The following is a 66,267-nucleotide window of genomic DNA, read 5'->3' as shown; positions in this document are numbered from 1 at the left end:
AAACCACATAGCAATGAATAATAAAAAACAGGAAGTACTACTTAAAATCAAAAATGACAAAATATTTTGAGATTGAAAATAAAAGACTATACAAACATGATTTATATTTGATTTATTTATATCCATCTATAATGGCATTAGGGCAGAACAAATGCTAACAATCCAGTGTCCATCCTGCAGCCAAAGGTTGGGCATCAGGGCCTAGCCACATAACAGAGCAGTCCTCCCTCTGGGATTTCAGCCAGAAAGGTGATGATGCCTCCAGGACAGTCACTGTAATAGTTACCTCTTCATAAAATGTGGGAGTGCACTCCTCTGACATGGGATAGAGTTTTTACTGACCCTTGGGCATTCAATCCTCTGCTTTGGATACTAGAGGATGGATAAAGAATGGTTCACCACACAAAGTAATTCTGCATGGGACACTGGTTGGTATCCTTTAATACAATTCGAGTCTGACACTACCTGGACAGCATCAGAACCTACAAGCTGAACGCTCAGTCACTCAAGTCTATCCCTCACTTCATGTCAGATGATAGCCAGGCACGGTAGATTCTTACATACAATTCTGCTGATGAAAGTCACAGGGGGTGGGGAGGAGTTGTAGCTAGATCAAACATTCTACAAGGCTAATTGACTGACTGAAAAGTCAATAATTGTGGAGAGTTGGGATATTAAAGGTTGGGATCCAGATTTGTCTTGGGCTATCTTTAGCTCTCTTAATAGTCATTGATTTTCTGCCTCTGTGTTTGACCCAGCACCCTTGTGACTATTAGGTAAATCCTTTTGGAATGTATAGGCCCCTAGTATCTACCGATGCAAACACCAAGGAAGTCAAGACAGTGTCTGAAGCCTACAGCAGAGACATTACTGCTTTGATGTAGCAGGTCTACCTGATAGCTCCACCAAAGTATTTGAAAAGTGCCCAGATATATGGCTTTCTTTGTTCTATGACCATAAAAACTTCATGTCTCCATATCAGAACCCAGTATTTGGGGCAACTGAATCTGTGTTCCCAGGCCAGGATTACTCATAGGTGGCTCCAGAATTACGTGTCTCTTACTTTCTTTGAGGTGAGAACTTTGGTTTGCATTAGCACTCCAATTGCATATAGATCAGGGTCCCCATTTAGAAGAACAGGGAATGAAAACATGTTGGATGGGACAGGTACCATAAAGCGGCAATTCTGAGAAGGTCCTTGTAGAAGACCAGGAAATCCAGAGAGAGTCATGGTTCCTTGCTTCTTGTTATCTCTTAGCCTTGCTTGGAATTTATGAGGACCTGGCTGAAAGAGAGAAAAGGGACCTAGACACCTATGGCTGAGCCAACCCTGTCATTCCCTCTCCAGCCTCCCCCAGTCTCTGTCACACATCTTCAGACTAGCACTTTGACGCGATGCCCCTCCCGGGGAGCGTCTGTCTTTCTCTATAGCTCAGTGGTAGAGTACCTGCTCTGAGTTTGATCCCCAGTGCTGCACCACCCCCCAAATACAGATGAATCACGGATTACGTGTGTAAGTTGAGCTGTCTGGAAGCTGCCCCTGCCCTATGCCTTTCATTTCAGGTTTTCATACACGCTTTGTAGCGTAAATCAGATTGATCAAGGGAAGGAGAGAGCTCATTGAGGGAGCAATACAGAGGAGCTTGGAGGTGTTTCAGACCTGGCCTGTGGCCTGGCTCCAAAGAGAAAGGGGTAGGCCAGACCTTTTGTAGGCCACTTATGAGTATCCCCGTTCCCAAATTTAACTTGGATTGTTGTTGTTGTTTTTATTGTTTCTTTGAGACAGTCTCTCTATGTAGTCTTGAATGTCCTGGAACTTGATACGTAAACTTGGCTGGTCTTCTACTCACAGAGATTCTCTGCCTCTCCTTTCTCAATACTAAGATTAAAGGCCTCTGCCTCCATGTCCTGGCTTTAACTTGGCGTGTTTTAAGCGTGCTCCTCTGGTTGAACGAAGCCTAGGCGAGTGAGAGCTTCCTGTCTTTGCCCTGCTGATTCCTTTCAGATATTAATCTCTGGACTCTTTGGCTTCCCACTGTTCCCTCCTCCCCTGTCAGTCAGCTAGGAGCTGTTTTCATCCTGACTTTTGGTTCCATTGTACAGACTCTGCAAAGAGAAGAAAAAGAAAACACCCTGCCTCCTGACAACTCATATTTTATGGGTGAAAGCAAAACTCCACAGGGCAGATATGACATGTGAAATGTGTATACTTTGTCTGTTCCATGTTTCCTGGGACACAAACACACCCCAGAGTGAAAACGGTATGCTTGGGCAATGATGTGGCTTAGGGTACCTAGGCAGCTTCAGGATTGAGGCTGATCGCCAGGAAGACCTTCATCTGCACTCTTAACCTCCAAAACAGGCGAGGGGACCACAGTACAAGCGTTAGAACTTGTAGTCAGCCTAGGCCCAAATCTTAAACCCACTAACAGTTCTGCTTCTGCTCCCAAGTTACCTCCCACAGTGATTTCATTTCTACTGGGACCCTCGAATAATCCATCTGGGTCAGACACATTCACCCAGGCAGACACTGCCCCCACCCGGCTTTTTTTTTTTTTTTTTTTTTTTTTTTTTTTTCATCTGTTGCTCTTTGGAGGGCCTTCCTTGTGAGCTAACAGGCTTTGGTGTTCGAGCAGAATCTAACAGAATAGAACAGAATGGAATCCTTCAAGAATCTCTGAGCTAAGCTGGGCGGTGGTGGTACATGTCTCTAATCCCAGCACTCAGGAGGTTGAGGCAGGTGGATCTCTGTGAGTTCTAAGCCAGCCTGGTCTACAGAGTGAGTTCCAGGACAGGCTCCAAAGCTACACAGAGAACCCCTGTCTTGAAAAACCAAAACTAAAACCAAAATCAAAACCAAAACCAAAAAAAAAAAAAAAAAAAAAAAAAAAATCTCTGAGCTAGGTGGAAACCTAGCATTCAAGTTGGCTGCTTCAATCACTTGGGTAACAGACCACTCCCAGCAAGGTGGGCTCACTTTAAACCATGCTAAAGAGACAGGCAGTTCTTTTTGTGAGATACTGTACTTTTCCTCCCCAGGAGCCCCACCCTAGTGTAGAAGCATGGAGGCCACAGGCATATAAAGGTCGTAAATCTGCTGGCTTTTCTGAATTCAATAACTTCCTTTCTGTCTTTCCTTAATGCTTTGGGATTCTTTCCGCTTCCTCAGGCTTCCCTCCACCATGTGGCTGCTTGTCTGCTGTGTGGTGACCCTCAGGCCTACCTCAGTGGCACAGCCTTTTCCCTTCTCTTCTCCATTCTCCTCTGGGTGGCAGTTGACGTTGACAACTTGCCTGACCTAGGGTTGTTCATTTAAACACGAATGAAGTTGATATTGGGCTTCTGTTTGAGTCCATTCAATTATTTTATTAGTGAGAAAGGAACCCGTTCTCGCTTGTATCACTGGCACCCACTAAGAAGCGATTTGCCTGCTTTGGGCTTCTATACATCAACCTGGGGGGGGGCACTAGCCCTGTGTTAGTCTGCTTTCTGTTGCTGTGAGGAAACACCATGACCATGGCAACTTATACAAGGGTTGCTTTGGCTGGCGGTTCCTGAGGGATAGGAGTCTGTTATGGTGGGGAAGCATGGAAGCAGACGGCAGACAGGGTGGCTGGAGAGGAAGCTAAGGCCTCACAGTTTGAACTGCAAGCATGGAGACACCATAGGGAACTGAACATAGCCCAAGCCTTTTAACTCCCAAAGGTCACCTCCAGTGACTACCTCCTCCAACCTCTCAGCCTGTCCAGTAGTGCCACCAGCTGGGGACCAAGATTTAAATGGCCAAGATTATGGGAGACATTCATTGAAAGCACAGCAGGCCTCTTTTCTGAGGACAGAGAAGGACCGGGAACGGGGTGGGCTGCACGGGCACTTTCTTAGTCTACTTTTGTTCCTCCAACAGGATCTCTCACAGGACTGCTTCTCCCCTCCCCTGTACCCAAAGGCCTGTCTTACCTATTCCTCGAGACCGGGAAGCCCAGCTAGAGGTAAATGAATTCATGGTTAGCCTGGTTTCAAAGCTTTCTCCCCTAAAATAGTTATTTTTCACTGTTGACACTTTATATTTTATATAATGAGTTTTAGTTTGTTTTTACTCCTTGTTCTCTCACTGGAATCTTCCTCTCAACAAGTCTCCCCACTCCCCTGCGCTCAGGTCTTTTTGTATGTCACCTACTGAAGAGCTAAGTTTTGGGTAAAAAACTTTTCTTTTTTAAATTTTAATTCAGTCTCCTTCTGCTTCCTCTTCCCTTAGGAAATGATTCAAATGCTTTGACTTTCTGAAGAAAATGAATGACAAATGATATAAGGAAATATCTCAGAAAAAATCATGCCAAAATGTTATATTATGCTGTACAAACAGTAAATAATCTGTGTAAAATGATTAGCCTGAATTATACAAACACGGAATTAACAGCAAAATGATTTTTACTCTCTTCCCCGCAGGTGTTATTTTAAGGGTTATTCACAATATATGTAAAACGTTTGACATATAATAGTTATTCAGGGAATAAAGTCTGCTATAATGAAGAAAAATGGTTCGACTCAATGTAAACAATATCCTTATGAATAAATAGGTTTAAGATATTAAATAGCAACATAATTAGTAAACACAGATTTTAGATGAGAAATTTTACTACAAATACTATTTTTTCAAAACGTTTGAAATTTGTCTTCTCTATTGGTAGTTTTTCCACCCTACTGTAAATCACATTCTGTGCTAAGTTAAAGTACACCCTTGGTTGGTCTTGCCCTTCATACCATGTCAACGAAAATCATGATTTAACTCTTTGGAAGAACGCATGACATATGACACTGGCCATTAAGTCATCAATACGTTAGACTGGATAGAGTTACTTGCTTTATCTAAATATAATATCAAGGGAAAAAAAGAAGAAAACCTATACATGGTGCTGGAGTGAGGGAGGGCAAATTCAGAGACCTGGGCTTTTAGAAATGTTCCCACAAAGGCTGAGTGAGTCAGACTCTCAGAAGCAAAGCATTTCTTCCAGCTTCTTGGTATTGGCCAAAATCTTCTAGTCTGACCTTCAGATGTTACAACCGAGGACACAGTTCCTCTCCCAGTGAGAGCAAGTGTGGCTCCTTCCACTGCGCTGGAGAGTGTGGGAGAGCTGTTCCTGTCTTCCTCCCTCCACCTTATCTCTGTCACTTTCTCCCAATCACCATCGCTGGACCTATGTTTCCCTCTTTTACAGGAACCCCCCACCAGTAATTATACGTGTTGAGCTTTCTGGCACACACACACGCACGCACGCACGCACGCACGCACGCACGCGCGCGCTTACTCTCTTGTTTGCTGCCACCATCTTTGTATGTGTGCGTCCTTTTTACAGGATAATTACCATCAACAATAAAATGCAGTTATATATCCCTCTCTGCCCCACCCCCATCTCCCATCTACTCCTCTAGTCTCCCTTTCTTCTAGATTCGATCTCAGTTCTTCATTGGAAAGTTCTCTCTAGGAATGCTGCCTCTACCAACTGAGCAAAACTGAGCAAACATTTATTCTTCAGCCCACTCCAATCTGTCATCTGCCACCAACACTGAAATGAAATTGCTTTTGTCACTGTCACAAATGAATTCCATTTGCTACAATCCCTAGGTGCTTCTAAAAACTACATATTTTTGATTATATGTGTGGTGGGGCATAAGGAGAGAAGGGGGAAGAGGGAGAGGATATATGTGCACGAGTGCCTGTGACTTTGGAGGCCAGACACAATGGATTCTTCTGGAACCCGAGTTACAAGCAATTGTGAGCTCTGGTGTGGCTTTGGAACCCAACTGAGGTCCTCTGAAAGAGCGGCAGGTGCTCCTAACTGCAGAGCCCTCTCTCCACTAGGAGGTTTTAATCCCGTTTTCTCCACTTCCTAGCAGCACCCGAACCCATGCGGTTCCTCCAGAGAAGGTACCTCTGCACTGCAGCAGCACAGGATGATACCCTCTCACTGAGCGCCCCTCTCCAGCTGCCTGCAGAACTGTCTCTTTCTTAAGCACCAGCCCTAGATAATCTTAACCATCCCCATGCTTGAAACCCCCCACACCAGCCCTTCCAAATGCAGACACTCAGTTTAGTTGGATGGCTTGTTGAAATGTGAAATCCTCGCACCCGCGGGCGGCCACTGCCTCCTCCCCCCAAACACACACCCTATAACCTGCCTTTGCCTCACTCAGGCTTCATTATGGTCCCTGAACCAAAAGGCTGGGAATAAAGCCATGCTTTTGAAACAGTGTAGAAAGAAAGGGAAAATAAAGGAGGGAAAGTGGGGAGGAGGGGTGGGGACAAGGGGAAATAAAGCCCTTCACCCTGGGATCTTCACCCTGGGATCTAGTTTGCCTTTCCTGCTGAGAGTCAAGAAACTTAAATACAATTGATAAAGCCAAGATTGTCTACAGAGGTAATATGTGTTTTCCTGAAGCTATCTCAAACAAGATGCTAAAACAAGTGAATTATTCTTTTTTCTTTTACATTATCATTATTATTATTATTATTAAGACATTTTCTTTTTTTCCTTTTATTTTATTTTACAATACCATTCAGTTCTACATATCAGCCATGGATTCCCTTGTCCCCCCCTGCCCCCTCCCCTGCCCCCAGCCCACCCCCCATTCCCACCTCCTCCAGGGCAAAGCCTCCCTGAGGACTGAGATCAACCTGGTAGACTCAGTCCAGGCAGGTCCAGTCCCTTCCTCCCAGACTGAGCCAAGCGTCCCTGCATAAGTCCCAGGTTTCAAACAGCTAACTCATGCAATGAGAACAGGACCCGGTACCACTGCCTAGATGCCCCCCAAACAGATCAAGCCAATCAACTGTCTCTCCTATTCAGAGGACCTGATCCAGTTGGGGGCCCCTCAGCCTTTGGTTCATAGTTCCTGTGTTTCCATTCGTTTGGCTATTTGTCCCTGTGCTTTATCCAACCTTGGTTTCAACAATTCTCGCTCATATAAACCCTCCTCTTTCTCACTAATTAGACTCCCGGAGTTCCACCCGGGGCCTAGCCGTGGATCTCTACATCCAGATTCCTCAGTCCTTGGATGGGGTTTCTGAAGATTTATTTACTTATTATGTATACAGCATGTATGACTGCAGGCCAGAAGAGGGCACCAGATCTCATTACAGATGGTTGTGAGCCACCATGTTGTTGCTGGGAATTGAACTCAGGACCCCTGGAAGAGCAGTCAGTGCTCTTAACCTCTGGCTGGTTTTACATACCAACCACAGATTCCCCTGTCCTCCCTCCTCCTGCCTCCCAGCCTTTTTCCCTCCAACTCACCCCCCTTTTCCACCTCCTCCACGGCAAGGTCTCCTATGTGGAGTCAGCAGAGCCTGGTACATTCAGTTGAGGCAGGTCCAAGCCCCTCCCCCTGCACCAAGGCTGCATGAAGTGTCTCACCATAAGCACTAGGTTCCAAAAAGCTGGCCCATGCACTAGAGACAGGTTCTGATTCCACTGCCTGAGGGGCCCCCTAAACAGTTTAAGCTAAACAACTGTCTTCCCTATCCAGAGGGCCTAGAGGGATTCTATGAGCAAGGGACATGGAGACCATGATGGGAAAAAGTACAGAGACAACTAGCCAAACTAGTGGAAACGCAAATACTATATGTGTGGACCAATAGCTGAGGAGCCCCCATGGTACTGGACTAGGCCCTCTGGATAGGTGAATTATTCTTAATCAGGGACAGAATGTTTATAGCCTTGGGTTTTACCAAATTAAACTCTTAAATCTAAACAGAGTATGTTATAAAACCACTGGGCAGTTTCATGAATAAAAAAAAAGTTTTAAAACCAAATTTGCTTTATTCTTGATAATTGCATCCATGTGTATACCCCCCCCCCCCACACACACACAGACATCCCTCCTGTGTTGTGGAATAATCCTTTTGTACACTGTGAGGATGTATCTTTGCCAAGGAACATTCCAACTGGTTTAATACAGAGCTGAATGACCAATAGCTAGGCAGGAAGAGGTTAGGTGGGGCTTCCAGGCAGAGAGAGAGAGAGGAAGAAGAGATGAATCTAGGTACTGGGAGATGCCAGAGGAGACAGAGAGGAAGCAGGACATGTAGGAGAGGGAAAAGCCAAGAGCCATGTGACAGCATGTAGATTAATAGAAATGGGTTAATTTAAGTTATAAGAGCTAGAAACAAGAGTTAAAAACAAGTCTAAGCTAAAGTCAGGCTTTCATAATTAATAATAAGTCTCTGTGTTGTTTTGGGGACTGGCAGTCCCAAAAAGCCTGCCACACTCATTTCTCTCTTCAAGCTCCAATATCTGCCCTGTTCGTGTCTTTGTTTGCTCCTTTATTGCTGAGATGAACACTACCCAGGGACAGATAGTCCTGGATAGTGTAAGACAAGCAGGCTGATTAAGCCATGGAGAACAAGCCAGTAAACAGCTTTCATTCATGGTCTTTGCTTTGGTTCCTGTCTCTAGGCTCCTGCCCTAAGTTCCTGCACTAGCTACCTTCAACAGTGGACTTGTGAGCTGAATTAAACCCTTTCTTCTCCAAGTTGCTTTTGGACATAACATTGATCATAGCAATCAAGAAGCAAACCAGGACAGAAATTAGTACCAGGATCACAGGGTATTATTGGTGTGGCACACTTGGCCATGTTGATTTCAGGCACCTTTGAAACTTTGGGCTAGAAAAAGCCATTGGATACTTAGAGCTTAGGCTGTTGTGGGAGCTTGGAAGGTAGGGATGGTGAAAGAGAGGTAGACAATGGAAGCCTGGCTTATGAAGTTTGCAGGAAACGGACTATCAGGGATGTTTATGTGATACTTTGAATTAAGGATTTGTGGTTTCTGTGTTAGCTGGGGCTGAAGAATCAGTTGTGATTAAAAAGAGAACAGGATATGAGCAGGGTATTACCTGATTCACCAAGGCATAACATTAGATGTTGTTCACAGCAGCAATCCATATCAAATGGAACTAGTATGTATGATTGGGCAGGTCCTGAGGGGGCATAAGCAAGTTGTACAAGGAGGTGGCCCAAATGTCTATGGTTCCTACTCCTGTTACAATATGCTCTGGACCCAAGCATTGGCCAGTTTGCTTATGGGGTATGTTCTATGATGAGTGGACTGAGAAAGAGAAAATTAGAGCCTTTTTTACAGACAGCTTTACACACTATGCTGTTATCATCCAGAAGTAGACAGCTGCAGCATCGCAGCCCCTTTCTGGAACAACTGTGAAAGACCTTATTGGAGAAAAAATCTTCACAGTGGGCAGAATTTCAAGCAATGAACATTGTTGTACATTTTTCTTGGAAGGAGAAATGGTCAGATATGTGACTGTAGTCAATGGTTTGACTGGATGGTCAAAAACTTGGAAGGAGCATGATAGAAAATTGGTGAGAAAGACATTTGGGCAAGAAGTACAAGGATAGATCTCTCCAATGGGCGAAGGGTGTGAAAATGCTTGTGTACCATGTAAATGCTCATCAAGAGCGACTCCAGAAGTGTTCAATAATCAAATAGACAAGGTGATCTGTTCTGCGAATAGCCTCTTCCCAAGACCATCCCATTGTCCAATAGGCCTGTGAACAAAATGATCATGGTGGCAGAGATGGAAGTTTGCATGGACTCGACAAAATGGACTTTCACTTACTAAGGCTGACTCAGCTACAGCTGCTGCTAAGTGTCAAATCTGCCCATATCAGAGACCAATGCTGAACTTCTGATATGGCACTATGACCCAGGGTGACCAGCCAGTGACCTGGTGGCAAGTTGGTTACATTAAACAACTTCCATAACGGAGGAGTCAACATTTTGTCCTTACTGGACTACTTATTCTGGCCATGATTTTGCTTCTCTGCATGTGATGCTTCATCCAAAGTAATTTCAAGCAGCATTACTTCTGACTATGGAATCCATTTCACAGCTAAGGAAGTGAGTATGTCTGGAATGCAGGAGATCCTTTGGGATGTTTCTTGGTGTTCTGTGTCCTGTGATTAAAGCCAATGTGAAACTACAACATACCAGACAGGATGATGAATAGACCAGACCCTTCAGGTCACCTCTCCAGGTAAATAACCAAAATATGCTAAAGTGCTTCCCAAGGGTTGGAAGAAATACAGGATAGGATAGCAGAGGGAAGAGAGTTATAAATATCAGCTGAGGCCACATGACCAGTTGCAGAAACAAGGATTGTAATTGCCCTGTTGCTGTGGATTCCTATGCTTATATCAGAACAAGTTTTTCCAAGCTTTCATTGTGGACCAGGGACCAAGGGATCTCCAGGAGACATCTGGGCTTCCTGGCACCAGATTTGGACTTCTGGGACACCCAGTCTGTGGAATGAGCAACTACCAGTAGTTGCCCTATTCCTCAGTGAGAGACAGTCATTGTCGGGCCAATCTGACTGCTGAGGTGCCCAACCTCCAGGACCAAGTAACTACCAGGTTCTCAGCTCTCAGGTGTGAGGCTGCTGCTGCTGTCACTATGTAGCTCTGGCTGTTCTGTCACTAGCTATAAGACTAGGTTGTCCTCAAACTCACAGAGATCTGCATTTCTGTTTCCCATGTGCTGGGACTAAAGGTATGCATCACCATACCCAACTTAAAAAACCAACCAAACAAACCACTAAGTCCAGTTAGTATTGGCATATGTGCATGGGTGGGGCCATCCAAGAAATTTTTAAGAAAAATTACATAAACTTAAATTCACATATTTCCACAAAATTTTTAAACTTTAACTTTTAAATTTTGTTTAATAAGTTTTTTGTTGGATATTGTATCAATGTAACATAGAAAATTGTAGGAAGAAGTATCCAAGGATGAATATGACACCTAAGGACATCTCTTTTCCACAGGTGAGTAAATCTGTTTTCCCTTATTCTTTTTTATTTTCTGTTTTGTCTGAGACACGGTCTCTCTATGTAACCCTGGCTGTCCTGGAACTCACTTTGAAATCAGGCTGGCATCAAACTCAAGGAGATCCTGAGTGCTGGGATTTATTTTTCCCTTATTCTTAAATATCACAATAATTTTCTTCACTTAGCATCATTCTGAAATTCTGTTCTGTGGTATAGTCAAGAATTTGCCTTAATTTTACATTTTATTTACTTATTTAGTGTGTGTGTGTGTGTGTGTGTGTGTGTGTGTGTGTGTGTGTGTGTGTGCACTTTCCTAGTCTCATGTGTGGATGTCAGAGTGTTTCTGAACTTGGATTTACAGTTCTACTCAAGAAGCTTGGTTTAGCAACTCATCCTTGAAAAGTCAATTAAAACAGCCAAATTAATAGCAAAACAAAGAAAAGAGATTTATTCAATGTGGGATTACTCACATTGGGAAGAAGGCCCAAGATATTCAGGGACCGCCCCCCCCCCCCCAGCCATTTTCAGGGCCCTGAAATGAGATGCAAGTTTAAACAGAGGGCCAGGAATATGTACATTTTACCAGTCCCATTCAAGTTATGGCCCTGCCAATCATCTGGGCTTCATTCTTAACTTGCAAGGCAGTCTTACAAATCAGAGTTGTGTGAAATATCTTTTCTGGGAGTCAATACATTCCTCTGTCTGGCATCAAGTTTCAGTGTTTTTCTTCTTCCACCAAGAGATCACCGATGTTCATTGTCTTAACTGTCTGGCAGCTAAGGAAGGGAAAGGGAGCTCCCCAGCCTGCTGGCAGCAGTGTTGGGCTGACTACCCACTACCTGATGTTTGCACCTTCTGGTCTCTATACCACCAAATGATCACCAAATCTAGTTTGTCCTGTTTCTGAAATATGATAATTTCCATTAGTTCTATCTATATCCTATCTATATATTTCACTATATCTCTCTATACCACCAAATGATCACCAAATCTAGTTTGTCCTGTTTCTGAAATATGATAATTTCCATTAGTTCTATCTATATCCTATCTATATATCTCATTATATCTCTCTATATCACCATCATGGTCTGTACTACATCACTTGGTCCAGGTAACCGCCAGACCTGTATTCTGTCTAAGTCCTTTCTTGCCCCACTCCCATGCATTTCCCTTCCTGTCTCTCTAAATTAAATGTCTTTGGAGACAGAGGATAAAGTCAAGGTGTTGCTCATTAATTGCTGTGCTTGAGAAGGAAAGAGAAAAACAACATAATGACTGGAGTTTTGCTGAAGCAACTTGATTGTTTTCAAAGTGGTAAAGAGGGGTACAGATTTAGCTGGTAGGGGTGGGTGTGACTGGCAGGGGGAGATGGGTGTGAGTGGCAGGTGGAGATGGGTGTGACTAGCAGGGGAAGATGGGTGTGATGAGCAGAGCTTTTAACGTTCTAACCTCAAAATGTTAGTTTGCAGAGTAGCTCTATTTACTGAATATGCAAGCCAGGCTACCAGAGAAGCAAACCTAAGGAGAAAGACTGAAACTGCTGAGGCTGTGATGTGTTAAAAGTGACATTCTAGTGGACAACTTGAACTACTTGGATATTAGAGAGCAGAGCAGAAAGGAAAATTAGACTTGGAGGCACAGACACAAAAGCTATCACTGAGTTTAAAATATGGAAAGGAGAGGATGGCACAGTGAAAAAAAATTATGTCACATTTAGAAACATTCAAAATAGAATTAATTTTGAGTCAGACAAGGGGAGTATCATTCCTGACTTCTACTGAACAGAATTCAGTAGCTCCCAACCTCAGCAGCTATAACCCATGTCTACAGATATTGTCAAATATCACATGGGCACAGACAGGGCATTGTTCCTGATTAGCACTACTGAATTCGCCAGGCAGTGGCAGCCCATGCCTTTAATCCCAGCACTTCTGAGGCAGAGGCAGGCAGATCTCAGTGAATTCGAGGCCAGCCTGGTTGGTCTACAAAGTGAGTTCCAGGACAGCCAGGATTGTTACACAGAGAAACCCTGTCTTGAAAAACAAACAAAAAAGAACTACTGAATTCAAAAAGTACTGATGAAAAGATACTTTTTAGTCCCTAAAATCTTATTATTGGAGAGATATTTTTTATCATCCTGAGCTTATTTATCCTGAAAAAATGCTCATGCCAAGGAACTTGCATTAAGCAGGCTGCATGTACCCAAGAATGTAGAGCAGGAAAGGAGGCTGTGAGAGAGTATCACTTGACTCCCAGGTGGAGTGAGTCAAGTACTAAACAGAGTGATGTGAGACTAAATTGTATCTTCTATTGGTGGCCTTCACTCAACACTACAGACTGCTTTTTTTTCCCCTTGAAATAATCTTGCCCTCTAGTCACAGGCTGGTGGCTTTGATAGAAGCAGACCATGTCTTTAGCATGGCTAGACCTGACAGTTTATTACTTGAGAAGGTTCTGCAATTAACTGTGGTCCTATAGCATGGCTGCAGTGATGCTTACCTGAATTATGGCAGTTCCTAATGTGGTTTAAAGGCAGAAACTGTAAAGCTAGCTCTGAGTTTGCCTACCTGGGTCCAGGAGACCCGAATATGTTGGCCCTCTAGTTTTCTTCCCATTCTCTTCCAAATTGCACCCTTAACACTAGTGACTTCATGAACTTGGAAAAGGTGAATGAATATACAGGTCAATGGGGATTCATGAGAAGCATTGGTAGGTAACACAAAGGCCTTATAAGGAACGCTTTCAATGAAGTGAAGAGCTGCTCCATTAAGACTATGCCAAGGTGTCCAATGAGCACCATGCTGATCTAGAAGCCCTTTGCTATGGAGACCAGTGAAGAAGAGCAATTGGAAAAGATACTTCTGTCACAGAGATAGAGACTATGAAGTTATTCAAAACACAGCCCCCCCATATGATGCTGCTACTCAGGAACTGTAGCTGAAGATAGAGCAGTCTATTTATTTAACATACTAAGAAATAATAATCACAGGCAGTAGAGTTCCTTAGCACAGATCTAAAACCACAGACAAATCTTTTCCCTAAAATTACCAACTGCATATAGAAGGGTGTGGGGGTGGGGTGAGGCTAGAAAAGAATTCTGAGAAGATAGAACCAAATTTTCATCAACTGGTACTTTAAAGGCCCTACTCTGGGTATTTACTTAAATGGTTTATCTTGGGTTTGCTGCACAAAAACTATGAAAAAATAATTCATACGTTAAAAGGATCTTTTAAAAATTGAATACTTCTCCAAGGGAATTAGTCCTGTGTGTGAGGGGCTCAACCCTTATAAACTGCCTCCCAAATGAAAGATTTGTTACCTAGCATACATTTTGCAGTCTTTCTTTCTTTCTTTTTTTTTTGGTTTTTCGAGACAGGGTTTCCCTGTGTAGCTTTGCACCTTTCCTGGAACTCACTTGATAGCCCAGGCTGGCCTTGAACTCACAGAGATCTGCCTGGCTCTGCCTCCTGAGTGCTGGGATTAAAGGCGTGTGCCAACAGTCTTTCAGTCAAAGGTATATCCAGTAAGCCGTGGCTTTCATGAACCAAGGATTTAACTTCAAATAAATCCAACTAAAAGTCTGACATATAGCACATGTCCGACTTGCCAAGATAAAATAAATCATTTGTGGAGGACTGCTTTAACAATGTCCAAATATCCATAACCAACTCCTATGTTTTTTCTCCTTCTTGGATTGAGTCAATCCTTCAAAGAGCTATTTCCTGGGGTTCTATGCTCTCTAGGTTTAAAAGATTTTTGTTGTATATTTTGTTTGTATTCTGACAAATAAAGCTTGCCTGGAGATCAGAGGGTGGAGCTAGCCATTAGTTAACCATAGAGGCCAGGTGGTGGTGGCACAAGCCTTTAATCCCAGCACTTCGAAGACTCATATGTTTGATCCTAGCATTTGGGAGGCTTACACCTTTAATCCCAGCACAATCAGGAGGTGGAAGACAGGAATATAAGGTGGGTGAAGACATAATCTTGGCCCCCCTTTCCATCTGAGGATTCGTAGAGGTAAGAAGTCTCCAGAAGCTGCTCTGCTTCTTTGATCTTTCAGGTTATTACCCCAATATTTGACTCTTGGTTTTTATGGTAAGACTAATTAGGATCATGCTTTAGATTTGCTTCCACTGGACTACAGTTTAATACATTCCATGAAATTGGTCATTTGTCTGTAGAACAACCACATGGATGACCTTATTATATTCCCTTCATTTGGAAGCCCCATGGGAGAAGCATTCCCCCAGTTTAGTATCTAGAGACTTCTAGACTCACATGAATATTCCTTCTCTTCAAATAAAAGTTCAGAGTTGAAATTATTTTCAATTAGTAAATGTTCAGATTATCATGGCACATACTTTGTTTTAAGTATATTCCAAGTATTTACTGTGGTTCTTAAAAATTTTGTTGTTGTTCATTTAATTTTAATTCCCTTACTTCAGTGAGCTATCTTTATTGTACTTGCAGTGAAGAAATAAGCTACCAAGCCCTGGGCTACAGAGGGACTCAGAAATTAAAGTGAAAATAAGAAATGGATTGAAGAATGTTAAAGATGTTTGCTGTGGATATTGCTCTATATAAATAAAACACTGATGGCCAGTGACCAGGTAGGAAGTAGGTTGCCAGGCAGGAAGTAGGTGGGACAAGGAGAGAGGAGAATTCTGGGAAGCGGAAGGCTGAGGAGGAGACACTGCAGCCACCGCCAGGACAAGCAGCATGTAAAGACTCTGGTAAGCCACTAGCCACGTGGCAAGGTATAGATTTATAAAAATGGGTTAATTTAAGATAAAAGAACAGTTAGCAAGAAGCCTGCCACGGCCATACAGTTTATAAGTGATATAAGCGTCTGAGTGATTATTTTATAAGTGGATTGTGGGACTGCGGGGCTTGGGGAACCTGGAGAGAAGCCCTCCAGCAACAGATGTTATTGCTGCAAGTTAGGAAAAATACTAGAATATGAATTAAACTAAAAAGATATAGTGGTAGAAAAGTTGAATCTATATCCATAGTACATTTCTTTATATACTAGAATTTATTAATCTCATTAAAAGAACTTTCTCCAAACAATTTCACAAACATCTACAATTTCACAAACATCTCAAATCACTGGGATGTGATTTTGATTACTATAAAATGAGAACTATTTCTATTATTTAAGTAAGTTACTACAGTATATTTCATAAAAAGTAAATCCTTCCGAAGACAATTTTGCTAAAACAACAACAAAGAAGGAAGTCTCTCTCTTTCCTTTTTTGAGACAGAGTCTCACTCTGTAGCCCTGGCTGGCCTGGAACTTGAGATCCTGAATGCTGGCATAAAAGAAGTATGCCATATGCCTGGCCTACAACCTTTTCTTATTGACACAACTATCATTTTAAAAATCTACAAGAATTCAAACAGCCTATATAACTTGCTATGAATTTTATTAAATTGCTTTTTGTTTTGGTCTGGAAATTTTAGGTTTAATTAAAACCCAACAGCATTACAGGAACACACATGTTAGTCTATTGAGCCTTTGCATAAACATACTGAGTTTATTAAAGATACACTTTTCAAATTACCTCATTTAAAATTAACAGCTAATAAAGTCCATTTTAAAACACATTGATGATATGAAAACAAAGACTCCTGATTTTAGAGACTTACTATGAAATTTTCCTTACTATGAAATTATCCTTTTAACTTCTTCAGTGTCAATTCTGGGTGAACCAAGATGGCCTCTTCATGCTTCGTTCAACAATCCTCTTGCCCTGATCTTGCTCTGATGGTTTCTCTCCTGTGTACAGCACCACAGTCTCTACGGTGGGAGCTTTAAAGGGCCCCCCTTCTTGAGCCCATATTTGTTGTCTGATTTTTGTTGTTTCCTTGCGTACTTTCTCATAGCAATAGCCACAAAGGACATGTTTCTGCTTCAGGTGACCACATTCAGGGCACATGTCTATATTGTTCTTGAAAACAAAGAAAAACATATTAACAACAGGCAACATAATACACAATCACCAGCAGGAGCCCTAAAATGCTGACACTGTAGCTTTCTGAGAAGGTTCATGCTATGCGAGATTATAGACTATCTTGTTCAACCTTAACAGTAAAACTGAGAAAATAGTAACACTGAGTTCAATTAGTAAGATAATTGGGGCTACAACTCAATCTAGCATACTTTTATTTGTATAGCCTATGAATAAACTATTCTCAGATTCTCTTGTCTACCCTCTGGCCTGAGTAGAATATTCTGATTATGTAAGTCCCATGATTTTAAGCACTCCACAATAAGCATAGCCAAGGAAAACTTTGGAGATTTTCAGAGAGGAATTGTTTGTGAGGATCCCATGTGACTTTTGAATTGAAAGATCTCTCAGTTCTGTAATTTCAAACACTAAATAATCTACAAGGAGCCCATCAACACAATGAGCTGAACCACTAAGAGTAACTTGAAACATCAAGGAAAAGTGAAATTCCTTGTCTATTTGTGTGGAGCCAAACAGATGATTAAGACTATTATAAAGCCAGTTCCTCTCCTATATGGATATGAGGTTATTCAACAGTAGGCTTGAGGAAAAGTGTGTGCACACACCCACAACACAAACACACACACACACACACACACACACACACACACACACACACACACATTACCTTAATTGCAATAAGCTTCCGGGGGTTTCTTCTCCTACACCGGTTAACTTCAATGGTGCGTCTGTTTTTGGGGGCTGCCATCCAAAAGATACTATCTAAAAAGCTGGACTCCTCTTTATTTCCACTGGTATCATGTTCTAGTTCTGTGAGTATGGGTGGACCCTGGACTGCTAATGCTGGCGCTGTAAAACAAAAGAGATCAGAATCAACTTCTAGTTCCTAAATGACTATTTATACTGTTCTCTTTAACAATCAACATGTCACTAGACACACATATATGTGTTTGTGTGTATGTACGCACACATGAAGGCTGGAGCTAGTTCTCTCCTTACACTGTGTAGGTTTTAAGGCTAGAACTCAGGCCGTGAGGCTTGGCAGCAAGGCCCTTGACTACTGAGCCATGTGGCTGGCCTGACATACATAGTTTAGCATGTTAAACTAAACAAATATTAATAATGAGCCCCAGCTATTAAAATATACTAAAGCTCACACAAAAGGCAATTTAAAATAATTCAAATGAAATGTTTTCTTAGTCCACCCTCCTGAAGCAACGGGTCTGTTAAGCATTTCTTACGTTATGCAATACAGGACGCTGTGGTTTCGTAGTAAATAACCTACAAGTAAATCTAGTCTTGAGATTCCTACATGCGCTTTTCCTAGCACTGAGATGACTACCCTGGCCATCATTTGTACCATAGTATTCAGACCTAGTTAGCTACTTTAGGAACCACATATGTTTCTGAAGTCATTAACTCTTCCTTAATATTTAAGCTTGACCTGTGTGCTAAGAAAATGAGGTTTATTATTTATGAGACCATCCAGTGTTTCACTTTTGTTTTTCTAAACTACTTAGAAAGGCACTCCTTTGCTCTTTCTTTTTTCTTCACACTTGAAATAGTTCGCTCTATTCTTTGGACTTTACCAGTACATAAACTGTCCAAGCACTGGTCTGAAACCCCAGAATCAGGAGGTTGAGGGCAGGAGGATCAGGCCTGCCTGGGCAGACTGGACATGGATAAGAGACCTTGTCTCACCCATCCCTCTCCACACCGCCGACCAAAAGAGTAAAAAGCACATAAAGCTTTCTATACTGGCATTCTTTCTCAACAGACCTTTTAAGTTTTGCTACACATAGCCCAGCCGTTTATAACAGCTCTGGACTGCCTGTGTGACCTTGGGATTTTTTTTTGCCTATTAAACACCCAATGGATTGAAATGATTATCTCAGGTAGCAAATAGTTATTACACGACGTTTATGATCTAAGGGAATATATCTCTGTTCAGACTGGGTATTATCACTTCTGGGATACGTTGTAAATGCTACAGCAATTTAAATTTTAACATTCAAGATACCAGTAGCTCGAAGCTAGCCTGGGCTACACAGTGAGTTCCAGATCACCCTTAGTTAGCTGCAGGGACAGTCTCCAACCCCAAAAAGCACGCTCTGTTTCTCTCATACAACTCGGAAGTCCCCGCCAACCCACTTCCCAAGAACTCTCGCCTTACGGACCCCACTGAGGACTGGCAACCCCGTTCCAGCTCTGTTGCAGTTGCTGCAGCAGCTCCCAGCACCTCCGGAGCGGTGCGGGACGCGCGGGCCACCGGAACGACAGTAACAGTAAGGCGGACGCCATGTTTCTCACTGGAATGAGATGCGTGCTGGGACCCTGTGCAAGCTCTCGGGTCCCCCGCCTCCCTGCTCAGAGCATGCGCAGGGCCGCTCCTACGCATGCGCACGGACTCAGAGCCCCCGCTGCCTCGGATCCTCAAACTCCAACTCCCAGCTGCCCCTGGAGCGCTGCTGACTCTCCTCCAATCAGAGAAAAGAGAAAATTAAAGGAAACAGATGCACTGCGCATGGGCGTGGCTGTTTTCCGACTTCCCGGGTAAAGATGGCAGAGCGCGGTTACAGCTTTTCGCTGACTACCTTCAGGTACTCGGGGGACCCCAGGTTCCACGCACCACAGGTCCCAGGAGCGTCCCAGACCTGGCCCCCATGCCCTGGATCTGGCTGGTGTTTCCGCGGGGGCGCGTGGGGCTGGAGCTGGACTCGCAGCTTTGCAGAGTCATGTGCGGTGCCAGGCCTGCTGCCAGGCTGGGGCCCGCCGCGTTTGGGGTTGATGGTCTGGAGGCTCCGAGGCCGGCACCGGCTTTCCCTCTCTAGATTAGAAAAAGGGTGCTTTGGGATAGCCTGTTTCCAGCTGGTCCATTTAGAGCTGGGATTTCCTTCCTGGCCCAGAGAGGCCTGAGCGGGGGCTTCGGAAACTGGCTCCTGCTCAGACGTGTGAGACGCCCGTTTTCTTTTGGGAAATCCTTCTTTACTGTTACTCCGAGACTTAGTCTTCCGCTTAGGAGCAGTGTACTTTGAAGCTCACTCAGCTTTCGGTTTCTACTAGGCTTCTATAGAAGCCTAAGAGCTACAGAATGAAAGAGCTGGTTTCCTGGTTTCCTGTCAGGTTTTCGTGGCGCACTCAAACTGATAAGCCAAAGTCGATGTTTTGCTTGATTCGTCACGAAGAAAATGTTTTAAAAAGATTTTAGACCTTTCTGTTATGGGACAGAGAGTTAGAGAGTTAAATTTATTTTCTCAAAGTACACTTGGTATGTACTTTGTTTCCTCATCGTTCTCTGTTTAAGAAAATTTATCACGGAAGAATTTAAATAAACGACTGTGGTGTGACCATTTTCTTAAGGATCCGACTCAAGGCAACCAGGATCTACTTGTTGAATTTAACTGTAACTGGTTTTTCCACTACCACTACATGATGAGTTATGGATGAACTAACCACAGCCTAAACAATTGAGCATTCTCAAGGTTGTTTACGAGTAGCTAAGTCGATATTCAAACTTTGTTCATTTTGAAAACAAAAAATTAGTGTACTTTTCGTTACAATATATTGTTTTTCTTTTGAAAATTGCCTTTTTGTAGTTTAAAATAAAAAGTGAGGGCATGCAATTTTGTTGTCTGTGTTTTGGATACTTTGAATGGATTCCACGTAATTCCTTAGCAAATAATTTAATTATATACTATGACAGAGACTAATTGTGCTTGGTAGTCACTTACATTTGTAAACAAAACAGATGTGGTTCTAAGTTTAGTTTCACTGGAGCAGAAACAAAAGAATATAGAGCATAAGGGACTGAAAAAATTTTTAAATTTCTCTTTGAGACAGAATCATTTTGTAGCCTAGGCTAGCTTAAAATGGCCAGTAACTAAGGATGACCTTCAAGTGATCTTCCTGACTCCGCTTCCCCGTGATGGGATTATAGTAGTGCACTGCCGTGCCTGGCTTATGCTGTGTCATGCATTCTAGACAAGCTCTCTACCATAGGAGCCACAGCCTCACTCCCTGAGTCTTGTATAGCAACATCTGAATGTTTTCACAACAGATTTCTTTACTATAACATTTTTTTTAACATGATAAGATTTATCTGTTTAGGAAGAAAATATTGTTTTTAGTCTTAAAAACTATTAGTGATGCAAGCTGCCAAAGATAGGAAATGAATTGAGTTTTCTTCCAGTTCACATTTGGCTGAAGATGGTAAATGAGCAAAAGAAATTGGTGCCTACTGGTGCAAATTCTGCAAAATACTTTTCTGTTAGTGGAAATCTTATTGAAAGAGGTAAAAGGAGTTTAACCTCAGACTGAGCTCTCAGGAAAGGCCTGTGCTTGGTGAGTTCTGAAACTAGAAGATGAGGAAGAGCCAGCTGCTTGAACATTTAGGAGTAAAGAGAATTGTTGACAGGCTAAACCGTAGTGAGGAAGGAAGTAATATGGATGGGGCCAAGCATGAAGGGTAGCCAAGGGAACAAGAGTATGCCTGCCAGAGTAGGTGATTTTTGTTTGAACTGAACTAAGAAGTTATCGTGGGATTTATGTCAGAGTGACAAGGTACAAAGGAACTGAAGATGAGAAGTAGTCACCGGCCTGTTAAAATTACTCCTGGTTGATGCTGGTGTTTTCCAGTGGGGTACGGGGATTACTGACTGCAGAAACTGCTTGATTGCTCGGTGCACTTGCCTAAAGTCAAGGCTGGTGAGTGGTGGACAGAGGCAGTAGTAATAATGCTTTACTAACCGGAGTGGGGGGAGAGAACAAAGCAAAGGAGAGAGAATTAGTGCCTGACCCTGAGTGTATCCAAATTGTAAGTACAGTTTCCAAACAACTTCATGGCAGATCTCAAAGGCCAGCAGATTTGATTAGTGGGGTTTGACCCATATGTCTTCCATCTGTCAGAAGTGTGCCTATAGTAAATATTTGAAAATGTGTGAACATAGCAAATACCTTTTTCTCTTTAAGCCCATCTGGGAAACTTGTCCAGATTGAATATGCTTTGGCAGCTGTAGCTGGAGGGGCCCCTTCAGTAGGAATTAAAGGTAATTAAATGTTTCATTCACTTTGGATGCTTGTTAATAGTTACCTGAAATATATTCTTAACAGTCTTTTGGTTAGATGAGAGAATTTTGAAGTTAAAATAGCATTCAGCCCAGTAATTTAAATTTCACAGCAAACATAGCATTTTAATCTATTGTAATAATCCATATGTAGTCTTTTCCCCAGGAAACCATTATTTATTTTTTGACGAGTCTCTTTCTTTGGAAGTTTTATCTTACTTATAAAGGGCTAATTGTAAAATACCTAAAGATAAAATTATTGTATGTTCTAGTATCCTTATAGAAAAATTTATTACTGTTTATATTAGAAGAATTAACGAAGTTTATTGTTTTTAAACCAATAAACCTGAAAATATTGAGAGGGACTGGGTAATACCTGCAGCTATGGGGATTTTTTTTGTTTGTGTAGTATAAATGATCAGTGACAGAAAAAATGATGTATTATTTCTTAGGTAATTTTTGTATAAGAATCCAGAAAAAGGTTTTATAATCTAGAGAAAGCAACAGATTTGTTTAATGCATCTGTAAGTAGAAAGCTAATGAAAAACACATTATAATATTTGTCTTTTTTTTTTCTCTTAAGCTGCAAATGGTGTAGTATTAGCAACTGAGAAAAAACAGAAGTCCATCCTGTATGACGAAAGGAGTGTACACAAAGTGGAACCAATTACCAAGCATATCGGCTTGGTGTATAGTGGCATGGGCCCAGATTACAGGTATTATATACTGTTTACAGGGTTTTCTCATCATCTCATATCTTAATCTTTCTTTGTGGTTGTTTTACTTAGTCCTGGCAGCCTAATGATACCTAAGTTTAGTTTGCTTGTAAGGGTTACTCTATGGAGGTTGGTCTTGTGATACACAGTGTAAAAGAGGTGATAAATTACCTACTTACCTATTTTTTCTTATCACTACCCCATTTCATCCATCCAAGGACTTGGTAGGAAGGGCTTTGGTGTTCTGATGCACCTTAAAAATGATCAAATGCATTCATGTTTTTATAAAATATTGTTAAGGTGATTTAGGCAACAAGAGAAAGCATGGACCATGTAGAGTTAACCTTATTCTGTTTATTTCTGCTCTTGTCAAAGGACAAATGTCTTTTAGGCCACTGAAGGCTTCTGAATGGCCAGCCGGGATTCATAGGCTTATAGAATCACTCCCTTTGTATTTCACTGGAAAAGAGAGAGTATCCCTGTTATACTGGGGCACCAGTGAGTTGAAAAAGATGGATACCTTTCTTTTGTCATATACAAATAAAAACAAAATTACTTTAGTTTTATGAAACAAGATAGATAGAGTTTCATTTGGAATTATAAGACAACAGGGTTACCAGAATATGATTAGCTTTCCTGTTGTGGAAAATTCTACACCACTGTGTAGAATGGACACTGCAGTGGACTGTTGCTGATAAGCTAAACTTCAGAAGGAAGGACAGGAGTGTCTTAGAGATAATGTTCATATTTCAGATAAGTAAGCATGAGTGGGTGAAGATAATCATCTTTGTCTTAATATCTTTGATTAGTATATAGTTGTATTTGTCAGTGTTCTCTAAAGAAACAGAACTAATAGAAGACACACACACACACACACACACACACACACACACACACCCATGGGATTTATTAGACTGACCTACAGGCTGTGGTCTGGATAGTCTAATATGGGCTGCATGATGGCAGAAAGGCAGAAAATAAGGCAGTTGTTCAGTCCATGAGGTAGATGTCTCAGCAGCCCAGTCTAGTGCTGGAGGCCTGGAGAATTCCTGCAGGGCTGCCGGTCATTGGTCTGTCTTGGAATGCTCAAGAAGTTGTGTTTAATACTAGTGGCAGCAACAGGATAGACACCATCCAGTTAGAGTGAGGCAAGAAGGCTAAAAGCGGTTTCCTTGTTCTGTGACCTTTTTATCTGGCTTGCCACCAGAAAGTGTAGCCCAGATTTAGGGTGGGTCTTCTTGCTTTAAAAATCCTTGCAGCATCCTGGATCCCAGTTAATTCCAGTTGTAGTTATGTTGACAACCAAGATTAATCATCACAATGGTACGATTTTCATACCTTATGTAACAAGTAGTTTCTTACTGTTTGTTTAATCTTTGAAGACTATTCTGAATTGAGGCAGAGCTTAAGTTAGACTACAGAAAAGACAGAGACTGAGGGATAGAAATATGCCCAGAATTGAATGTGTGTATTCATATGCATCTGTGTTCAGGGTGGCTGGAGTGAAGTCTAAATAGACTCAAGGCAAGGAGGTCAGTTTGGTAGAAGTCATAGGAGGAGACATGAAGCTCTCATTTTGTAAATTAAATCTATTACTTGCATGTATATCTGCACCATGTGCATACACTGCCCCCAGCAGCCAGAAGAGGGCATTGGAGCCCCTGAAAATGGAGTTAGATGGTTGTGAGTCAGAACTTTAATTATTTTTCTTCATTGCCTTAGAGTGCTTGTGCACAGAGCTCGGAAACTTGCTCAGCAATACTATCTTGTCTACCAAGAACCCATTCCCACAGCCCAGCTGGTCCAGAGAGTAGCCTCTGTGATGCAAGAGTATACCCAGTCGGGGTAAGTTGTTTTTATTACTTGAAGAAATGAATCATGAATTTGAAGAAGTAAAAGAAAACAGTTAAGCAGGAGTCTTATTCTTTCTGCATTTGCTGAACAAATGAAGAAAATCACTATGATAATGAATAATTTTTAATTTTGACTTGAAATAATTTAAGGTCAAAGTGTGACTGTATATGGTGGTGCACACCTGTAAACTGAGTACTTGGGACACTTAGGGAGGTAGATCACAAATTCAAGGCAAATCTGTGTTGCATAGTTAAATAATGTCTCAAAGGAAGAAAAAAGAAAAAGAGAATGTGTGCTTATTCAACAGCAGAATGAAGCGTCTTGATTTTAAAAGGGCCCTTTGCCAGTGATTCTTTATAGGCAGTCTTTAGTGCTCCTATGCTTAGCTTTTCAACCTAAAGCGATTGTGAGCATATGAAAACAGCAATAACATTTTCATTCCAGTATTATTTTTAAAAAGAATTATTTGTTTATGCATTTTATTTATGTATATGGGTGTTTTGTCTTTTTGTATGTCTGTACACTAGAAGAGGGCATCAGATTCCATGACAATTATATGAGACTACAGTTATTCGACAGTTGTGAGCTACCATGTGGGTGCTGGGAATTGAACTTAGGATCTCAGGAAGAGCAGCAGCTACTGAGCCATCTCTCCAGCTCCCCAGTAGTCTAAAGTTATACTGTGAATGAGATAGTTTAGAAGTAATTGCTGACACATAAGCCTAGTGGGAAAGAAGTTTTTATTAAATTTGTTAGTAATGCTTTCATAGTAACACCTTTCTAGGCATGTGTCTGACTCCACTTTGTGTTGCTCTCACAGAACAGGTTTTATTTAGTTCAGATCTCTGTGAGTCCAAGGGTGTGGTTCATAGTTGTTAGGTAATTTGGTTTTGTTAAGGTTTTTCTGGCAGATTGTATTGCATGGCCAGAGGTCACACAGTAAGAGAAAGAAAGAAAGTGGGTGATGACCTACTTCATTGAAACTAATCCACTTCTGCAACACCTAACCCACTCTGAGAAACAAGCATTATTAACCCTTACCCAGAATGGCACCATGTTCCACCTCTTGACACAATTTTGTAATTATGTTACACTGAAAATTACTGTCTCCTGAACTTTTGGGAACCAAACCTTAGCAAAGTGCTACATCATTTGATTTAAGCTTACTGCTGTTCCTAACTGTAATAAAAAGAATTCGTTTTAAATGAGTTTATTTAGAAGTTAAAGCTAAGAAGTCTAACTCAGTTAGCTTGGTAATTTGCTTTACTTGTGAATATATATAGATTCTTTATGCCAAATCATTTTCATTTTCTTTCTACAGTGGTGTTCGTCCATTTGGTGTTTCTTTACTTATTTGTGGATGGAATGAGGGACGACCATATTTATTTCAGTCAGATCCATCTGTAAGTATCTTTACATGTATTTGAAGCATTTATTAGAATTGCTTTTTATATATCTAATAAAAGTTGAAGCCATAAAACTTTAAAATTTAGCAGCATTTTCTTTTTTTTTCCACTTGTTTTTAAATATTTATTTTTACCTTTAATTATGTGTATACATGTGTGTGTCTGTGTGGGTATGTACATGTGACTGCAGGTGCCCAAGGAGGCCAGAGTAGTCAGATCCCACTGAAGTTGGAGTTATAGGTAGCTGAGAGCCACCTGACTTGGTCTGAGAGTAGAATGTGGGTTCTCTCCAAGAGGTGTATGCACTCTCTTAACTTACCTAAGCCATTGCTCAAGCCCCGTCACGTTTTTTAGAAAGTTTAAAGTAGTACACATTTGTTTGCACTTCAGTAGTTTTGTGTACAGCACTTTCTTTGATAAAGAAGCTATGTGCCACATTAGCTTTTGCCCTTTTTTGGTCATCTTTGTTAGCATGTACTAGAATGAGTTGTCGCAGTTACCAAATTTCGTTAGGTCTCTCGAGCTGTTATTTTGGCAAACACATCAGTCAGAGATGTGTAATAGGAGGCCAGTGTTGCATTCTTTGCCATCACTTGATGCTGGGGCTGTTTTGAGTATGACTTAGAACAAAAGCACTGCACTAACAATCTTGAATTCATTGATTTACAAAATGACGTGTAACGGTGTCTTGGCTGAGCTGTGTTTTTCTAAAGTAGAAAGTTCATATCTGGGTTTAGTCTACATTGTTGATTTGCTGTGAGGAGAAACCACAGGTAAAGCTCAAGGTTAGGGAGTGAATTTTTTGTTTATAAATTATTAGATAATTGCAAGTTCTCTCAAGGCAAGCCTTACACTTTTACCTTAAAAACTGAAAAGGTAAAATAGAAGTCATCAGATTGTGAGGCCTTCTGTGAGCTTCTGGAAGTCAATGTCTGGGTTCGGTCTTGCCTTCCTAGTCAGTAGAGGAGGGCAGTGTCGGGCACTGTGTTCTCCCTTGGCTCTCCTCCTCTTACGGACTCTGAAAGGCAGTTGTCTAACCCACGCAGTGAGCTTTCCTTTATGTGCATGTCTTCGTCTTTCCCAGGTGAGACTGTTCCATGTAGTGCTTCTTAAACATTCCATTTGCTGCCCTTTTTCACCTGGTACAATTATTTGTAACCATGGTAAATATAAAATATATAAACAAGTCAAATATTGACTGACAATAAATCACAAAGAAACCTGTCTTAAAACAGTTATTTGGTGCACTTATAATTTTACCTTTTATTAAAAATAAGCAAGTTTGCTTACTAATGATGGATGGGCTCATTTACTTTTACAGAAGGAATAAGTCATTATAGGATACTTGAATCTGCAGGCCCTTGGAGTTTCAGAGTTATTATTTTGATTTTATACGTGTCAGTGCTTAAGGATAGCATTTCACATAAATACTCACTACAGAAATGGCAGAAAATGCTTAAGGCCATTTCAAACATTGTTGGAAATTTAATCCCAATCCAAAATTCATTTAATAAATCTTTTTATGAAACTTAAGTCAGCAACCCAAACAACAATTAATATTCTAACAGTGGCATCTAGGCTGAGGAATGGTGATATGAAAACATTGTCCTCTATTTCTTGTAATTAAATCATTATGTTTCTATAAAAGTAGAAAATTTTAAGCACAGTAAAAGCACCACACTCCCTGACATACAGTAGTCTCAAGTCAGTGTTGATTGGGTGGTGGTGGTGTGGCATGATGGCCTAAACAGTGCCAAACTGTGGTGAAGTCATTTAGGTATCGTGGGAGAGAGCTGCCAAAACCACCTTGGATTCTTTTACACATTGATTTTGAACTAATTTTTGATTGTTAAATGTTTAGAATCTTTTGCTGTTGCCAAGTTTTTGTGACCCCATTAAAATGTTCAAAGGTTCTGATATTTGAATGAAAAGCCATCTCTGTTCACTAAAGATGAGTGATCACCAGTTTTCAGGATGCTGTGACACAATTTTAGATTCTTTCAATCCATTAAGCTAAGGTATTACTCGGTATTTTACTTTAACTCCTACTTTTATCTGGTTTTGAAAGTACATCTTACATACTTTCAAAAATATAGATGATTGCACTAACTCGTTGTCACCGTTTGGTGAGTTTTGATATGTATGTGTGTGTGTACATATATAAATGCCTAAGTAAACGGTTACCACAGTCAAAATTAACTTCTGAGTTTCTTCCTGACTCTTTGTCATCTGTTGTATAGCCTTTAAACAAAACCTATGCTGTGAAATTTAACTTCAGTAAATAATCATGACTTTAGAAGTTAGAGACTAATTAGAGTTAAATACAGATGTCAGAGTAATAGAGTTGTATGGAGGATTTAAAATGTTTCTCTCTCCTGATTAGGGAGCCTACTTTGCCTGGAAGGCCACAGCAATGGGGAAGAACTATGTGAACGGGAAAACCTTCCTTGAGAAGAGGTAGGATGCCTAGGATCAGATTTCTGGGCAGACTGATCTTACAAATTTCAGGACTCTTGAAATGATTAATTTCATGGATCTAACAGATTGGTTATATCACTCTGTATTTGAGTTTAGTTAGAAATAAAGGAGAAAACAGTCCTAATATCTTGATTTCCTAGTTTTCAGTGTATTTAGTGTTAAAATTAATTTATTTCCTAAAGATACTACTCAGCCTTTTTTCATTTTTAAAATATTTATTTATTCGGGGCCTTGGGGGTAGCTGAGACAGGATTTTTCTAGGTAGCCCTGGCTCTTCTTAAACTTACCATGTAGACCAGGTTGGCTTCTAACTCACAGGGATCCTCCTGCTTCTGCTTCCTGAGTGGTGTCCCAGCAGGCCCAGTCATTGTTGTTTCTTAAATGTTTAATTTTTAGTTCATTTCCCCCAGCATATTTTTAAAAAGCCATTATATTTAGAGTAGAAGAATGTTTAATAATGACTTATGGAAATTAAAAAATTGAGGTAGCTGAATGTGGAGGCCCATGTCTGTAATCCTAGCAATTGTGAGCTAAGTCATGAGAATTGCTTCAAGTTAAAGCCAGCCTGGGCTACAGAGTGTGCTCTGGTCCAGGCTGTGCTATAAAATAAGGGCTTGTTTCAACAACAACAAAAATTGTGAGACTAGCAGTTGGTATTGAGCAGATCCCGTGATGTATGTCTAAGAATGGAGTGCTGTGGGAAATCTGCTGTCAGTGCTGAGCACACCCACAGCTGCTTCGCTTGCTCACAGTTATATTCCGGATTCAGTGTTATCACTGACCTCCACTGTCTCTGAGAGTTTGGACAGGAGGTTTTATAACTGAGGTCTAACAGATGATCCTTTGTCTATTTTTCACATAATATTCATGTTAAGTTATTAAATATGTTAGACTTTTAATCAAATTGTAAACTCAGTCTTAAATTTTACTTGTTAATGATTGTGTTCGGCGTGCTGTGCTACAGCTAATAACAACAATGGATTTTAGCAGTAGTTTGACTTTATTGTATTACTAAAACATACAAGTGTTTTTTTTTTTTTCATGGTGTTAAGTTCAGTAGAAGTGTCACTCACTTCATTATTGGGGATAGCTGTCATCGAGATGACGAGGGACTGCTTTTACAACTAGTATTTTTAAGAGGGTTAGATTTTCAAAAGATTTCATGTATTTGCTATCCTTTTATTTAAAATAGCCATGAAGAATCTAAACTGCCATAACATTACTGTTTTTCAATACTTTTCTTTAGATATAATGAAGACCTAGAACTGGAAGATGCCATTCACACAGCCATCTTAACTCTAAAGGTTAGCCATATCCACTGATAGTTGTAAAATGATGGTTTTTCTAAGAACTGCTGTGAAGTTGACCATTTTCCTCCCCTCCTCAACTAGGAAAGCTTTGAAGGGCAGATGACGGAAGACAACATAGAAGTTGGGGTCTGCAATGAAGCCGGCTTTAGGAGACTCACCCCAGCTGAAGTGAAGGATTACCTGGCCGCCATAGCGTGATAAAGACGTGCCTGACCAACCCAGATCTCACACAGTCTATCTATCTACTTACACATGTGTAAAGTACCTTTTGTTTGTGCAGAATTATTTCTACATGTTTAATGGAGTCACATTTTTAAAATAATAATCATAATAAACTGTCAAAACCAATTTCTAGCTTTTTCGAGTGAAGTTTGAACATACTTCTTTCTTACTTTATCATAGTTAATTTTGGAAATTACATTGCAAAGTAAAATGATAAAAAATCACTCTAATTTTCATATATTTTCGTTATTAGATTTCACTGCCTCTTTTACTACCAAATATGCCTATGTTTCCATAAAAGACAGCTCTGGGTTTTAATATATACATCATGGCTTTTAGGACTGAGAGAATCTGTATACTTTGATAAATTCATGAGACAGGCTGAATTGTGATATGCACTTTTGGGTATGGATCAGTGATGTCCTGGAGTATTCTGCAGTTGTACTACAGCAGCATTGGTCTCCTCTCAGAGATATGTGAGTGAATAAACCATGGTGTGCGAGAGCCTGTTTGTTTCTCTTTCTCATGTAGGTAGACATTTAAAAGGATTCCCTAGATTGTGGAAGGACCTTTCCTAAGGGTGAATGTAAATACTGGTAATAAAATACTAAGGTCAGAACTGCACCTCCCTCAGTGTGAGAAGAGCCTTCACTGTAAGTAGCATAAAGCAAGCAGTTAGGCGTTTAAGTCCATTTCTCTTGTGGAAGCATGCTGTATCCTTCTGATTCTGTTTCCTCCCTCAGGCATCTTAGGGTAAAAGACACAGAACAGACTGTTTATGACTGTCATCAATATGAAGAGGTAGGCAGTTCAGTGACTTAAATGTGATTGAAGAGATTTTGACCAACATTAAAGTTTAGAAAAAGGTAGCTTAGAATATTTTTTGAGAGGATGTATGCTGTTTTGCTACCTATTGTCACTATACATCCATATGCTGTTAATGGGAGGCAGTAACATTTTAAGAGATGGGAAGATGGCACCTTGACCTTCTGGAATTATTCATGTATTTATTGCACTGTGTGGGATGTATATGGGCATGTGTGTTTGTGTGGGTACCAGTGATGTGGAAATTGGTGTTGGGGCCTTCCTCGGTTACTCCACCTTATGTATTGAGACCCAGAGCTTGCCTGATGACTAGCTAGTATAGCTAGTTTACTCTGGAAATCCCGTCTCTGCCTTCTGAATGCTGGGACTAAAAGGCTGCCTGCCATGCTTGCCACACATTCCTGTGGGTACCTTGTATCCATATTCCAGTTCTCACACTTCACTGCAGGCAGTTTAGCTGGTGAGACTTACCCCTGCCCTGCTCTTCTCTTTTAAGATATGTCTAAAAAAGCTGGAGAGATGCTCATCAGTTAAGAGCCCTTGTTGCTTTTGCAAAGAATTTGGGTTCAGTTCCCAATACCTACATGGTGGCTCACAACCATCCATAGCTCCAATTCCAGAGGAACTGAAATCCCCTTATGGGCACCAGGCATGCACACGGGCACAGATACATGCAGACAAAACACAAATTAAAAATAATAAAAGTTGTGTCTTGAGAGCACCATATTTCTAGATAGGCCTTAGTGTATTTGAATCTAGCACAATAATAAGCATAACATTAAAAAGGGTTTTTTAAAGTTAACTTATTTACTGACCAAGTTTGTAAAGAAATAAGAGCAGTGGTCCTCAACTGGGGCTGCCACCCTTTTGGGGGGTTGAAGGACCTTTTCAGGGGTCGCCTAAGACATTCAGAAAACATTCACATTATAATTCATAACAGCAAAATTACAATTACAAAATAGCACTGGAAGTAATTAGGAAGGCTGAGAACCATTGAATTAGAGAGTTTTGTTTTCTTTTTTGGCTGAATTTGGTATTGTAGGTGAAAAGACTGGCATTTCTGTTAGCCTCTATTCAATTTGGTTAGACCTCTGATGTCTAAATTAAAACAGGATGCTGGGTGATGGTGGCTCACTCCTTTAATCACAGCACTCTGGAGGCAGAGACAGCTCGAGGCCAGCCTGGTCTACAGAGTTCCAGGACAGGCGGAGCTACACAGAAGAAACCCAGAAGAATGTCAACATTTATAAATCAAAGAAAAAGAAAAGTAAAGGTATATAAATTTAGGACAGGGAAAGTGCAAATAGGCGCAGCAGAGGTCATCGTGCGGAACAGAGGTGAGAGGTAACACGCAGGTTAGATGCAGGGCCAGTTTTCTTCTGTCTCCGTTAAATTCAGAGCTGTGGACAACTCCATTCTCCACAAAACTGAACAAAAGTGTGTCTTTCATTGGCCTTGGAACTAAGCTGTTTGCTTTTTGTCAGTTATTTCAGAAACTCAAGTGTCTAATGTAGGGACCCATCATATTTCTAAGTATTCTTAAACTCTCAAATCACTTAGGCTTGTGGATTTTAGTTTCTTTTAATCTTATGTATTATAATGTCCCCAGTGTTCATAGCTTCTCCCAACATTTGGTTCAATCTGTATCTGAAAGATTTTTGTCTCTCATCCCTTACTATAAGTTTACAAAGTTACTAGAAGAGAAACATGGATGTTACTAAAATTTACATATATTGAGGGGATAGAAGGGAATTGGAAAGGGAAGAATGAGGAGGACTCTGCTTTATAATGGAGCACCGAGCACTTTGATGAGTTTTTGTAATTTCAGTAATTATCATAGACAGAAATTGCTGGCTCTTGGTATTAGCTTCACTGACTTTCCTGCCAGTGTTTGCAGGCTTTCCCGGCCCTAACCTCTGCCCACTGTACAGAGAGTAAACTGACCGTCAGTGGGAGGGCTTAGTACTTTCCTTGGATTAGAATTTTAATTCCCTGGCAACCTGTCCAATGGCCCTTTTATTAGTAACAGTCTTGTCTGTGAGGAAATACTTTCCTCTCTGTGGCCTTTGGAATTTTCAGTATCCTGGAATCTCACAGTGGTTTTATTTACCCTTTGGTGAGTTTTTTGTTTGTTTAAATATGGATGACTTGGTCATTCTCTTGTGGGCCGTGCTAATCTCTGGCTCACTGGTTGTGGTTTCTGTGCTGCCAAACCATCACTTTTGCTGTTTCTTAATGTTCATTGCACTGAACACCCAAGCAGGTTCTTTACTGCAAAGATTAAATTCTCTTTGTAAATGTTTTAGTATATTTAAAATTTTCCACGTAATTTTCTTGATTAGTGACCTAAATTTTCTGTTAATTGGATATCTGACTTGCTTTTTTGCTGTTTTTCAATCTTACTATACGTTCTAGTCAATTGTTTACAATTTGAAGAGCTGTTTCCTATACTATGCTGTCTCTTAAGTGAAGAAACTTCTTATTTGAGGGCCAAAGTAACCGGTCATTTGAAGGTTCCATGTGTAAGGTACTTCTTAAAGCCACTTTGTTGCACTGTCTCCTCTAAATTTCAAATGGAAGAATGTTTGGAAACATGTAAATGAGTCTGGTACCTACCTACATTCTTATATACTGTGTCAGATTTCTTAGGAGTTTTATGTATTTATTTATTTCCTGTTTCCAGGGGAAAGGTGGAGGAGGATGGGTAATGGAAGATGGGAGCACTCAAGGAGCAAGCAGGCTAGTAGCAGCACAGTTTTAGTCAGAAAAACTTCACAATAATGGGGCCAATCTTTTGTTGGTCTGTAATCTGGCGCCCTTGTCTACCTTCATCATCATAAACTTATTTCTGGGGAAGGATGAGGAATGGACCACCTGTGTCCGATGGAAGAGAGGACTCTGGTATGTTCTTAACAAAGGCTTTTAAGGAATCTGTTTCTAATTCTGTCCCCGTCTAGACACCTGAAGTTCGGTTCCAAAGCCCTTCTGGAGTTTGTGCTTGATAAGCCCTGGCAGGTGTTTTAGGCTGTGTCGGAGGCAATGTAAACCCAGGGGCTACCTGGGTTTAAATAACTTCTTTGTGACTCGGCTGCAAAATTCATGTATCTACCGTCAGTTTATCACTAAATAAATAAGTGCGTAATGTATTTGGAATAGCGCTGGCCACCCACCATAAGCACGAAATGAGACATTGCTCCTGTCTTCAGATGGTTTGGGTGGTGTGATTTGCAGTTAACTTCCATCCTCCTATTACCGCTTGGGACAAGGAGCAGATACCAGAAAAAAAGATGGCAACTTAAGCCTAATATTTAAAATTAGTTTTTCTTTCTCAGTTTCTTTTCTGGGTAATGTTGGACACTCCACTTGGCTAAATATTCCCAGCCCCTCAGAAGCCACGCAGTTCTCTGCTCTGTTCGGCTGGACAGCACATTTCAAGGCTTCTATGAAAGGCCAGGATGGTGCAACTGAAAGTGCTTCCGAGCGGCGTTTGGAGCCTCTGCTGGCTCTCCGGTTTTTATTTTGTTAAAAGTAGCCAAAACCTGAGACCCAAATAAGTTTTAGCAGCCAGGACTCAGAGAGAGTGAGACCCAGCCCTAGACCCGCCTCTGCTCGCTGGCGGCTCAGCTTTCAGTCACACTGGTGCCCTCAACAAACATGGCCGCTGCGCTGCCGCCTGCACTCGAGCTCAAGCTCACCCGGCCGGAACCACGTAATGCCGGAGGCGGGACTCAGCAGGCGGAGTGTCTCAGCAGAGCAAGGTGAGGGCTGGCTGGTGAGCTGTCCCTGCATACAGCCTCTGTGTGCCCTCGCCATGTGCGCGCGTGGGGTCTGTGGCGCTGCTGGTGAGGATCCGGGGACTGAGGGAGTGAGTGGGGAAGAGAGGGAGGTGGGAAGAGAGGGAAGGGCTGGGCCGGGTGTCCCGGCAGGAAGGGTCAGTTCTGCCTCTTCCCTATTCTGGCCTCTGAGCAGTGGGCCAGCAGGAGCCTGTTTGATCCGGACCTGTTGGGCCAGGCTCAGCTGTGCAGGTAGACGTACCCGGAGGGGAGCCATACCCACCCAGAAGCACCTCACCCCTGGCCCTCCCACCTGCCTGTAGTTCAACAGCCAGCCTGGCCACCCTGCTGTGCTCTTTTGAGTCCCTCTTCCAGCTTTTCCTTCAGAATGGGAACGGGAAGCAAATTGGTTGCCCCCTTTGTTCTTTTAAAAACATGCTAAGTTGACATCACATGCAGAAATCACGCAGTCTTGATTCCTTGGCATCTGTACCCGGTGGAAATCAAGAGGCAGCTCCTTAAAAGACATCTATCCGGGCATGATGGTGCACACTTCTAATCCCAGTGCTTGGGAAGCAGAGGCAGGCAGATCTCCGAGTTCAAGGCCAGTCTGGTCTATAAAGTAAGTTCCAGGACAGCCAGGGCTACATAGAAAAACACTGTCTTAAAAAAAAAAAAAAAAAAGAAACATAGCCAGGGAAACAGATCACGTACTGAAGGAATAAAAGGTGATAGACCCTGGTATTGCCAGTTTAGGAGAGACCCTTGCTTTGGATAGTTTGTGTCTTCTTTATGTTAAACGATTGTTTTTACATTTAAAAAAAAATCAGTTAGTCTTTTGAGAATTTCATATCATGTGTTTTGTTCATATTCACCCTAGCTCCCCCAGCTATTCCCAGATCCACCCCACCTTCCCTACCCGTCTACCGCTGCCCCTCCTTCAGTAGTCTTGGACTTGGACGTGTGATCTTTCACTGGAGAGTGGGTAGCATACTAGGGGCAATCCTCTTAGAGAAAACTCTTTCCCTCTCCCAGCAGCTAAAAATTGCCAGTAGTTGCCTCGTAGTGGAGGGATTCTGGGTGGGCCCAACTCCCGTCTTCATGCTCGGTATTTAGTCTGGCTTGTGCTTGCACAAGTTTTGTTCATGCTGACACAACCAATGTGAGTTTATATAGACAGCTGCCCTGCTGTGTCCAGAAGAGGTTTTCTTGTCGTCATCTATGACTTCTGTCTCTGGGCCTTGGGAGAGAGGATGTTACATATGTTCCCTTTAGGGCTGAGAGTCATGCAGTCTTATATTCCCTGCACCTTGACCAGTTGTGAGTCACGGTGTTAATTACCACCTATTATAAATAGAAACTTCTCAGAAGCTTCTCAGATGAGGGTTGAGTGGTGCATTCATTTATGGGTGTAATGATAAGTTATTAGGAGTTAGTTTGTTATTATTATTATTATTATTATTATTAGTTTTTTGAGACAGGGTTTCTCTGTGTATCCCTGGCCATCTTGGAACTCATTTTGTAGACCAGGCTGGCTTCGAACTTGGAGATTTACCTGCCTCTGCCTCCTAAGTGCTGGGATTGAAGGAGTATTTCACCACTGCCCAACTAGGAGTTAGTTTTTTACTGTCTATTTAGCAACATAATAGTAGTAAGTTTTCCTCTGGGGCCTGTGACCTGCCTAGCATAGGTTCTTAGCCTAATAATGATGCCAGGTATGGGTTTTATCCTGTGGGGTGGGATTTAAATTCAACCATAAAGTGGTTGGTTACTTCCTTGATGTTTGTGCTGCTATTGTACTGATGGGCCTGTTTTGCCAGGCCGGTCATAATTGTAACTCCAAGGATTCATAGCTGGATATTATTGAAGATAACTTTTCTGTTAGCCTGCATAATACCTTGCAGAAGAATGAAAACTAGCCAGTGGGAATGAAACTTCCAGGTCTTTACCAGCCTGATTTCTCCATGTTCTGTGACCCAGATGGTGGTGTTTTCAGCAATAGGGTCTTACCATCAAGTTCTGTATGATGACCAAGAACATTGGCAATACCCTGAAATGTCTGGAGGTCTATGGGAACTCACTGGCCCGCAGCTCCAAAAGAAGTAACCCATTTCTGACACTGGGCTTTTTATTTGTTAGCCTTGGGTCTCATAGGGACACATGACACTCTGTTGTAAGGTAACTACATTTTAACTCTGTGTGTGTGTTTGTGTGTGTGTGTGTGTGTGTGTGTGTGTGTGTGTGTGTATGTCAGTGTAACAGGTTTCCATGTGTCTTTTTTGAAAAGTCATTAGTGTTATTATTTCCCTCTACCCTACACTCCACTCTCACCCTAGTTTAACCATTCCTGTTCCATTTTTTTCCATTTAACCCCTAACACCAGTGTATTCTATCTCTCCTCCCTTCAAAGCCCCTCACTATGGTCCTTTAGTAATGTCCTGATCTCCATGGGTATGTTTTCAGTTCTTTATATATTCTAGACACTAACCCTCTGTCAGGTGTATAGATGGCATTCCCCCCCCCCCCCATTTTCTAGGCTGCCTCTTTACTCAGGTAATGGCATCTTTTTCGGAATAGAAATGTTTTAGTTTCAGGTTTTCTTTATTAATTATTGTGCTTAATGTCTGTGCCTTAAAGGTCCTGTTTAGAAAGTCCTTCCCTATGTCAATGAGTCTAGTATGTTCTATACTCTCTCCTCTATCAGAGAGAGTTAGGATATCAGTAGGTTGAGGTCCTTGACCCATTTGGAGTTGAGTTTTGTGTAAGGTGAGAGATGAGGATCAAGTTTCATTCTTCTACTTTAGCTGTCCAGTTTGACCAGCACCGTCTCCAGTGTGTATTGTTGACGTCTTTGTCAAAAGTCACGTGGCTTTAGGAGTGGGACTTCATATATGGGTCCTCGATTTATTTTCCATTGATCAGTGAGTTTGTTTTGATGCTAGCACTCTGCTGTTGTCGTTGTTATAACTCTGTAGTGTAGCTTGACATTTGAGGTGATACCTCCAGCCATTCTTTTGCTGTTCAGGATTGATTTTGCTCTTCTGGGTTTTATTTATTAATTTATATTTTTGTAGTTCCATATGAAATTTGATATTGTTTTTTCAAATTCTGTAAAGAATTGTTTTGGAAATCTGATGGGGAGTGTGTTGAATATAGTAGTTTGCTTTTGGTAGGATAGCCATTTTCACAATATTGATCCAACAACACTTGTGGTCTTCCCAACTTCTGGTATCTATTCAATATCTTTTTTCAGTGTTGAAAAGTTTTTTGTTTTGTTTAATATAATTTTTTTCATGTATTTTATATAGTCTTTCCCCTCCCAGATATGCCTTCCCTCCCCTCCCACGCAAATTCATGTTGTCTCAAAACAACAAAAAACAAAGCACACAATAAACATGGAGTCTGTATTGTGTTGGTCAACTATTCCTAAATGTGAGGCTTGCCCTGGAGTTCAGATGATATACACAGTGTCACTCCATTGAAGAAAACTAATATTTCCTCCCCCAGCGGTAATGAATCGCAAATAGTGCCTTGGTAAGAGGTGGAACTTTGTGCCCGCTTCCCCTTCCCTATGCTGGGATTTTTTTTTTCTGGCTTGATTTTATGTAGGTCTTGTGCATGCCATCAGTTTCTGTAGTGATAGAGGATTCTCACTGTCAATCTTCAGGAGGCTGTGGGAGGTACTCAGTACTTTTCCTCAGGCAGTGAGTGCTGGTGGAGTTACTGGTTTCAGTCTCAAGCCTCTCCTTAGAGAGAGGCGGTCATCAGGTTGTGGGGATGGGTGTAGTTGGAGACATGAGTCTGCTGTCTACCTAGAGATGGGACCAGGTGTGCAGATGTAGCAGGAATCTTAAAAGTTCTTATTAATAAAATCAAACCTTAGGCGAGTTATTGGGGTCCATGCTGGTAGATCAGAGACAGAACAAGCCACAGCTATCTCACCTCGCCGGATCCTCAGCTGGTCTTGTCTCCTGAGACTGGAAGCCTCTGAGTCCTCATCCGGAATGGGTCTCAGCTGAATTACTGCTCAATAGCCTGAATGCTTAACTAGCCAAAATCTTAACCAGCCAAATGCCTAACCAGGCCAAAATGCTTCTAGTTTCTTGCCCTCACGCCTTATATATCTTCCTGCTTTCTACCACCACTCCCTGGGATTAAAGGCTGGCTTTCTGGGGTTAAAGGCGTGTGTCACCATGCTTGGCTATTTCCAATGTGGCCTTGAACTCACAGAGATCCAGAGGGATTTCTATCTCTGGAATGCTAGGATTAAAGGTGTGAGTGCCACCATTTTCTAGCCTTTGTATCTAGTGGCTGTCTGTTCTCTGACCCCAGATAAATTTATTAGAATACACAATACCACCACATTTCCTCTCTTTTTGTCTAAAATTAAAGAAGCTTATAACTAATACAAGAAAAACTATCTTCAATAAGTATATGCAATATACAGTCAAGATTACATTAACAATGTCTAGTCCATTAACATTTGACAGATCCAGACAAAAAAAACTCCATTATATATATATATTAACAATGTCCAGTCCAGTAACATCTGATAAACTCAGACCAAAAAATTTTCATTACTTATCTTATTTAAAACAAGTAGTTCCTTTTTAAAAGTAGATTCCATAATCTCCCTTTTTATCTTATCATATCCATATTATCTCTCTTTTCTTTCCATAATAGATTCAGTAGTCTACCTTTTGTCATTTTTATATCTTCCCCTTTTTCTTCAGTGTAGAGTCAGTGATCTACCTGTTTATCCTATTATTTCTTTATCTTTTTTTCTCAGAGTAGATTCGATGATCTATCTCATATCTATATTCTCTTTTTCTTTTTGCTTTCTAGGGGTGAAGATATCTTTAGGGAATCTTGAAAAGAAAATTTTGGGGTTAATCATCAAGTCCTATATCGTTTGTCCAGTCTCTGCATAATAGGAAAGTTCAGGGCTTGTTTCAAGTCCTTGTTTGAGTAGTCTGTCAGGCTGGATCATCTCAACTAGTCCTCTCGAAATTGTCCTGACCAGTTTGTAGTCCAAAGTCGATTCTTCCATGGTGTTAATCGGCTTAATGGCTTTATCATAGTCCATGTGGAATCATCGTTGTAGGATCCTGTCATCTTTTTGAAGATTTCAAAGTCACTGTTAGGCATGGTCATGGTTTCCTGCGGATTTTTTTTTTTTTTTTTTTTTTTTTTTTTTTGCCTCCTCTGTGGTTTGGAGCAATCACAGTCTGATAAATGTCTGTCTCTCGGAACCATGAACATTCTTCCCTAGAACAGAAAATCTTCACAGCAATTTTTCCCCACCATTTGTCTTGCCAAACTTTTCCAAACTGACCTTTGCCGATCCTTTCTTGTAACACGATGGTCCTGGCAATTCTTTTCTGAACCAGCAGCAGTAAACCCTTCGTCCCAGGTAGCAGCATCACCGCAGTCACCAACACGAAGAGAAGGAGCTGGCAACGTGGAGCAGTAGCCACTGCTTTCATGGTCCCACCACTGTTTGTGGTTCAGTCTGGGCCAAAGCTTCTCCCAAACCTCCTAGGCCGGCCTCAAACTCGGGATCCTACTGCCTCTGTCTCCTTCAGCAAATCCTACCGGCGTGTGCCACCACAACTGGCTGAGTGTAGCTTGGGCCTGAGCTGGGGCTCACAAGGCCACAGGCAAACAGCTTTTTCATGAATTCGTAACACGAACGTTGGGTGGGCAGAGTTGAGTTAGTGGGTGAATCTCGGCTACCCAGCTAGGGATGGGGGCAAGGGCTTTCTGTGGGAATGGATGGATGCAGTTAGTGGCAGCAGGAGCTGCTGGGTCCCTACCTGAAAGAGGGATATGGGAGAAGGTGCTGGTGACAGGCAGGACAACACTTGGGAGGAGTTGTTGGGATGGGTCCTTGGATAGCAGGGATGGTTGCAGTTGAAGACACAATCTGATGTCTTTCCGGAGAAGAGACCAGATGTAGGCAGTAGGGAGTGGGGTTGGCTGGAGTGGGGAGAGTTGAGTGGGGGGTTGGGGAGAATCTAGGTTCCTGGGGGCAAGCACTTTTGGCAGGGATGGTTGTTGGGGTTTCCTAATTGAAAGAGTGTGTATGGGAAGCTATTTTAAACTTTTAATCTTGATGTTCGAGACCTTTAAATTTTTTTTCAGTAGCTGAATAGTAAGACTAGTTATTGATAGAGATACAGAGCACATTGCCAAACTCCTGCTTTTTATCCTGACATAGGACTTGCTGCGGATCTCATGGGCTGAAGAAATGACGGTCTGAACAGGTGTCAGAATCCAGCACACTTGAGGAAGAGTTCAAACATACTGCTTGTTTCTGCTGTCAAAGGAGGGAGGGAGGCTCTCCCAAAGTCCCTCACACGGAAGCCCAAGTTCATAGTCATAGTCTTCCTGAACTCTGTTGCTAGGTCGGGCTTTTTAACCACCTAGCAGTAGAAGTGCATTGAGATCGTCCCTGTTTGTGGTCTTCCATGAAAGGAATAATGCTGTCAGCATGTCTGCACACTCCATGCTCTCTGAAAGAATTGCCATAGCCAAGGAACTGATCAAGAGAGCGGAATCCCTTTCCAGGTCAAGAAAAGGAGGCATAGAAGGCGGTGCAAAGCTGTGTAGCAAACTCAAGGCAGAGCTAAAATTCTTACAGAAAATAGAGGCTGGGAAGGTAGCTATTAAAGAATCCCATTTGCAAAGCACAAATCTAACACACTTGAAGGCCATTGTGGAATCGGCAGAGAACCTGGAAGAAGTTGTTAGCGTTCTTCGCGTTTTTGGTTACACAGATACCTTGGGAGAAAAGCAGACTCTTGTGGTGGACGTAGTAGCAAATGGAGGTCATACTTGGGTCAAAGCTATTGGCCGGAAGGCCGAAGCGCTGCACAACATCTGGCTGGGCAGGGGCCAGTATGGCGACAAAAGCATCATTGAGCAGGCTGAAGACTTCCTCCAGGCCAGTCACCAACAACCAGTGCAGTATAGCAACCCTCACATTGTGTTTGCGTTCTACAACAGCGTCTCTAGCCCCATGGCAGAAAAGCTGAAAGATATGGGCATATCTGTAAGAGGAGACATCGTAGCAGTCAACTCTCTGTTAAATCACCCTGAAGAGTTACAGCTGAGTGAGAGTGAGTCGGATGAGGAGGGCCAAGAACTGCAGGTGACAAGAGTGGACCGAGAAAATGTACTGGCGCATGTTGCATTTCCAACAGAGATCAAGGTTGATGTATGCAAAAGAGTGAATCTGGACATCACGACTTTAATCACTTACGTATCGGCCATGAGTTACGGAGGCTGCCACTTCATCTTCAAAGAGAAAGTACTCACAGAACAAGCCGAGCAAGAGAGGAAAGAGCAGGTTTTGCCTCAGCTGGAAGCATTTATGAAGGACAAGGAGTTGTTTGCCTGTGAATCTGCTGTCAAGGATTTTCAGTCAATTCTAGATACCTTAGGGGGACCAGGAGAGAGAGAGAGGGCCACTGTACTAATTAAACGAATCAGTGTGGTACCTGACCAGCCTTCTGAGCGTGCCTTGAGACTAGTGGCAAGTTCGAAGATTAATAGCCGTTCATTAACGATTTTCGGGACGGGAGATACCCTGAAAGCCATCACGATGACTGCCAATAGTGGTTTTGTCAGAGCTGCCAACAACCAGGGTGTTAAATTCAGTGTGTTCATCCATCAGCCCAGGGCGCTCACTGAGAGTAAAGAGGCATTAGCTGTGCCCTTACCAAAAGATTTCCCCGATGATAGTGCACACTAGTGATATTCTTTAGTTGTTGTCATGGAAATACATTATTTATACCAAAGGCTGGCCTTTCTGTCTATATTGAGAGAAAAAAAGTTTATAGTAAAAATATTTAGAATTCATATGTTTAAGTAGAGGTTTTTTGTGTTTCCGTCTATTTAAGGTCTGAAAATTAGAGAACACTCAAGAGACAATCTTATTTATCTCTGTATTACATCACAAACTACGTTCTAGCAGGTAAGAACAGAAATACATCTGTATAAGGCTTTTAGTGATCTTGTAATGCTTTTGTTTGCCTCAGCAAGGCTGCAGACTCTACTACAGGAAATTGCATTTCATGGAATATGGCTACATGATTCTTGAATTCATTAAATATCTGGAGAAAACTCTGAGGCCTGCCTTTCATTGTATTTATTTATCAGTTATGTCAGTTCAAAGTGGGAGATAATAGTTATTTCAGATCTTAAAGTCACTGCTTGTTATTAAGTGAAAAGAAAATGCTAAAAAAATTAAAACTAATACTATTAGAAATTTTAAAAATTAAACTAAAACTAAAATTCTTATAGGAAATAGAGAATATTTTAAAAATGTTTCATTTTTAAAACAATTGCTTTGTGTCAGACACAGTCTAGTGGGTATGTTTATAGAGTTTATAATTCATCAGAATGAAAGTTCACTTTGATCCATTGAATCCCATCCCATTTGTCTTAGCTGGGATTACTATTGCAGCAAGTTGGAGAGGAAAAGAGGGTTTATTTGGCTTACATATCCTGAGTCACAGTTGATTGAGGAAGCCAAGACAGGAACTCAAATCAGGTGGGAACCTGGAGGCAGGAGTTGATGCAGAGGCCATGGAGGGCGCTGCTTCTGGCTTTGTTCTCCTAGCTTGCTCAACCTGCTTTCTTATGGAACCCAGGACCACCAGCCCAGGGATGGCACCGCCCACAATGGGCTGGGCCCTCCCCCATCAATAAATGCTCCACAGACTTGCCTACAGCCCAATATTATGGAGGCATTGTCTCAATTGAGGTCTCCTCCTCTCAGATGACTTCAGGTTGTATCAAGTTGACATAAAATTGGCCAGGACACTACTGTAAAAAGGAAAAGTAGCCAATAGCCTTCCCAAGCTAAACCTAGAACATCGAAGGTGAAATATTAATTTTGGACAAGTTGAAAAATGTAATTTTTAAAACTCAGATTTTACTTTTAAGTCCAAACAACCCTGTGTTGCAAGTATTTTGATTTATAAAACACTGCCTTTTCTATTAGCTGATAGCAAGTGGTAATTGCATTACCTCACCCAGGAAATGGTGATGGGAGAAAACAAAGAAATGGTGGTGGGGTAGTGAATGATGACTGCTGTTAATTAAAAGTAAGTTCTAGAGCTGCAGCGTACTCGATACTTTATCGTTTACAATAAAACAAGTTAGCAAAGTAGGGATATATTTTTCCTAAAAACTGAGAATTTGAGAGTCATGCTGTCTTTACTCACTGTAGGGATTAGTATTGGAATTTGATTTGGCAGCCTGATTGCTGTACTGTGCCAGCTTTGCTGAATCACGAGAAGGGAAACTCAATTTCAAGCAACAATGTTGAGGTGAAGTTTGGTTTTCAGGATCTAGGAACACTGAAATGAATACAAAATTAAATATAGGGTATATTCTCTGGGGAAAGAGATCACTAAACATATTCCCCTCAAGAAAAGTTGTAAAATAGGTTTCAAGTTTAGTGTGGAGAGACATTATCTAGTTTTAGAAATAAAAATTACACCGGGCGGTGGTGGCGCACGCCTTTAATCCCAGCACTCAAAGAGACAGGAGGATCTCTGTGAGTTCGAGGCCAGCCTGGGCTACCAAGTGAGTCCCAGGAAAGGCGCAAAGCTACACAGAGAAACCCTGTCTCGAAAAACCAAAAAAAAAAAAAAAAAAAAAAAAAAAAAGAAGAAAGAAAGAAAAATTACAATTTTGCATGCCTATTTAAGGCAGTGGTCCTCAACCTGTGGGCTTTGATCCCTTTGGGGGTTGAATGATTCTTTCATAGGGATCACCTAAGACCATTGGTAAACACAGGCATTTACATTATAATTCATAACAGTAGCAAAATAGCATGAAGTAGCAATGAAAATAACTTTATAGTTGGGTCACCATAACATGAACTGTATTAAAAGGTTGCAGGGTTAGGAAGTTTGAGAACCACTGATTTAAGATGTTAAAATACTTAGTGCTAGTTAGTACTAAGCATGGAATAGTTTGGTATGAAACAGCAGATAATTATGAGGAATGCTTAGAATGGAGGCAAATGATAAATATATAATATATTAAATTATGCCCAAAACATTATAAGTACATAGTAAGGGAATAATTCTTGATCTGGGGTCAGAAGTCAAAAAGGAATGATGCTTAATGATTTCAGGGGTGAAGCTTTATAAAGATTGTAAGTGAAAAAGTGTAGAGAGATGGCTCAGTGGTTAAGAGCATTGGCTGTTCTTCCAGAGGTCCTGAGTTCAATTGCCAGCAACCACATGGTGGCTCACAACCATCTGTAATGAGATCTGGCGCCCTCTTCTGACCTGCAGGGACACATGCAGGCAGAACATTGTATACATAATAAATCTTTAAAAAAAAAAAAAAAAGAAAGAAAGAAAAAAAAAAGAAAAAGTGTGATCAAAGAATAAAAGTGAGGAAAAACTAGGCCAGAGAAATGGAAATTTAAAATTTTTTTATTATATATATCATATATAATTATATTATACTTATATATATATTTTTTGTTTTGTTCTGTTTCTTAAGATTTATTTATTTATTATGTATACAGTGTTCTGTCTGCATATTTGCCTGCATGCCAGAAGAAGGCATCAGATCCCATTATAGATGGTTGCTGGGAATTGAACTCAGGACCTCCAAAAGAGCAATCAGTGCTCTTAACCTAAGAGCCATCTCTCCAGCCCGAAATGGAAGTTTTTTTAAAGGTAGTCAAGATTGGCTTAAGATCATAACAGGTCTCTTTTAAGAAAACAACAAAAACCTGTGGCATCTAGAGATTACAGTTTTAACAATGTAACAAATGCAAAAAATGGATGTGGTCCTTTAGTGAGGCACTAGGTTCTGGAATGTAACAAACTGCTCTCTCTGGAACTATTCCCTGCAGCATACTACAAATACCAAAGGCCTACTCAAGCTGACTAAGAGATCAATTCACAGTGTAAAAAATGATGGAAATTACAACAGGAATGTTGGGTTAAATGCCAGCTAAAAACTGTCAAATCATGTTAGTGATTAGCAAATGTCTAATGTCTGAAACATTGTGAAGGGTGAAGATAAAACAAACAACCTGCATTTGTACCAGGAAAAGTGGTAGTATTTGGGGGATCCCTCTGGAATGAGCACCCTGACACCAAGGGTCGTGGAAGTGAGTAGATGTCAGTGGGTGACTGAAGCCAGAACAGCTCCTGGAAGGCTTCGGATGCCAGATCCAGCTTGTCTTCTCATTTCATACTCTAACATAGTGGCTCTCAACCTTCCTAATGCTACGACCTTTTAATACAGTTCCTTAGGTTGTGGTGACCCCCCAACCATAAAATTATATTTGCTGCTACTTCCTAACTGTAATGTTACTACTGTTACGAACCGTAATGTAAGTATCTGATATGCAGGATATCTGATATTTGACCCCTTTGAAAGAATTGTTTAACCCTCAAAGTGTTTGTGACCCACAGGTTGAGAACTGCTGCCCTAAAACCACAAGGCAGGGTGGCAGTCAGCAGTTTGTGAAGGGCAATGGACCATTATTTCAGCTAGTCCTCCAGGCCACTGTTCCAGGGAGCAAGTGAAGTCAGGCTTGGCAGATAGGCCGTACAAGTACTACTTTAGGTAAATCACTAAAAAATAAATAGATCAGTATTTAATAATTGGCCTTTTCTACCTTATTCTACTCCAGTAGATAAAATAAAAGTATGTTGTTTTTTTAAAAAAAAAAAAAAAAAAAAAAAAAAAAAAAAAAAAAAAAAAACACCTTGATCTAGAAAGATAACTTTAAAATCTGGTTTGGGAAAAAATTAACTTAATTTTAAGTAGTAAGAAACACAACTTGAGTCTGGGGAGGTGGATGCCTGCTGATCTAAGTTTGATGGAAAAACCTACATGAGCCAGATGCTGCAGTACACACCTGGATTCCCGACCCTTCTACAGAAGGAGAAAAACTCATGGAAGCTCACAGGCCAGGTAGCCTGGGGTACTCTGACCCCACAGGGTGGGAGGTGGTAACTCATCCCTAGGAGTTTCCATATGACCTGTACCTTTGCACAATGACATGTTTCTGTACTCACACACCCAAGTTAAAGAGAAAAAAAAATGTAACTCCTACAGTAAATCAAGATGAATCAATTCCCAATGAGGTGTGAGAGAAGAGAATAATGTAGTCCATATAAGAAAAAGTAAGTCAAAAGAATTCCCAAAGAAGCCTACAAACCGAAGAACAGGAAGAAAGAACCTGAACATGAGAGCTTTGGAGAAGATTAACTATAGGTGAATATGCTATTTTGGTAAGTTTAGAAATGACATTGTGTTGTACAGGCCTATTGTCCAAGCCAAACCACTGCCATCCAGAGTTCTCATCACAGCTGGACTTGTTGACTGTTTTCTTCTCATAGGAAGAAGGAGCCAGTTGGGTCTTGAGACCCTCACATGAGTATCTAGCTTCCCCTCCCAACCAGCTGTGTGTAATTCCTGCATACCCTAATTGCATCTAGCCTTGGAGTCTCTGGGAGTTAGGGGAGGGGTCTTTCTCTACACAACAGCAAAGAAGCCGTCATCCTTGCTGGGTGTGGGCCATCCAAGGTAGCTGCTTTAAGGTCCCCTAAGCTGGAGCCCCTAACTCTTCACTCAGCACCCTATAAGCCTAATGAACTCATTGGTTTTCCAGGGTGAACTGTGGTAGACTCTACCTTACGTTTGTCATCAGAACTCTGTGTGTGTGTGTGTGTGTGTGTGTGTGTGTGTGTGTGTGTGTGTGTGTGTGTGGTGGGGAGATATTTTTTAAAGTCTTTCTTGTGGTAAAAATTCTTGGAACACATTGAAACAAATTTCTTAGGAAATATGAATTAGAATCAAGGGAGAAGTATAAGACCAGAAGAAGCAATAATTGAAATCTTTCTTTTAAAAGTAGGTAAGCAATATTCTCCAAAAATGTTCTGGTCTTCTCAGCTTCATCAGGTAAGTTTTTAGTTTCAGATATCAAGTCTTACTTTAAAGGTAATATGGTGAACAACTTAAGTGGGGCTGCAATATCTCCCGTGGAAAGAAGGATCTTGGGAGGCACTGCTTAGCTTCTGTTTCAGTGGGCTGGTTGTCCGAGCATCACTGTATTGTGAATGTTTTCAAATTTATTTTCTAGGAGATGAACATAGGTCTGATATTCAAACTTGCAACACAGTATAAAACAGAAAATGCAACACACTGTAGAATACACATCTCAGATAAAAATAGCAGAAGCAAAGCAAAACAAAACAAAAAACTTCTCTGGGAACCTTGTTCCCCGGAGAAAGTGGGCAGAGTACCCATCCTTAACAGTTGGCTAATTCCACCATGCAGGAATTAGCCTGTATCGTGAACTAGAATAAGGGTAGGCTTGTAGATCCCTAAGATCCCACGCAGAGAGCAGAGGAAGTTCTGAGTGTGTGAAGTCCTCAGTGAATGCAGGTTGCCATGGAGACGGCCATGCCAGGACCCTGGCTTCAGCTCTCTCCACTGGAGCAAGACTCAGAGAAATGGCGAAAGCCTTCCTTAAGGGTGCAAGTATGGATATTGATAGTGTGTGCAGAAAATGTCCCACATAGCTCCTCTCCCCCAATGTTTACAGCCTGAAGACTGCTCTCCTACAGAGACTGCCCTGCTGAGATTAGCTAAACCTGTCCCCTTGTCCAGCTGTGCACCATAAACTGCCTCCTTGTTCTAAATGTAATAACCCCTTCTTGCTCCAGTAATTCTGCCTGCCTGTTCAACTCTGTAATATACACACTGAACTTCCGAGGTGCTGCGGTTTTGCTATCAGGGAGCGCAATGCACTCAAACCCAGCTTTCCTGTGTGTCTGTGTGTTGCCTTTTGTTCATTCCCTCAAGACCCCAGTCAGGTCCCAGTCCCCGAGGGTGTGCAAGGATGTGACGTTCTTGAAACTAGCACCGTAGAAAGCCTGCCTCTGTGAAAGGGAATCCTCTATACTTTGTCCAGTGACACAGCATGGAAATTTGATTGTAGCAGTTTTGAAAGGTAGAAAAAGTAATCTGAGAAACCCAAGTTCCACCTGTGTTCTCCACAGAGTCCCAATCTTAATAGCACCATGGGAGATTATTAGGTAAATAAAACTTGTATAAAAATTGGAACCAGGCAATACTATCAGTTACATGACATAAACATGATAGCTTGAGAACACTTGTTCCCCAAACCTCATTGGTTCCAATAAGATTATGTTTTTGATTGGCTGATTTTGCCTGAATTTGCAGTGAAAAGCCTAGAAGGAAACTTGCCACCACCAGATAGAGTGGTAGCATATGTAGTCTGTGTGTGTGTGTGGGGGGGGCATGCATGCATGTGGGTGTGTATATATGTGAGAGATGGCACAAGACTATACATAAAATTTATGAAATGTTTATATATAAAATAGCAAAAATATAAAAATGAGTCTTTGAAATGTTTCCCTTCCAATTTGGAAAAAACAAAACAAAACAAAAAAACAACCAGAAATATCAAAGTGGCTATCACACTACTTACCACCAAATATTGCATGCAGTTGAGTAGGAACCTGTGGTTCATACCTGCAGCTAGTGTGTTTCCTGATTCTGAACTCCAGAATGAGGCAGACATGTAGAGGTTGAGTTGGGGCATGTGATGGGAAGAACTTTTCTTAAGGAAATGAGGAGAATGCTGCCCTAGGAAAGCTGGAAAAAAACAGAGATGAGCCAAGTAAAGCTCAATATTCTTTCAAAATTGCAATCCAACCATTTTCTCTGTTGTGTGAGGAGGAGGAAAGGCTTGGAGTGTGTTGCTGTGGAGGAAAATCTCCCATGTCCCTTCCTTCATGGAAGTCATTGAATGAAAAGCATTTCCTTGTGTATACAAAGAAAAAAAGATTGAAGGAGAAAAAAGAAGGCATAGAAACAGTAATGGGAAACACCATCTATTAGGACTTTGGGATAGTTCTTCTGAAATGGAAGACTCTGAAATAAATCATTAAGAAGTAGGGTACGAGCTTCCTGTCACTCTGACAAAATGCCTGGGGGGAAAAATCTACTTAGAGGAGGAAGGATTTATTTTGGCTATCATTTCCAAAGCTCCCGTGCGTTATTGCTAACTTCACTGCTTCAGGCCTGTGGTAGGGCAGAGCATTATGGCTGCAGGAGTGCATGGCAGATGAAGGTGAGGCCAAAGGTGAGGGGGGAAAGAGGAGAGAGACTGAGAGAGAGAGAGAGAGAGAGAGAGAGAGAGAGAGAGAGAGAGAGAGAGAAGAGAGAGAAGAGAGAGAGAGAGAGAGAGAGAGAGAGAGAGAGAGAGAGAGAGAGAGAGAGAGAGAGAAAGGGAGGGAGGGAGGGAGGGAGAGCAGAAGAGAGGAGCACTCTGGGAGGAGTCTGTCCTCTTGAGGTGAGTCTCTGGTGTTCTGCGGCTCTGCCCACTCCAGGCTGAGTGGCCCAGGAGCTTCTGAGATTCTCCTGTCTCTGCCCCTTGTCTTGCCACCAGTGTTGGGATTGCAGATGCTCACCCCCTTTTGTGTGCTCCTGGCACTGGATTGAGTTTGCCTTGCTTGTGGTGCCAAACACTTAGGTACCAAGTCACCTTGCTGGTCCTCCTAGTTCACTCTTTTTAAATATTTTAGATTTTATTCCTTTTTATTTTATGTATATGAGTGTTTTGGACTAAAGTTGTCTGTTTACCAGGTACATGCAGCACCCATAGAGTCCAGAAGAGGACATTGGATCCTTGGAACTGCAGTTATAGGGGTTGTTAGCTACCATGTGGGTCCTGGGAATTGAACCTAGGTCCTCTGGAAGAGCAGCCATGCTCTTAACTCCTGAGTCATCTCTCCAGCCCTGATCATTCTTGTAAATAATCTTAAAGCCATTTGAAATAACATGGTTATAAAAACAAAATAAATTATTATTTTGCTAATTTAACACCCTGTTTATTGAACAACACGTATGACAGAGTGTGAATTATAAAGTGCAACTTACAGGTTTTTGATTATGCTTCATGCCTTTTATATTTTACCATGAATGTTGACGAGTAATGAAGATAGTCATTGAATAGGCAGGACTTGGACAGAGGAAGAGGCCCTTGATGCATATAATTCTTAGTGTCATTTTTAAATTTGGGGTTTTATCATTTGTTCTCAATTTATCCATTGTTAATCCTGCCATCTGTAAGATTTCAAGTGTCTTGATATTTTCTTTTGTTTATGGTTGTTGTGAACTTAGGCTATAGAAGAAAGAAAATTGGGGAACAATGAGGTGAATTTTCCATTAAAATTTTATTTTTAGTATTGCATATGTATATGCATGGTGTGTGTGTGTGTGTGTGTGTGTGTGTGTGTGTGTGTGTGTGTGCACATGCCCACAGGTGACATGAACATATGGAGGTCAGAGGACAACTTTGTGGAGTCAGTGTTCTTTCACCTTTTTGTGAGTCCAGGGATCCTAGTGAGCTATCTTGTTGGCCCCTTAGTTCTTTTTTTGGACGTAGTTCCTTGTGTATTCTTGGGCGCATCACTTTCTCTTTCCTTTAGAAGAGTGTTTTTGAAATTGAGGGAGTGCATCATTGTAGCTGGAGATTTCTCCAGTCCTGCTGGGGCCCGCAGCCACTCAGACCCAAGTAAACACACAGAGACTTATATTACTTATAAACTGTATGGCTGTGGCAGGCTTCTTGCTATCTAGTTCTTATATCTTAAATTAACCCATTTCTATCAATCTATAAGTTGTCACGTGGCTTGTGGCTTACCGGTACTTTACATCTTACTTCTCATGGCAGCAGTGGCTGGCAGCATCTCCTGATTCAGCCTTTCTGTTCCCAGAATTCTCCTCTCTCTTTCTCCCACCTCTACTTCCTGCCTGGCTACTGGCCAATCAGCACTTTATTTATTAACCAATCAGAGAAACACATTCACAGCATACAGATATCCACGGCACATCATACCCTTTACTGATTTTTAAATATAATTGATTTTTACATAATATTAATTTTAAATATAACTTTTTAAATGCAGAAAATTGGCCTGAAATAAAATATGGGATTGTAGGACATGTTGCAACTGCAAAGAAAATCGTATAGAAAGAAACTCAAAGGGAGTACCAGTAGCTACTATATACATTTCCAAGGACTGAGCCAAACTATTGTTTGGCTATAGTATGGAGGGTGTTGAGAGATAGGATAGGAGATAAGTAGAAGACCAGATTGTCTAGGAATGAAAAGGAAAAGTAGGAAGAATGGATTAATTTGAAGAAAAGCTGACTTTGAATTGGAAACCAAGCAGCTGTTGCCATATAAATGCAAGAGGTAGAGTCAGGCGATGGCTCCCAGTGACTGCTTGTGCATCCCAGCAGTTCTATTCTCATCACCTGTTATCCATCTGTCACTTTGCCAGCACATGGGCCTGGATGGGCTCCTGACTGCTGTCCTTAGTCCCTCTGTGACCTCAGGTTTCATTACCTCAGAAACCGCAGTGTGATCCTATTAAGCCTTAGCTAGTCTTTGACTAGGTAGACTAGTTATTTCTTCTTTGAAATAATAACAGAAGGTGGGATGTGGCTGTGTGTATACCGATTTCATCATTCTGTTCATTTAATCTTAAAATATTAAAAATTAAATAAAAATGAGATAATAACTTGAGCTAGGAAAAAGTTACTTTCATTTGAAAAGCATACTACATTTCTTTCTTCCTTCCTTCCTTCCTTCCTTCCTTCCTTCCTTCCTTTCTTCCTTCCTCTCTCTTCCTCCCTCCCTCTCTCTCTCTTTCTTTCTTTTCCTTCCTTCCTTCTTCCTTCCTTCCTTCCTTCCTTCCTTCCTTCCTTCCTTCCTTTCTTTCTTTCTTTCTTTCTTTCTTTCTTTCTTTCTTTCTTTCTTTCTTTCTTTCTTTTTTGAGACAGGGTTTCTTCTTTGTGTAGCCCTGGCTATCCTGGAGTTCACTCTGTAGACCAGGCTGGCCTTGAACTCACAGAGATCCTTCTGCCTCTGCTTTCTAAGTGCTGGGATTAAAGGCATGTGCCACCACCACCTGGCTGATCTGGTTCCTTTAACCACTTCTCCGTTCCTTTTGCAAGGCCCCTGTTGCCTTTTTTTTCTTTTTGTTTTTTCGAGACAGGGTTTCTCTTGTGTAGCTTTGCGCCTTTCCTGGAACTCACTTGGTAGCCCAGGCTGGCCTCGAACTCACAGAGATCCGCCTGCCTCTGCCTCCCGAGTGCTGGGATTAAAGGCGTGCGCCACCACTGCCCAGCCCCCTGTTGCCTTTTATGTGTTGATACATCAGTGAGCAGATAACCAAGTGTGGAAATTAATGAACTGACCAAGTTCATACATTGTAAGTCATATGATAGCATTCAAGCCACTTCCTTTATAAAAATCATCACTTGTATTTTAATGAAAATTGTATTTCCTGTACTTAGAAACTGACAGAAATAATGACAGCCAACCCAACATGGTATACTTTTCAAAATAATTTCCTTTATCATGCTTATTTCTCCCTGCTTAAATGTTTAAACATGTGGTTCAGATGGCTAGATAGGGATGGGATTTTTGTAAGCAACTAACAATAATAATTAAATTGCAAGCCAGCAACAATTGATAATACACAATTAAAACACTTTTAAATTAGCATATAAAATAGTGGGCATCAATTATGGCATTTTTAGACATATGTGCCAATGTACCTTGTTCTTATTCTCCCTCTAATTACCTTTCCTTGTCTTACTTGGTTTCCTTCTGTCCCTAAATAGTCACCTCTTAGTTTATTTGTCGAGTTAGTGTGTGTGTGTGTGTGTGTGTGTGTGTGTGTGTGTGTGTGTGTGCTTTTACAGTCTGTGACTTCATACTGTGTCAGCCTTAGTATGTCTGGAAAATGCTGTTGCTGTGAAGTAATAATCCACCACCTCTGGTTCTTAACATCTTTTGGCCTCCTCTTCTACAGATTCCTGAGCCTTGAGGGGAGGGGTGTAATATAGACATCCCATTAAGACTGGAGTGCTCCATAGTCTCTCACTCTGATCATTGTTCAGCTGTGGGTCTCTGTGTTAATTACCGTTTATTGCACATATGAGAGATTCTATATATGTGAGAAAATGTAAGATAGTTTTTATTCCTTACCATGTCTTGTACTACCTTCCTCTTTCTCTTCAGAACCTCTCCTCTTCATAGCCCCCTGCCTTAGTTGAGTTTCTATTGCTGTGAAGAGACACCATGACCATAGCAACTCTTATAAAGGAAAACATTTCATTGGGGTGGATTACAGTTTCAGAGGTTCAGTCCATTATCATCATGGTGGGGAGCATGATGGCATGCAGGCAGACATGGTGCTGGGGTAGTACCTGAGAGTCCTGTAGTAGGTAGCCATTCCAGCTTTGACCTGGAAGTTCCAACCCCCACTGAGGCTTCGGTAATGGTCATGCGTACAAGGCAAGGCTGAGAGAGGATACTGAAGACCCGAGATCCGGATGCACCGGCTCTCTTGGTTCCTGAACCCTGGACACTGGAGGTAGACTGAGCAGAGTTCTCCAGAGAACACCAACGGACTGCGCCACACCTTTCCCAGATCCTGTAGCCTGTCCCTTCATTTGTAAGTTACTCCACAAAATAAACCTCCCTTTTAACTACATGGAGTGGCCTTAATAATTTCACCAATAGAGTCTTACATCTTGCAGGCACCAGGAAGTCAACTAAGACACTGGACAGTATCCTGAGCACAGGAAACCTCAAAGCCTGCCCCTAGAGTGACACATTTCCTCCAACGAGGCTATACCCACTCCAACAAAACCACAACTCCTAATAATGCCATTCCCTATGAAATTATGGGGGCCAATTGCATTCAAACTACCACATTCCCTTATGGTGTGTACAAATGTATGAAGGTAAACACAGCTCTCCACACTGACTATTCTCTTTAGCATTGACCAAACACCAACAGTGTGTCACAGCAGGCAAAACTCTCTTGTTCTTATCTATACCCCATTCTTTCAGTTGGCTACAACTGGACTGGATATCAAAATCTCACAGTAAATTCTTTCTCTGGCTATTACAGTCTTCCAACTCCCCTCTTTCACAATGTTCCCTGAGTTTTATGTGTAGCAGTTTATTTTGTGAATGTACCTATTTGGACTGGGCTCCACAAGTCTATAGTTTGATTGGTTGTTTCCTTGATCAGGGGTGAAAACTACCCTTATCTGTGAGTATAAAGACAGATGTTTATAATGTAGTTGGGGATTATGCTGGTTTACCACAGTGGTGGTTATAGATTCTTCTCCAAGATCCATGTCTTGACCAGCTCTGGGCTGTTGACTAGGTTTTCAGTACCAAGCTTGATTTCCCTCTTGTTGAAGCAGGTCTTAATTCCAGCTGGAGAGCTGTTGGTTACACCAGGGTATTAGTGCCACTACTATATCCTTAGTGTTATTGTGGCATACTGGTTATTGTTATGGTTCATAGGAATCATAGCTGGGTAGGACAGTTATTTGTTAACCTTCTTAGGAAGTTTGCATAGCACCTTCTCATACCATGAAAGCTAATCCTCAGGGAGTCAATTCTAGCTCAGGGACCTCTGGGTCCTGTTTCTGAAGTGTGTGGTATCTTTAACAATAGGGACTTGCATTCCTCAGGAAGGCAACCAAAGCAATAGCAATAATCTGTAATGTTTTGGGAATCTCCCAGGCAACCCTGACCAACAAATTAAAAGAGGCTGGCATTAGGGTTTTGGTTAGGTGGCCTTTGGCTCTTGGAGGGAGCATTGCCAGCCTAGATGAAAAAATTTCACTTAAGCTATATATGTATATTTATATGGGGGCTTACATGTATTATAGTGTTTATTTTTTTAGGTAGATAGTAGTATGATTCCTTATGACTTTTTCAGACATCCTTACTGTTAATTTATATTCCTCTCTCCTGTGTTTATCTCCCCCCTTCTTAATTAGATCAACCCTTTTCCATTTCCCTATCAGATCATGTATACCCACCCTGCTATTGTCCTCTTTATTGCTCCTCACCCCCTACCCAGAAAATGGTCCCATTTTCCTTTCCTGGTTTCTGTGGGCACTCCACGATACATACTTACACTTGAAGATTTGAAACTAGGAACCTCTGATGAGAGTTAACATGTGACATTTGTCTTACTGGGTCTGGGTTCATCTCACTCAATATGGTATTTTCTAGGTCCACCCATTTACCAACAAAGTTCATGATTTAATTCTTTCTTAGAGCTGAATATTGTTCCACAGTGTATATTTACCTAGCCATCAGATGAAGGACATTTAGGTTGTTTGTGTTTCCTAGATATTGTGAGTAGAGCAGAAATTAATGTGTCAATTATCTGTGGAGTAGGATGTCAAGTCTTCGGGGCATATGCCAAGGAGTGGTATACCTGGGTCATATAGTTTATTTGTAGCCTTTTGAATATTCTCTACACTTATTTCCATAATGGCTGCACCAGTTTGACATCCCAACAAAAGTGAACGAGGGTTCTCTTTTTCTTCACATCATTGCCAGCATTTGTTGGTGGTTGTTTTGTTAATCTTTGCCATTCTGACTGGGGTAAAGTCAAATCTCAAAGTTGTTTCAATTTGCATTTCCTAAAATGCAATGGTGAACATTTTTTTTTTTTTTTAGTTATTGCTTAGCCATTTCTTTTCTTCATTTGAGGACTCTGTGTTCATGTTCCAGGCCCATTTATTTGAATAGGTTATCTGATTTAATGATTCTTTGTCTTTTGGAGCTCTTCATATATTCTTGATAAAATTCTCTGTCAGATGTATAGTTGGCATAGATTTTAACACATTCTGTGATCTTCCTCTTCACCCTGTTGGTTGTTTCTTTAGCTGTGCAGAAGCTTTTTAGTTTTATCAAGTACCACTTGTCAATTGTTAGCCTTAATTCTTGGGCAAATGGAGTCCTGTTCAGAAAGTCCTTTCCCACAACTACATCACATTGGGTACTGCTTATATTTCTTCTAGAAATTTCATTGTTTCAAGTTCCAGGTTTAAGCATTAGGTCAATTGGAGTCAGTTTTGTGCAAGGTGATAAATACAGGTCTAATTTCACTCTTCTGAATGTAGATGGACACCCAGTTTTCCCATACCACTTGTTGATGATGCTTTCTTTCTTCCTGCATATGTTTTTGGCATCTTTTTCAAATGTTAAATGGCTGAAGTTATGTGTACTCATATTTGGGTCTTCAAGTTTGTTCTATTGGTATGTACTGTCTCTTTGTGCTAGTACCATATTGTTTTTATTACTATGACTAAACACTGTCTTAGTTGTGATTTCTATTGCTGTAGTAAACACCATAACCAAAGAACAACAACAAAAACCCCAACAATTTGGGGAGAGATTGGTTTATTTGGTTTCTACTTCCCTATCACAGTCTCTTATTAAAGGGAGTTAGGGTAGGAACCTGGAGGCAGGAATTGAAGTAGAGGCCATGTAGGAATGCTACTTACTGGCTTGCTTCCATGCATTGCTCAGCCTGCTTGCTTGTGCCACCCAGGATCACCTGGACAGGGGTGATACCACCCAAAGTGAGTTGGGCCCACTCTTGTCAATCATTAACCAGGAAACTGCACTACAACTTTCCTACAGGCAAATCTTATGGAAGCATTTTCTCAACTGAGGGTCCCTCTTCCAAAATTATTCTACCTTGTGTTGAGTTGACATAAAGCTGTTCAATACAAGTATGTGCCTCCTTTTATAGAGGAGAAAATAGAGAACACAGAGTTAGAACTGGGTAAAGGAGTCAGGTCTGGTGACCTACAGACTAGGCCTCTGGTTTCATGTGACATTATTTTTTTATTGATGAGCTGCCCAGAGTAGAGGGCAGTGGGTTATTTTTCTACTTACTTTGAAAAAAGACATTTCTACCAAGGAAAGTTTTTAAGCTCTGGGAATAATGTTGAAAAAAGCCCTATTAGACAGAAAAAAGAAATCCAAAGCACTCCTTGACGTGCTGTCAGCCAAACAAAGAGAGGTAACTGTCAGATAACTTCCAAACAGGGCTCCATGGGCTGTGGTTGTAGATCAGTGGCAGAGTACTTGTCTAACATGTCAGAGGCCCTGAGTGCAGTCTCCAGTACCGCAAAGACCAACCAAATCAAAATATAGTAAGCTCAGGAAGCATGTCTTTGATGATTAGGAGGCATCAAATTCCTCAAAAGGAGTCTGAAGATTTCAGTGTCTGTCAAGTAATAAAGAATAGTTAGTGGCCAACAAGAACATAGGTAATAAAGTCCTTATTCTTTTTCTAGAACATGTCCACAATTCTGTATTCAAAAATTTTGCAGCCTGATGTAGTTTGGAAAAGAGATCATTTTGGATTTAGGAAGAAGCATAGAATGTATTATGCACCCCTGAAAGTATCTGGGGACCACAGTCATATGTCATATCAGTAATGACACATATATTTGTAATAACTGTAATGAGTTAAAGATTAGGGATAATTGGTCAGTTCCATAGCTGAAGTTTTCCTGTGTCCTGTCTGGCCTGCGATCAGGACAAATCTCTTTCATCCACCAGTCCCGCAGTTGCTCGGACCCAAGTAAACACACAGAGGCTTATATTAATTACAAACTGTATGGCCTAATGGCTTAGGCTTCTTGATAGTTAGATCTTACATCTTAAATTAACCCATTTCTATAAATCTATACCTTGCCACGTGGCTTGTGGCTTACCAGTATCTTTACATCTTGTTTCTCATGGCAGCAGCTGGCAGTGTCTCCTGACTCAGCCTTCCTATTCCCAGAATTCTCCTCTCTGCTTGTCCCATCTATACTTTCTGTCTGGCTACTGGCCAATCAGCATTTTATTTATTAACCAATCAGAGTAACACATTCACAGCATACAGAGTGATATCCACAGCACAGTCCAGTTCAAGTCTTCATACTCATGACTTAGTCTTATGGTCTTTTAGTGCTTTGTGGTTCTGAGAATTTCAGATAAAGGGCTGAGGGGAAGTATAATTTTTTTAATGTGTGTGTGTGTGTGTGTGTGTGTGTGTGTGTGTGTGTGTATGTGTGTGTTTGACAGTGTCTTTCCGTGTAGCTCCAACTGGCCTTAATGTGGCTATGTAGACCAGACTGGCCTTGAACTCACCAAGATCTGCCCACTGAGGTTGGGATTAAAGATGGGTCAGTACAGCCAACCAAAACTGAATATTTGTAATGTTTTAATCTGGACACAGTTCTTAGAGTTAGCTGAAAATTATTATTTAAAAACCATGTTTATAGAAAAGCCCCCAACATGTCATTCTAGTTTTTCTCATTCTCACCTTACAACATTGGCTCCCAAACTATATTGTACAGTTTGAATGAAGCTACCTAGAAGAAAACAGTGAAACTGCATGGAAAATGCTGCTGTGCACACATGCCTGCAGGAGCAAAAGTCATGAAACAGTACAGTGGTCCCAGGGAGCTACTGGGGAAGGACTCACACCCATGTTTCTCCTACACATCAGAATCCCAAGAACACTGAGGCTGCAGAGACCAAGGGCTTCTCACCCAGCACCATGTGGAACCCACTGAAGCTAGAGGAATCTGAGCGCCTCACTTTTCCACTAAGTTCAGCTGTGCTAGCAACTCACTCCATCAGTCTCCCTCCCTTTCTTAGTTTGTATTATTTAATTTCCATCCCTGCATATGTCTTACGACAATTTTGCTTTTGTTTATATATTGCTCAGCTGCACTTTAGTTTTTTTCTATACTCTTCAGCCATATCTCTTTTAACCCCTTCTTGTCCATACATCTTCTGTCTCTTATCCTTATCTCTGCCTCTTTTTACTATGCAATTAAAACCTCCACAACTTTAGCAATCTCTAAAGTTTGTAGACCTTAATAGTCTCCTGACATCTTCCTAGCTACTTTGTACCCCTGACATTAGAATTTTGTTAATGTTCCTGGTGCTTTTCAGATGTGAAGTCATTGAGGAATTACAGTAGCAGCCCTCATGATGCCCACCCTTCTTCCTCGAGGAAGTCTTTCCCTACAGGGCAGTGAATACGTGTTTCCTGATTCTGCATCCTGCCCTGTTGTCCCTTCCTCCTAAACTCGAATACTGAGATTTGATTTAATCATACTTCAGAGTCCATTTACACTACTAGTTTTGGTCAAACTCTTATGTTTTGTTATAAACAGTTAATTAAAAATGTTTCTACCTCTTCTCCCAACCCTACTCATTTCCCCCTTTTAACATCATGCACTGTCATGGTTGTGTTGTATGTCATTGAGTCCATATCTATCCTTATGAACTTGGCTATCTGCAAAATGTATTGTATAAAACCATAAACAAAGTATTCAATCACTTTAAAAACACCGTTATTGAAGATTATTTGGTTGGTTGCCATTTCAAAAATAATGTCCCAGAAAATTTACCTTTTATTACCATTAAGGAGAGAGGTCTTAATTAACCTATGATAATGTGAGATTTAGCAATGGACTTGAAAAATCTCCAGATATAGCTACCATTTGGAATAAGGAGGTAAGGATGCACTAGCCACTTTTTTACACAGTGAGAAGCCATGGCTTTGTCTTAACCCATACTGACCACATGGGGGTGCTCTAAGCCTTTTCTGTGTAGAGTAGTAGCCTCTCCTAACACACATTCATAGCATCTATGCCAGTCATGGCCTCGTATTTTTGGCCAATGGTCCTGTTCTGACAACATCCCCAAACCTGGTTGTCTGAGGTAGACCTTCTCACTAAAATCTCTGTCAATTTGGAGTAGGGCAACATTACAAAGTTACCTTGTTAAAACTATTTGTAACTGGTTATCTTTGGAGCTAAAGAAAGGAACAAATTTGCACAAATAAAACAAGCTGCACAGGTCATTTGTTCTATTTTGCAACATGAGTTAATGTTAATATAATTTCTTTATTGGGGCAACTTGTTGTTCCCGCTCCTCCTCTTGCCCAGGGTCTAAGGTGCTGTTGTGTAGTTTGCTTTTCTTTTCAACCTTCATTTCTTTTACTCTATGTGTACAGGTGTTTTGTCTGCACGTATGTTTGTGTACCGCATTGGTGCCTGATGCCCGGGGGAGGGGGACTAGAAAAGGATGTCAGATCCCCAGTAACTGGAGTTACAGATGGTCCTGAACTACCATGTGAGTTCTGGGAATGGAACCTGGATCCTCTGAAAGGACAGCCTGTGCTCTTAACCACAGAGCTATCTCTTCAGCTTGAGCATTTACCCCTATATCTGGCTCTGTGTTTTTTTTTTTTTTATTAAAAGAGAGAATTTTGCAATTCGTGTTACACCAAACTAGTTCCAGGAAGCTGGTTAGGTTTCTAGTACCAGGAATGACTTCCCACCTATTGAGTGGGCCTTTCGTCCAATTAGACACCCGTTGATTGCCACCAACAGGTGAGCGGCACTTATTGCGGCTTTATGCATACTTTGCCATGCTAGTGATTGTTGTGGTTTGTGGGTGTTGCAACTGGGTGGGATTGTTGAATTATTTCCCTCTCTTGGCAGCTTGCAGAGTAATTTTTGGAACAGTGGAAGCTAGAGCACAGGAAAAAGGCTTTCATAGCAGATCCAGCTCAAATCATCTGAGTCCTGTGACCTAAGAGATATCTGCAGAATATCACACTCAAACACAAAAGAATGTACATTCTTCTAAGAAGTCCATGAAACAGTCTTCAAAAAAGGCCTCAATTTGGACACAAAACAAGGCTTTAAAATACAAATAACTTGAAATCACATCCTACATTCTGTCCAATGTGGATTAAAGCTAGATATCAAGAATAACTACAAAAAATGACAGAAAGCTTATAAACTTATAGAAGCTAAACAGCATACCACTGAATCAAAATTGGGCGAAGGAAGGAATCAAGAAAGTAATTTTAAAATGCCCACAATTGAATGAAAATTTCGTACATATTATCTAATTACTCATAAAATTTTATCTTCTTATAGCCCTATCACACATTTTTGTGAATGTCTATTTTCTTACACTCCAGAGAGCTAAGGGTGTCTTTGAAAATGCTTTTTTTCTTTTTAATGGCCCAGTGATATGACTCAGGGAGTAAGGAGACTTGTTGCTAAACCCGATAACCTGCCTTCAATCCCTAGGACTCTCACGGTGGAAAGTGAGAACCAATTCGTGTGTTCCCTGACCTCTACATACATGTTGCTTCAGGGACACACACCCTCTCTACACACAATAAAAATGTATTAAAATTTTTTTTCTGTATAAAAATGTTTATTTTTTTCTAATGTTTTGAATACAGGGACTAAAGATGGGAGGAGGCGGCCTCAACTTTGCATAAACAATAGTTAGGGCCTGCCCACAGCCAAGGAAGGCCATTCCAGAGTGTCCTGGCATGGACTGTCCCCTCCTACTTAATGTCAGTGCCACTAAGCAGGAAACAGAAAAATCAGGGTGTGAAGATCTTACCAGCTGCTAGCTAGCGTGCAAGGAAAGGGGACCTCCCTGTGCCCGAGAGCCAGGATACACAGGCAGGAGGCAGAGGCTCCTGACTCAGTTAAGGGCAGGTGGCTGAATGCCCAGGTCCAGGAAGAACGAAAAGGGGATTTTGGAGGTAGGCTTTATGGAGTTAAAAAACAGGCACATTTTTGGTTGTGAGCCTAGCCTTTAACGGCTGAGCCGTGGCGCACGCCTTTAATCCCAGCACCGGGAGGCAGAGCCAGGCGGATCTCTGTGAGTTCGAGGCCAGCCTGGGCTACCAAGTGAGCTCCAGGAAAGGCGCAAAGCTACACAGAGAAACCCTGTCTCGAAAAACCAAAAAAAAAAAAAAAAAAAAAAAAAAAAAAAAAACAGGCACATTACCCAACTTCTCCTTGTGGCCCCCAAGCTGCTGGCACAGCCCCCTGACATTGTCCCTCTCCCCACAAAACCAAAAGGAATAAGGAAGGAGGCAGAAGACGGAAGTTCTGAGGATAGGAAATGCCTGGATTGCCAGAGACCACCTGTGAGTGAACCAGCCAAGCACAGAAGGACAGGTGAAGCTGCTTGCCTCTGTGGGACTGGGCAGGACAGGACACGGCCAGGAGGTGCCTGAGACCATCCCAGTTCAAGCACAGGACCCCTGTAGCATGACAGAGGACACAGGACTGCTTTGGCAGAGGCAAAATGAAGCAGAACAAGGGAGATGAAAAGGTCCTAGTTAGTGCCATCTCAGCCAGATCACTCCAGCTACTCTCAGCAAAGGCTGGGCCTGGCTTACCCCCTAGGGCTTTTGGAAACCGGAAGGGGGACTAGGCCAGCTTGAAATAAATGAGCTGTCCTCATATTCCTTCTCAGAGGACCCCATTTGAACCCTGTGATTACCAGGGACTTGGGCCCAAGGCAAGCAGAGTGAATGCACTTCTTGGAGAGCAGAGAGAAGTTGGGCCCACGGGTCAGCCCTGGGGCAGCTTGCTGCTCCTTACTCCCTGAGGGCTCGGGGCCAGAGGCAGCCAGAGGTGCCACCTCCCTGTGCTGTTGCCAAAGGCAGGTTGGCAGGACTACCAGAGTGAAGGAAGAAGAGGGGTATGAAAACCAAGGTAGAGGAGAGCAACAGCCTTAGATGTGTGGGCAGCTGGGCGGCACATCAGGAGTTGTTCTGGTTCTGGTAGATGGATGCTTTCTCCTTCAGCAGATCCAGACACAGATGGCAGCTCCACCTTCCTTCAGGAGGCTCAGACATGGATGGGTGAGACAGTACATGTGGTAGCCACGGTCACATTCATCACAGAAAAGCAGCTGGTCGTCATTCTCCGAGGTGCCGCAGAGGTTGCAGCGGTAGGTCTCCACAGCCGCCATCATCACAGGGGTGAACTGCAGGCAGGACGGATGCCCTGAGCGGCCACACTCAGAACAGGACACCAGCTCCTCAGGCTGCCCTGTCTTCTTGTTGATTTGTGAGTCCCCCAGGCAGAAGTCACAGTAGTTGTTGGGCAGGGCTAATCCATCAGGTCCTTTCTTGGGTTTCTGTTCTTCAGACCTCTGGGAAACAGGAGTGGGTGGTTGAGAGTCTTCTTTGTCCTCTCCTTCCTCCTCAGCCAGGTGGGAATGGGCATTAGTGGTAACTGAGGCCAGGTCGGTTCTTGTAGCGTTTTCCACAAATGTCACAGGCATAGGGCTTATCCCGGTCCTCCAGGATGGAAGCATCCAGTTTCTTCCGGGCACTGCTCACACCCTTACTCTTGGACTTCCCCTTCCCCCGACGATTTGGAGTATCTTCTTCATAGTCCTCCTCATCAAGGTCATCTAGGAAGTCATCAGGTTCAAGGATCCGCTTCCGTGCTCGACTGTTGGTAACAGGAAACTTGCCCAGGCTGTCAACATCAACACGGGGATCTGGAGCACCTCGTTTCTCCAGAGGGTCAGTACGCAACAGAGCCTCTAAACTGCGACCATCCTGAGAGATAAGCCCCTCTTTCTTCAGGGTCTGGTCTGTGTCTGGTTTAATAGATGCAAAGGAAAGCCTAGGATCCTCAGGTGGGTGGGCTCGACGCTTTTTCCGCCAGCGCCGGGCAGGGTAGGAGGACAACTGTCCAGGGGCCAATCCTGGTCCCCGGCGTCGCTTTTCCATCCAGATATAACAATTGCTCTGGGCTACTCCAGTCTGTGAGTCCAAGAAAGGCAGGCGCACACTACGCTCAGCACATTGGCCGGCATCGTAACTGTGGCACTGTTCCATGGCATCTCTGTAGTACTGCTCCCCAAGGAGCTTCACTACGTTCTCCACCACAGCCATCTTCCCTGCTCCTCTCCCTCAGGCTCATAGTAAAAATTTTAAATGCTTTTTTTCACGCTGGTGTAGTGGAGACACAGTTCTAATTGATGGCTGTTGAGGTATTTTTATGTGTTTGTTAATAGTTGTTGACATGCTTGATTTATTATTTCTTTCTTAGTTTCCTTAGGTTGTAGAATGCTGGGTCTTAACTAGACCTGACTAGTCACCTGCCCCAGCATCCTTTAGTTCTTCTTCTTCTTCTTCTTCTTCTTCTTCTTCTTCTTCTTCTTCTTCTTCTTCTTCTTCTTCTTCTTCTTCTTCTTTTCTCTCTCTCTCTCTCTCTCTCTCTCTCTCTCTCTCTCTCTCTCTCTTAAAATAAGAACAGTACTGTTCATTTTCCAGATGCAATTTTATATAGCTAAGACTCTAAAAATACAAATGCAATGACTCTTTTGTTTGTGTGGGAGGAGAGGTTCACAGGTGCTGTAATTTACTTTCCCTCTTCCCACCAGAAAACGGTAGAACAGTTTTCAAAACCATCCATTTGCCACTAGCATTGCCTTATGCTCTTAAAAAAACTTTTTATTGATTCTTTTTGGATTTCACATCATGCATTCTGATGTTATTCTCCTTGCTTCTGCCCTCTACCCTTGCAACCTCCCCACAAAACAAAATTTAAAAGTAAAGCCAAATCCACCAACCAACCAACCAACCAAAACAAAACAACAGTGTGGAAGCTGTAGTGTGGCCCAGGGAGTCACAGAGTCTGTACCCTTTAGTCCATACATCTTCACTTATAAGTGTTCATTGCAATGAGTCATTGACCTGGTTGAGGCCTCCAGCTTCTGCTCCACTATTGATACTGGGCCTTCACTGGGGCTCCTCTTGGATGTCCTGTTGTTGTTCTGTGTCATGGAGATCCTACAGCTTTGGATCTGCTGGTCCAGCCCCTTCACCTGCTCCAGCAGATCATAGATGGGGTGGATGTTGGGGCAGGCCAACTCATCACCCTGGTTCTGGGCCTGGGAAGTTGCAGGGTTGATCAGCCCGCCATGTTTCCCTCCTTGTCAACCCTCACTAACTGCAGCACTCAGGAGAGCGAGCCCTGCACCTCCCCAGGGTGGCACAGTAGAACTTCCCTGCTGGCAAGGGTGCGGGTGAGCTGGCCCTGAAGAGGAGAGAGTGGGAGAGCTAGCCCCACGGTCGGTCACATAATGTGGGCAAGGGAGAGATACCCTCTTTGCCCCTCACCCCTCGCCTCTCACCACCTACTGCAGGCAGGAAAAGCTGGTCCCTGGGTCACGAGAGTGGACTCTGCACTTCATCTGGACAGCACAGTAGAGCTGACCCCATTGACCAGGGCACAGGTGATCCCATGCTGCAAACAGGAGCGGGAGATCCCGCCCCACATATGGTGGAGTGGGAGAGGAAGAGATGGCTTCCCTCCGCTCCCCAGCCCCTCGCTACCTGTGGCAGGTGAGAGAGTTGGCCCTGAAGTCATAAGAACAGGAGAGCAGGTCCTACACCTCGCCTGGGCAGCACAATAGAGCTGACTGACTCTGTTGGCGGGTGTAGGTGAGTTGGCTTGGATGGGTCATGAGAGCAGCAGGACTAGTCGTGTGTCATGCCCCCCCCCCCAACCCATGTGGTGGCATGGGTGAGGAAAAAAAAAATGCCCTTTCTCCCCTTGTTCCTTGCCACCTTTGGCAGGTGAGAAGGCTGGTCCTGGGGCCACGAGAGTGGGAGAACTGCCCCTGCCCCTCACCAGTTGTAGCACATGGGAGGGAGGGCACAGCAGCTTGCCTGGGCAGAACACTAGAGCTGACCCTGTTGGCGGAGGGCATGGGTGAGAGTGCATATGCCTTATGCTTCTTGTTGAATCCCTGTAGAGGTAATTTAGCGATTTGGATCCACAGTCTGTGTATGGTCTACAAAGGAACAAAGTTGCTAAGAAGCACTGTACTTTGAGAACATAGGCAAGGAGTATGGTCTGTATGCACATTGTTCATGTATATGGGTGTATGGGTGCCATGCTGGGGATATTTCTGCAAAATAGGATTCTATATCACCACACTCATCACTGGGCTTTAAATATCCTTCATGCAAAGTGAATCAATAAGAAGTGTAATGACTCATATTATGAAAGGACCATAGAGTTTCTTTA

General features: G+C 41.9%; 4 protein-coding genes across 5 annotated transcripts; 2 read left to right on the top strand and 2 right to left on the bottom strand.

Moving 5' to 3' along the window:
- Positions 1–16,245: 16,245 nt before the first annotated feature.
- On the bottom strand, positions 16,246–19,174 carry Mrpl32 (mitochondrial ribosomal protein L32). Its single transcript, XM_028859956.2, has 3 exons — positions 18,986–19,174; positions 17,476–17,657; positions 16,246–16,787 (listed from the first exon to the last, which is right to left on the bottom strand). The coding sequence occupies exons 1-3, from the start codon at positions 19,107–19,109 to the stop codon at positions 16,533–16,535; spliced, it is 561 nt and encodes a 186-aa protein (XP_028715789.1). The 5' UTR covers positions 19,110–19,174; the 3' UTR covers positions 16,246–16,532.
- A 126-nt stretch (positions 19,175–19,300) lies between these two features.
- Psma2 (proteasome 20S subunit alpha 2) lies at positions 19,301–30,361 on the top strand. The gene is made up of 8 exons (XM_028859968.2): positions 19,301–19,408; positions 21,777–21,853; positions 22,455–22,587; positions 24,310–24,432; positions 25,763–25,844; positions 28,231–28,304; positions 29,572–29,629; positions 29,717–30,361. Exons 1-8 carry the CDS (start codon positions 19,368–19,370, stop codon positions 29,831–29,833), a joined length of 705 nt encoding a protein of 234 aa, XP_028715801.1. The 5' UTR covers positions 19,301–19,367; the 3' UTR covers positions 29,834–30,361.
- A 3,925-nt stretch (positions 30,362–34,286) lies between these two features.
- Positions 34,287–42,588, top strand: C5H7orf25 (chromosome 5 C7orf25 homolog). 2 transcript variants are annotated; one of them, XM_028859990.2, is made up of 2 exons: positions 34,287–34,440; positions 40,676–42,588. In XM_028859990.2, the coding sequence occupies exon 2, from the start codon at positions 40,949–40,951 to the stop codon at positions 42,209–42,211; it is 1,263 nt and encodes a 420-aa protein (XP_028715823.1). In that variant the 5' UTR covers positions 34,287–34,440; positions 40,676–40,948; the 3' UTR covers positions 42,212–42,588. The 2 variants fall into 2 exon arrangements, with proteins under 2 accessions (XP_028715823.1, XP_028715811.1); XM_028859978.2 differs by having other exon boundaries at positions 34,287–34,524.
- Positions 42,589–62,670: 20,082 nt separating this feature from the next.
- Positions 62,671–64,082, bottom strand: LOC114685812 (zinc finger protein ubi-d4-like). The gene is given in 3 exon segments (XM_037205608.1): positions 62,671–63,079; positions 63,082–63,445; positions 63,447–64,082. Coding segments are annotated over 3 exon segments (1,089 nt in total). The 5' UTR covers positions 64,068–64,082; the 3' UTR covers positions 62,671–62,975.
- Positions 64,083–66,267: the final 2,185 nt, after the last annotated feature.

Source organism: Peromyscus leucopus, chromosome 5 (genome assembly GCF_004664715.2).
Source record: "Peromyscus leucopus breed LL Stock chromosome 5, UCI_PerLeu_2.1, whole genome shotgun sequence".
Taxonomy (NCBI): domain Eukaryota; kingdom Metazoa; phylum Chordata; class Mammalia; order Rodentia; family Cricetidae; genus Peromyscus; species Peromyscus leucopus.
Note: the sequence above shows the minus strand (reverse complement) of the source record. Positions and strands in the feature narration are given on the sequence as shown.

Excerpts from the sequence above, each read along its gene's own strand:
- C5H7orf25 (XM_028859990.2), top strand. The coding sequence starts at position 40,949 with ATGTCTGCACACTCCATGCTCTCTGAAAGAATTGCCATAGCCAAGGAA.
- Mrpl32 (XM_028859956.2), bottom strand. The coding sequence starts at position 19,109 with ATGGCGTCCGCCTTACTGTTACTGTCGTTCCGGTGGCCCGCGCGTCCC. Across the intron at positions 17,658-18,985 it reads GGTTGCCAGTCCTCAGTGGG|CGCCAGCATTAGCAGTCCAG; the intron begins GTCCGTAAGGCG and ends TTTGTTTTACAG. Across the intron at positions 16,788-17,475 it reads GGAAGCTTATTGCAATTAAG|AACAATATAGACATGTGCCC; the intron begins GTAATGTGTGTG and ends TTTGTTTTCAAG.
- Psma2 (XM_028859968.2), top strand. The coding sequence starts at position 19,368 with ATGGCAGAGCGCGGTTACAGCTTTTCGCTGACTACCTTCAG. Across the intron at positions 19,409-21,776 it reads TTTTCGCTGACTACCTTCAG|CCCATCTGGGAAACTTGTCC; the intron begins GTACTCGGGGGA and ends TTTCTCTTTAAG. Across the intron at positions 24,433-25,762 it reads CAAGAGTATACCCAGTCGGG|TGGTGTTCGTCCATTTGGTG; the intron begins GTAAGTTGTTTT and ends TTCTTTCTACAG.